We start from the raw sequence: 71,612 nt of genomic DNA, 5'->3' as shown, positions 1-71,612 counted from the left end.
GCCTAAAAAGCTTCTAGAAAGTGGGGATTCAGGTCTCAGCCCTCTGACATCTCAGGAATATTTAGAATTTAGTCCATCCTGCTTCTTTAGCTGTGGAAGGTGGGATGCTGGGTGGAAGAAGGGCGAGGGAGGCAAACCCAAATCCCTTTCTGGCCTCGAGGCGCTCACAGAGCCTGATTCCAAAAGCTGGGCATTTCCCTTCTAGCTGGAACAGGAGCAACATCAAAGACCAGGTAAAACTTAAATACCTGCAAGGTCTGATACCACGGTGAACGAGGTCCCAGCTGGGGGAGAGGCAGAAACAATAATCTGGAGACAGAGGGATCAATGCTCCAGCAGAATCAGTTGCTGCTGCCTCGATTACCATAAGTAGGACAGACAGCTCTGAAGGTTAATAATGTTTAGCTGCAAAAAAAGAAGCTATGAAAGAATTGGAAATAGATTTCAGGAAGATGCAGAGGTACATGGGGTCTGCACACGTGTAAAAACTGCTGGAGGTTTATTTTAATATTACACAGTATTAGTGGTACTCTGACATGAGCTTAAGGATGGTTCAGGTTACCCTGGATTTCTAACCTTGAGGTTAATTGACAATTGTCATTGAGAATGTCTCCACTAATTGGTAAGCTTGATTAGGCTTAAAAATGTTGGCACTCCGTCTCCATATTTGGGTAAAAAAAAGGCTTCCCAGACTCATAACATACAATCAAATGAAGTGAAATGACCTTTCTGCACCACTTTGATTGCTGTGCTTTATAAGCTGATTTTGACCATTTTTTCCTCTTCTCCTTCAATGTTTCAATGTCCTGGGTTCGGGTTTTGTCAGCCAGCCTCAGTCTTTGCATTGTGTTCAGTTGATAACATGAATTAGGAAAGAGATCTCAGCTCTGTTGCCAGCTCAGATTTGTGCAGATTTCCACAGGCGAGGCTGGAAAAGAGGAGAATGCCCTGCCCAGGGCTCTGCGGGCTCTGCTAGGCCAGGCCTTGGTGGATTTTCACTGTTTGTTTTCCCTTGCTCTCCTGTTTGCTTTTCCAGCAGGTATCAGATCTCCTGTTTGCGTAAGTCCAGCACAAGCTGGCACTGATCTCAGCAGAAGCTTTTTGAGTCCTGGGATCATCAAAATACCAACAAATCCAGAATGTGCTGAAAATCACTCAGCTCCCTTGTTTTGCATTAAACCAGATCCAGTTAATGAAAAAACGGGAAGCACGCACGGAGCTGGGGCTGGTTCCTCTATACATTATTCAGCCTGGCACTGCCACACTGCCTTGGCTGGGCTAAACATTTAATTACAGATTCATTTGCTTTTTGGGTTCCCTGATGACATTTAATCCTTTCAGCTGTAATAAATGACTCCGGCGCTGGGTGCTCTTTAACCAAAGCACAGGGTTTTTTTTCATAACCGCTTTTTTATTGAAACATTTGGGGCTGGCTGACTTTTTTTAATCAAAGCTCGGGGTCGGATTGCCTGGCTGGCATCAACAACCCTGCACTGACAATGGCAGAGTTATGTTCATTGAATATTCTGCCTTCATCCTGTGCCTTGGAGAAATCCAAAGAATGGCTCTGTTCTTGCCAAGCCCCTTTTTACCAGCAAAGAGAGGAGATTTTCCTTACTTCTTTTCCCCTCCAACCTTTGTCCACCAGGAGACTGGATTTTATTTTCCCACGCTCTGTCATCTCCACTTGTGGAAAGCACCAAAAGTAAATATTTCACTCTCCTCCTCCTTTTTTTTCTTGTATTTTTCCTGGAGAACAGCTGAAATCCAGCCAGACTTGTACAACTGGATTATCCTCATCCAAGGATACAGACATTTATCATCTGCTGACTCCTAAAGTCAGGCAAGTTATGCAGAGCCCTGTGCAGAGCTGCTTGAGTCACTCAGGGGGTGAATGGGGAGTGACAACGACAGAGATAAATTTGGGGCCCTTTCCAGATGCTGCCTGTGAATGGACATTCCCAGCACAGTGCAGTTCCCTGGCTCTCTCCCAGCAATTCCCCCAAGGTTTGGGACACATACAGATGCACAAACCTTGTAGTGGGTTACAGTCCTGGCAAGGTTTGGGTTGGAGGGACCTTAAAGCTCATCCTATTCCAGTCCCTGCCACAGGCAGGGACACCTTCCACTAGCCCAGGCTGCTCCAAACCCTGTCCAGCCTGGCCTTGGACACTTCCAGGGATGGGGCATCCACAGCTTCTGCAGGCAACCCCTGCCAGGGCTTCCCTGCCCTCTACAGGGAAGGCTTTCTCCCTAATATACAACCTAAATTTTGGGCAGGGCATGCTCTTTCCACAGGATTCAGATGATAAACTCCTACTCTTTTAGTTTAAAGCCATCCCCCTCGTCCCAGCACTGTCTGTGTGAAAAGTCATTCTCCCTCTTTTTTATGAACTCCCTGGAAGTACTGAAAGGTCACAAATTGGATTTGACTTCGTCACTCCTCTTAGGTCACTGGACAATGCAGAAGTGCTGCAGAAGTGCTCCTGGAAAAGTGGAACATGGATGAGCTGAGAGATTGATGTGAGGCGTTGGAGATTGCAAAGGCACAGCCAGGGGAGAAAATCCCGCTCCAACCTCTGATCTCATCCCAGCAGGAACATCCAACGGGAACAAAGGCACAAGCAATAGGTGTCAGCTGGAACAAAGTGGTTTTTAAGGTCCCTGCCAACCCAAAGCATTCCAGGATTCCTTGATTCACTTCCTTGCACAGGGCTGAGCCCTCAGTGGCTGCATCTGAGCTCCTGCACAGAGTTTATCCCCAGAATCCTTTGGGAAGGGCAGGCCCTGTCCAAAGGCAGGCAGTGCCAAGGATGGGAAGCCAAGGATGGCTCCCTCAATGGCAAACAGTGCTCAGAATATCCCAAACACCCTTTGTTTCCTCTCCTCCTGTCCTCCTGCCCTGCTGACACCCCCAGTTCTCTGCTGTGTTTCTGTTTGTTCCCAGGTTTTTCCTCTCTATTGTATTTGCAGGGTGCCCTGATGAAGGAAGGAATGATGAATCTGACTCTATGTTCTCAGAAGGCTAATTTATTATTTTATGATACTATATTATATCAAGGAATACTATACTATACTAAAGAATACTGAAAGGATACTTACAGAAGGCTAAAATAATGAGAAACCGACACAGCTTGGCCCCAGTTGGCCACTGAGTCAAAACAACTCACAGCAGAAACCAATGAAACAATCACCTGTTGGATAAACAATCACCAACTAAATTCCAAAGGAGCAAAACACAGGAGAAACAAATGAGATAAAATTGTTTTCCTTTTTCTCTGAGGCTTCTCAGCTTCTCAGGAGAACAATCCTGGGCAAAGGGATTTTTCAGAAAATGTGAATGCCACACCTCTCCAATCCACAGCAATACCTGGCTGATGAGAGGGACACAGGACACCATCCACACTTCCCAGGAAAGGCATTTATTCTGCAGAAACTCCTTTCCTGCTGTCTGTACAACTGCTGGTCCATCTGAGCAGCAGATTCCTACCTCTAGGAACTTAAACTTCCCCCAGACTGACAGAAGGCTCGGAGATAATTAAATACTGAGAAACCCTGAGAAAAAATATGGTGGGAATGGGGAAGAGACAGAGCCAAATGAGTGCCTTGGCTGTGATGTGAGCTGAGAAAACTGCTCCACGTGGTAACCTGTGAGTGCCAAGAGTGAAAGGACATGGAGGAAGGGGACGGGGACACAGTGGCTCTCTGGGAAGAGATAATATTATGAAGGGGGAGGCAGAGGTCAGGGAAGTTGGATACAAATGCAGGGGCTCATTAGTTCTGCTGCTTATGGAACAACTGCCTGGAATCACCTTCATTGCTGGGTGCTGAAACAGCAAAGTTTAGCTCAAAATGTCACAAACCTCTCCAACACCCAGGAAAGCAAAACACCTTTTTAACAAGCAACAAGGCAGGAAAAGGGCCCAAAAAGCAGCAACAGTGTCCTTCATCAAGAGCAGGGAGAACGAGCAAGGGCAGAGTGTGACCTCTCGATGTTGAGGGGCTCTGCCAATTTCAGGGACATGTTCAACACCATGCAGCTGTGACCTGCAGCCACAACCCTGCAGTGCCTGGAGCTCAGAACCTCAGACAGAACCTGGCCCTGGCCCAGCTGCTGGTACTAACCCAAAACCACCCAAATAACTCACGCTACAAACACAGAGATTCTCATCAAGGAATATGAGCTCCGGGGGTCAAAATTAAGGGATACAACAGTGAGATGAGGCAGTTTGGCCTTTGTGAAGGAGAAGATTAGAAAGAAGCAACATTCCAGGTCCCACCATTCCATGTTCCACAAATGTTTGGCACATTCACTCCCAATATGTAATGGAATGATGGAATAGATTGAGTTGGGAGGGACTTTAAATCTCATCCCATCCCACCGCCTGCCATGGGCAGGGACACCTTCCACTATCCCAGGCTGCTCCAAGCCCTGTCCAACCTGGCCTTGGGCACTTCCCAGGGGCAGCCACAGCTTCTCTGGGCACCCTGTGACAGGGCATCACCTTCCTCATAGGGAGGAATTTCTTCCAAATATCCCCTCTATCCCTGCCCTCTGGAAGTGGGAAGCCATTCCCCCTGGTCCTGTCCCCTTGTCCCATCCCCCTTGTCCCATTCCTTGGAAAGAGTCTCTCTCCATGTTTCTTGTTGGCTCCTTCAGGCAGTGGAAGGCCACAGTGAGACCATCCCAGAGCTTCTCTTCTCCAGGCTGATCAATCCCAGCTCTCCCAGCCTCTCCTCCCAGCAGAGCTGTTCCATCCCTCTGCTCACCCTGGTGCCTCCTCTGGACTCACTCCAACAGTTGAGTTGTGCCTTGAGAACAGCTTTCTCCTCTGCCAATCCTCCTACTCTTTTCTGTCATTTCCCTGTTTCCCACTGTTTCCAGCCACCCATTTTGAACCTCACTGGCTTCTCCTCCCTGTCTCTCTGTGAGCCTTTGGGCAATAAATATTCCTGGCTGCTCCTTCTCCTTCCTGGTCCCCAAAACACCGAAGAGCTGCGTCTGTCAGCTGAGCAGCCTCTCCCAGCCCCCTGCCAGGCCTTCCAAAGCCTGTTCCCACTGACAGGGAGCGTCTGGCAGCTCCCTGGGAGCCACCTGCCTGTGCAAACATCCCAGCAACCACAGCACTCCCTGCTCCCTGCACAGTCCAGCGTGCACTGGGGAGGGCCACCAGCTGGAATCACTGTGAGCACAGAAATGAGAATGTTGGGTTCACAGATCCTGGCCTGGCCCAGGTCAGTGGGACAGTGCTGTCCTTCCCACCAGGAGTCCCTTCCCCTGCAGCTCTCAGTCCTACAGCTCAGCCAGCACCAGGATGATCCCATCCTGGCCAGGATGAAGCTGCTGCTTTGGGATACATCTGGATGATACATCTGGATGATTTCTTCCTTTCTCCATGCAGCTTTCCCAGCCAACCTAAGAGACCACCTGGAGACAGCTCCTCACCTTGGCAGGGGACGAGGGACCTTTGTGTGCCAACCTGGGCTTCATGATCTGGCTGACAGAGAGAAAGCACCAGGGACATCAAGTTTAGCAGCTGGATAACCTTTGGAGAGGATGGCTCAAGATCTGCTGTGGAACAAACCCTCTGGGGAGCTTTGACAGGAGCAGCCCCCTCCTCCCAGCAGTGCCCTGGGGGCCTGTGGAAAATCCCATCCTGCAGCAGCTCCGAGGTTGAATCCGGTGCGAGGTTGAATCCGGTGTGTGCTGCTGGTTTGGCTCCAGTGCCTGGGTGGAGCCAAATGGCAGCAGCAGGATCAACCTGTCCCTCTTCAGAGGGAAATCTAAAGGTGCAGAGGCTTCTTTCCCAAGGAATTGCACCCCAAAGACAGCCCCTCAGTTTTCCTGAGATGAGGAATGAGCCCTTGTGTCAGGCTGAAGGAAATGGAGTAGCAATATCTGCTACATCACAACGAGGCAGAGATTTTTTGTTAACTCCCGAAATGCTGATTGAAGTCAGCCTTCCCCCGGGGTTCTCCTGCCACAACACCCACCCCAAGTTGCACATGGAATTTGGCACGGGCAGGTGCTACACCAGCATCTCCCATGGGCTCCCTGGTACAGGTTCAGGCAGAGGGACCAAATCGTGCTGTTCTCTGCCTCCATTCCTCCCAGCTCCTCAAGCATAGGCCACTTGTGTTGGGTTTTGCTAATCCTAGGCCTGGACCTGAGCAAGGCCTAAATACAGCAGCCCCAGTCCAGCCTCTGCCTCAGAATCCACCCACCACCCCGGTGGAAAAGAGAGCAGTGAATCAACCAACCCCCACGTGTTTGTCAGGTCTTCCCTGTCACTTCCCTCTTGACATTTCCATAATCCTGCTGTGCCTGCAATTAAGAACTTCAACAAAACGCCCGCTGCTCTCCGCCTCCTCCGCAGCACAGAGCAACAAAGCTGCACAGGCACCGACTCCTGCTGAAAGGAAACCGGCAAAATGAGCAGCCCAGGTCAGAGGCTTCTTCACAGCTGCCGAGGGATGCGAGAGATAAAAGGCCAGGGGTGTCAGAATTTCCTCCTCGGGTTGTGCAAGTGCAGCACGCAGCCCGATTACATGTTTATTTATGGGGAGCTGCTCTGATAGCATCTGCCAGAGCTCGCTGCAGGGCTGGGAGCTGCTCTGGCTCAGCCCTCCTGCCTCCCAGTCAGCACCAGGAGATGCTTTCAGAGCATGGATCAGCCATTGCTGGAGGAAGCCAGGGCCCAGCAGAAGCCTCAGCTGCCTGAAGAGCCCTCACACCTTGGCTTCAGGGACACAGAAGGCTCCAGATTATTCCAGTGCCTGTTCTTTTCCTCTGGGGTCAAACACAGGGATGGGAGGGATGAAGAGCAATCTCCAGATTTTCACCCCAAGGTAAGGTCTCCCCATGGCTTCTGCATAAAGAGATGTCCTCCAGTCCAGCATTTTCCTCATGGAAGGGGTTGCCAGGCATTGGAAGGGGCTGGTGGAGTCCCCATCCCTGGAGGTGTCCAAGGAGGTGGCACTCAGTGCTCTGGGCTGGGAACAAGGTGGGGATGGGGCACAGGTTGGACTCGGTCTTGGAAGACTTCTCCAAACTCAGTGATCCTAGGATCCCAAAGTCTGGGTCAAAGGCACTTGGCACACTTGGGGAGGGTCTCCCTTCTCCCTGGAGGAGCTGGGGAAGGGCTCATGGAGCCAACAGGATGCCCAACATCAGTGGCACTCAAATGGTCAAACCCAGGCACACCCAAAGGTCCAACAGCACTCATGGCATACCTGATCCTGCACGTGAAGCACATCTCATTGTTCCCCTCCCCAAACCACCTCACTCACCCTTCTAAGTGACCTAAACTCCACTCCAGGAGCCCTGACTCTTCCTCCTCACCTGGTTTCCTGCACAATGATTATTTCTACCTGTTTGCTGTCGTCTAATTCCTGAAATCCCCCCTGGTTCTGGCTGCCCAATGTAATTGTGTCACATGCATATCTCACCAGCTTAATTCCATACTGATAAATGTCTTAACTTCAGATAATGAGTGGGGAGAGCCAGGACCAATAACTGCTCATTATTTCCCCATTATTTTTGCTTTGGTGCTATGTAAATTAGCCAAGGAGCTCTGCACTCCCCTGTTTTGACAATTCAATGGCAGCAGCCATTTCAGCAGTTGCTTTAACAATCCTAATTTGCCAGGTTTATTTCCAAGAAATTCTGCCACCAGCAATTTGTCTGTTTGCTCGCACACCCTTTGGCATTCCTTGTGCAAGGCTCTGCCTGCACATCCTGCTACAGAGGCTCCAGACCTTGCAGGTTTCCATCCTGTGATCCTCATTCTGCAGAACACAAAGGAATCATGATTAAAGGAAAATCCAAAAATTACAACTGAAAACTAAAAAGACCAAGAGAAATCTTCGAATGGGTCCTTTTTGCAGAGGATTAAAGGAGAAAAAGGAGTCCCGTGTTTCACTCAATTATTTCTTATCTGTTTTGGGGCTGTAATATGGGTTTGAATAATTTGTCAGAGTGAGATGAGCACATCCATTATTTATGTATTTATCAGTTTTGGAGAGTTACCTGGTGGCCATTCTGCTCCATGGAGCTGCCAATCAGCTGAGCTTGACAGCAGCTCCAGCAAAGAATCATGGAATATCCTCAGTGGGAAGGACACACAGGGATCGTGGTGTCACTCCTGGCCCTGCACAGACACCCCAACAATCCCACCCTGTGCACCCCTGAGAGCCTTACCCAAACTCTCTTGGAGCTCTGGCAGCCTTGGGGCTGTGCCCATTCCCTGAGGAGCCTGGGCAGTGCCCAGCACCCTCTGGGGGAAGAACTTTTCCCTGATCTCCAACCTAAATCCCCCTGACACAGTTCCAGCCATTCCTGAAGTCCTGGGATCAAGCCCCTCATGCTGGGAACAGCAGCTGAGGTACAGCCTCACACAGATGAAGAATTCCAGAAATAGACCATCCTTAGGAGCTGCTGAAAGACTCACACAGCAAAAAGGTTTTGCTGGAAAAACCTCGGGGCTGACACTTGGGGTTGAACTCAACATTCTGCAATGCAGGAACAAAACACAAATACAAACAAAAATAATACACAGCAAAGGAGATTTCACACCTTGGGAAACCAGAGCCCTCTGGAAGCCCGTGTTTATGGCTGCCATAGGGAACTGGAGCACCTCCCTTATGGAGACAGGCTGGGAGAGCTGGGGATGCTCAGCCTGGGGAAGGGAAGGTTGTGGGGAGACTCAGAGCCACTTCCAGTGTCTGCAGGAGCTACAGGGAAGCTGGACAGGGACTTTTCAGCAGGAACTGGAGTGCCAGGAGAAGAGGGTGAAACTGAAAGAGGAGAAATTCAGCTCAGATATTGGGAAGAAATTCCTGGCTGTGCAGGTGCTGAGGCCCTGGCACAGGGTGCCCACAGAAGCTGTGGCAGCCCCTGGATCCCTGGAAGTATCCAAGGCCAGGTTGGACAGAGCTTGGAGCAGCCTGGAATAGTGGAAGGTGTCCCTGCCCATGGCAGTGGTGGAACTGGACGAGGTTTAAAGTCCCTTCCAACCCAAACCATTCCCTGATTCTACATTTTCCATCAGGAGCATTTGGTGCTGCTGCAAAGGGTGGCAGGAGAAACACCTCAGGATAACAAACAGTAATTAAGGAGTTGTGCTCTCAGAGTGCTCAGACATAGGCCAGCACCCCAGTGCATCCCAGACCCTTCCATGCTGGGGCTAACAGGATCAATGGCTGTGCTCCAGCAGCTCCAGCTGCACTCTGAGCACCAGCCCTCCCCTGCTGGAATCAGGGATGTCAGGCAGCTCCCAGTGCACACACACAGTCACAGATTCCCAAACTCAGTCACAAGCAAACCAGGGACAGGTTCAGGATCTTGTCATTTCCCCTCAGCAGGAGGGGAAAAAAATATCTAAAAAAGGAGCGCTGTCACCCAGGCATTTTGAGCCAAGAGGTCACAAAGCCAATCACTCTGCCCTACCCAGGAGCTGCTGCATGAGGAGTCCAGCAGCCAAACAATACTTTTTTTTTTCCTTGATTGATTTGCACATTGTGAAAGTTGGGAGTGAGAAGAAGAGAGCAAAGGCAAAGCTATTCTGCCTTGACTACAATATCTGCTTCCACAAAATTGAAAAACTCTTTTTGGAGCACTTCTGAACGTCTCAAAAATCAAGTTAAGGAAAGGTCTGAAATGAAAAGTCAGCTCAACAGAAAGAAAGCAAAAAGAGTTTGCAGAAATGTCAGCAGAAAGTACTTGTCTTTTTCTCCCCGGGGGTTTTTGTTCTAAAACAATCTGGTCAAATCACTCCAGAGTCACGATTAGCATCAGTGTTAGCAAATCTTCATTCTGTGCAAAAACAAATCAAATGCATTAAAATGCCTGCGAGCACAGTTCTTGTGGGAAACGGAGGGCCCAGCTCTGGACTGGGAGGAAACACATTTAGATTGGAAATTAGGAAGGAATTCTTTACTCAGAGGGTGCTGAGGCCCTGGCACAGGGATGCCCAGAGAAGCTGAGGCTGCCCCTGGATCCCTGGGAGTGTTTAAAGACACACTGTACAGGGCTTGGAGCAACCTGGACAGTGGAGGATGTCCCTGCTCATGGCAGGGGATGGCACTGGATGGTTTTAAGATCCCTTCCGACCCAAACCATTCCAAGTTTCCTTCAACACCTCAAATGCAAGTGCTGTGGCTTTGCAGGGACCCCTCCCAGGGCTGGTGGAGCAGAGCATGGGGAAGGAAAGCAGGAATGAGGGATTCACAGGATTCTCCCTGCCACTGTTCAATGTTCCACTGACCCTGTGGCACAGCAGGAGGTCGAGGGCAGCACTGCTCTTCATTCCCAGTGGGATCTTGGCAAGGAAGCCCATGAATCCCTCATTCCTGAGCACCTGGTTTGCTGTGTAACCCTGCTGTGAGCTCCTGTCACCACCACTGCTGGCATCCCAACAGCCTGTGCTGAAGGGACACTTCTGTCTCCAGTGCTGCTACTTCCAGAGAATTCCTGCAGCATTTAGCTCCAACCACCTTCCAAAATCCATCTGCACACTGGAGCTCCTCATGTGCAGTGCAGCTCTCCCAAGAATTATGGATTGGCCTGGGTTGGAGGGGACCTTAAAGATCATCCAATTCCAGCCCCTGCCATGGGCAGGAACAACTTCCACTGTCCCAGGTTGCTCCAAGCTCTGTCCAACCTGGCCTGGAACACTTCCAGGGGACAGCCACAGCTTTTGTGGGCATTGTGTGCCACAGCCTCAACACCCTCACAGGGAAGAATTCCTTCCCAATATCCCCAAGGCCACAGTGAGGTCACCCCAGATCTTCTCTCCTCCAGGTGAACAATCCCAGCTGTGCCAGCCTTTCCTCCCAGCAGAGCTGCTCCATCCCTCTGCTCACCCTGGTGCCTCCTCTGGACTCTCTCCAGCAGCTCCAGCTCCTTCCTGTGCTGGGCCCCAGGGCTGGGGCAGCTCTGCAGCTGGGGTCTCACCTGAGCAGGGCAGAGGGGCAGAATCCCAATCCCTTTCCCTGCTGCCCACGCTGGGGATCAGCCCAGGGCAGGGCTGGACTGGAGGTGGCCCTGGGAGTGACAGCACTGAGCAGTTCCAGGGCTGCAGAGAGCAGCACACGAGGAGTGCACAGAAGTGATCAAAGTGACACTTGCAGGTAAATACTGGGGTCATCCCACCCAGGGCACGGACAGGACGAGCAGCCAGAGCCAGGGGATGTGGGAAGAGATGCCTCTCTCAGCCACAAAGTTCATGGACTGAGCACTCAAACCCCTGTAGCTCCCAGGGCGGTATCCCTGCCTGGAATAATAATAACGCCTGGGAACGACGGCTGCCTTTGGCTCCCGCTATCGTGGAAGAGCAGCTCCTGCTATCACAGCGAAGCACAGAGGGAACAGGAGCAGGACAGAAAAAATACAGCTCCAAAAGCACAAAAAGCCAGAATCTGCTCAATTCAGGGCTCAGAGAACCCAACCCAACCAATCACTGCACACAAATGTGATTACCAGGGTCTGTCTGGCACTGCAGAAAGGATTTTCTTCCCCTCCTCTCTCTCCAAGGATCCGGATTCCACTTAAGGAGGGGGGAGGCAGGGAGGGGGAAGTGCGGAGTGTCCCCACACCGCGGCTGCGAGGCGACAATCGGCACTGGCCGCTTCCAGCTGTGTGTTTTAGCAGCGAGCTGGCTGTGCCGGGAGCCGCGCTGAGCGGGGAGCTGCCGCAGCCTCCATCCACCCATCCATCCGTCCATCCATCCATCCATCCATCCATCCATCCATCCATCCATCCACCCATCCATCCACCCGTCCGTCCGTCCGTCCGTCCGTCCGTCCGTGCATCCCTCCCTCCATGCCGGCCGCCGCGGGCAAAGGAAGGCTGCTGCTGCCACCTGCAGCCCGCAGCTCCGGACACGGCTCCGTGCCACCGCCGGCTCACACGCTGGCACGGGCCGGGCTGGGCTAACGAGGTGCCAGCCCTGCCAAAGACAGGGCTGTCCAGCTTTCCAGGGAGGCAGGATCCTGCTGCTCCCACGGGATGTGCCCTCCTCGGGTGCGGAACGGTGTGGAGAGCTTCCCTGCCCTGCACGACCCTCCAGGCTGAAGTCCGGCAAATATCTGGGTTAGAAAGAGGTGAGAAAAAACCTTTGAGGAGAACAATGAGATCACGTGTTTGAATATTGGCTTTATTCTGATGCCACCCAAAAATAACCCCCAAAGAGCTTTCCCAGAGCAGCTGTGGCTGCCCCCAGATCCCTGGAAGTGTCCAAGGCCAGGTTGGAACCTTGGAGCCACCTGGGAAGGTGTCCCTTCCATGGAATGAGGTGAGCTTTAAGGTCTCTTCCAACCCAAACCATTCCATGATTCTGTGATCCCATGAAAACCTCCACGTGCAAATGCAGCAGCTCCAGCAGCAGTGTACGAGGGGTTTGGTGGTTTTGGTTTTGGTTTTTTTTTTTTTTTTTTTTTTTTTTTTTTTTTTTTTTTTTTTTGGTTTTTTGGTTTTTTTCCAGCAGGGAACATCAGGATAACCCGGAGGTTTGTGCAAAGAGGGTGATTGGAATCTGAGATGTGCAATTAATACTGGAGCACAGATTGGGTACCTGGCAGCTCTCCCAAAGCCCGAGGTAACGTCAAGCATCTCCTCCTCTATGAAAAGACAGAACCTAATCTCAAAGGACTCTGGATGCTCACATCCTGGGAAGGCACACTGCCAAGAATACAGTTATTTTCTTTACAAAACCTGGCCTAATCCCATTTTACTCCTAAATTCCCCTCTGAAGGAAATTGAGTCTGGACATAAAGAAACAGTTCTGCCCTGAAAAACCCCATCAAACACCACCCCCACCCTACTGAGAGCCTGCAGAGCAGACACACACAGCCATAAACCTCTGATCTCCACATGCCAAAACCAAAATACGAGGAAAAACTGAAACAGGAGAGAAAAAGCTGTGAACTGTCCCTTGGACTCTGCGATGACATAAGGAAATAACCCCCACGACCCCAAAACAAGTGGCAAAAAGCAATGGGTGTGGTACCAAAGACGATTTGCTAATTAACAGGAAATTTCACCATCTGTAAAATCTCCCCCAGGTTCACTACATCAATCATTCTCTATATTGAGAGGGAACGAAACTTCAACCAAAAAAACTCTTCTAAAAATATGAACCTGAAAGCTCCTGCAAGAGTTAATAAGGGGGATGAGAACCCCAGGCTCTACACACAAAATAAAAGGAGTCCTAAAGCACCGGATTCATATTTCAGCCTGACTTTAGTGCTAAATGTCGACCAATTTTGACAGAAATCCATCACCCAAATAAAATTTGAAGGTCTGAAGCATAGAGTTGAAGCATAAAAATATACTGCAAAGGCACATTTAAAGCCCAGGTCTAAAATTAGTTGTTTGACACAGGGAGTTTTAACAGTGCTGCAATCCCCCCTTCCTGCACTGATTTTGTTCTCTAAGCTCACACATGGCTAAAACCATTTTTTAAGAAGTTATAGCTTAAAAGGAAGGATTCTCCTCTGTGTTCTTCTATATTAGGACAGGTTTCTCCATTTAACACAAGTGTGCCAGAGTAAGTGGAAGTTCCCAGGTTTGTTGACCACTTCCCCAGGATTTAATAAAATTACAAGCTGTTCAGCCCAGCTCTGTAAATTTGACAAGAAATGCATTTAAGAATTTCAGTAAGTTATTTCTTCATGCCAGAGCTGGATGATATTCATCTCTTCTTTTAAAAAAGGATGTGTTATCCTCTTCCTAATACAGAGGAAAGATGTAAAGATCCCCTAATCTTTGAAGGAAGGTGTCTTCAAACCCTCCACAATACTCGTGCATGAGAATAAATCCATAGGAAAAGAGGAGCTCATGCTTGGAATGTTAACATATTGTAGCATCAATTATGATATTTATCATGCAGGGAATGAGAAGTTAGCAACCATTTATAGCCCAATTCCAGTAAACAGTAGTGCCTTTCCCAGCATATACACACACCCCCACGATTAATCAGAGGGAAAACTCTCCCCAAATAAATCTGAGCTGCTTCACAGAGAAGGCTTTGTTTTCCCCATCTCCACTGAGTGTTTTACAGGGAATGACACCACCCCCCCCCACCAATCCCAGATCCTTAGAGAAACCACTGGGAAGACTTTTCCCTGCTCCCCGTGGGGGAACTGCTCGTTCTGAGGAGGAACAGCAATTTTGGGGACTGCAGGGGCCATCTGTGGCTCCAGTGGCTCAAACAGCCCACGGAGGGATTTGCAGGCACCTGGAAGAGCTGGCTGAGGAACAGCTGTGCCTGCATGGTCCCCTCTGGTCCCCAGGGGCCAGGACAATTCTCCAGCCACTGCAGAAAGAGATGTCCAAGTGTTCGACACGACTTGGAACAGCCAGACCCAGCATCAGCCACACGAGTGGGGCAACAAAGCAGAAAATCAAAGTTTTCCTATAAAAGCAAACACAAAGCTTCATTGCACACAAAACAAGACAAGTGACCCTGAACTCTAAGCCCCAGCCCTCAGCAAGGCCACTGCCCACCAGCAGCACCAGTTTGGGGCTGGTTTTACCCCTGGAGCTAGAGAGGGACGTGCAGAGGGGGGACCTGCTTTGCTCACCTCAATGAGCTTTAGAAGATCCCCTCAGGACAGCACATGGAGCATCCCCACAACCCCCCAGGGACCCAGCACAAAGTCCCAGAGCAGGGACCTTCCACATCACCTCCCCACAACCCCCCAGAGCAGGGACTCCCCACACCATGTCCCCTTGAACCCCAGTTCAGGGACTCCCTCTAAACCTCCAGACCAGGAGCTACAACACCACCTCCCCATAAACCCCCAGTCCAGGGAACCCCCCAAGCCCCCAGACCAGGGATCCTCCCCAAACTCACACCGCAAGGATCCCCACACCACCCTAAACCCCAATTCACCTCTTAAACCTCCACACCAGGCACCCCAACATGATCTCACCCCAAACCCCCAGCCCAGGGACCCTTCACACCACCTCCCCCTAAACCCCCAAACCAGGGAAAACCCCAAGGCTCCAGACTAGGGAACCCCCCCAAAGCCCCAGCCCAGGGACCTCCCAAACCATCCTCACCATCACCCCTCAATCCCCCAATCCAGAGATCCTCCCAAAACCCCAGATCGGGGACCCCCCACCTCACACAGAGCCCTTGCCAGGAGCACCTCAGCAAGAGGCTACTCCCAGGCTAACAGGCCCTATAAATAATAGGTTCAGTATAAAATTAGGGGATGTGGGTCAAGGGGAAGATGCTCAAGGGAAACGGGAAGCACAAGGCTTTGCTCCAAAGGGAGAACCAGGGGAGACAGGAAAAGACAGAGCACAACCAAAAGGGGGCAGAGGGAGTCAGTGCTCTGTCTGCAGCCTGTGGATCACAGAATCCTTAAGGAATCACAGAATCCTCAAGGCTGGAAAAACCCCCAAACCTCACCAAGTGCACCCGTTGCCAGCAGGGACTGAGCAGAACCATAATCCTGTCCCGTGGGAAGCGGGAGCTGAGCCCTCCTGCTGCTCTCCTTTCACCTCCCAACCAGCACATTCTCCACAAAAGAGGAATTTCCAGGAGAGTTTTCCCCCCTCCATTCCCACATCCTCAGTGTTGTTATTGTTTGGGTTCAGAGTTGCCATGAGAACGTGCAGCCAATGTTAATTTAATGGAATTATCATGTGTGGAAGAGGACCATGGCCAGAGCCTGGCTCCCTGATTCATTCCCCCACATCCAGGCCCTGAGCAGGTAGTCCAAGGAATGCTGGCCAGTCAGGGCTTCCAGGCTTAGCTCACCCCTGCACAGCTCTTCCCAGAATTAATAAACCAGGATATTCTTTTCAAAACCACTTTTTTTTGATGGAAAAAAGCCCTGAAGGAGACCCTGAAATGCAGAGCTGCCTCATCACTCCCACACTGAATGGATCCTTAGCACTGGGAAGCTCAGGAGTTTCTGAGAAGATTTGGAGTTTTCCTTTGTTTCTTCACTCAGTCCCTGTGGAACCCATTGCAGCTGTTCCCTCCTCAGCAATCACAGAGCAAGGTGTGGGAATCAGACCCACACAAGCCTTTCATGACTCAGTTTCCACGTCAGCTTTTTCCTTATTTACCTCAGAGCTCAGGGTTACTTTTAGCCTGGGGGACTAAAGCAAGATTCCAAGGGAAAATAAGGATTTTCCTATCCAAGTCTGGGTGACAGATGCGAGCTCTGTGGAGACAGAGAAGTGCACAAGGCCAGGAGAGAGAACACAGATCTGTGGCTGCCAGTCCTGCCCGTGGTCCCTGTGAGATCCTTCGGGGGGATATCCTGGGTTTTCCCCAGGCAGGAAGGTTTGCTGCCACCTCAGAGGCAAAACTTGCCATTTTCCCAGAAGGGAAAGCCAATCCAACAAGGCTGAGTCCAGCCCAAGCTTTGGAGAAGGAAGAAAAGTCACCAGATGTAGTAGCCCGGGGTCTCTGAGGCTTAAGCCAGTGCGTGTTAGCTGTAGATAAGGCCCTTCAAAGCCGTTGTTTTATTCCTTTAAACCACGCTGGCTGCAGCCAGAGCTGTGAATTCACGGAGCAAAGCTCTTTCCCAAGGCCAATATTGCCTGTCCAGATGATCCTGTAATTCCACCGAGGTCCAACTTTTCATTTGGCCTCCCCAGCAGACCTGACCTTGCAGGAATATTTTCTTGGCGTGGACCACAGAGAAACTGTGAGGAGAAAGTATTAAATGCTTTCAAAGGACGTGAGAGCAGAAGGGGTTTTTTTTTTGTTTCTCGCTGTCTACTCAGTGATAAAGAGGCAAAAAAAGCACCAGAATTTCATAAAACTCTGTTTGTTAATGATCAGGAAATGCAAAGCCTAGCTACAGAATTACTCTGCTCTTTTGAAGGAGCTTCTGGTGGCTTCTGCAAAAGAAAACAGAGCCAACTAATGCCAATAATAAGCTAAATAATTAAAAGAGATGTTTTCTCTCTTGAGAGTGGAAGCCAACAAGGGGATTAACGAAGGAAGAGAGATAAAGTGAGGGAAAACTCTTGTATTTTCAGTAAAAGTGATGAGTTTATTACAAGTATATTAAAAAAAAAAAAAAGAGAGGCCAGTGAGTGGCCCTCAACTTTCATCCTAAATCAGGATGTCTCAGTCAACCACACCAAAAAGCTACTCTCACTCCAAATAATCTGTGCAGTGCACACCAGATCTGGGAAAAACCCACCTAAAGGAGCTTCAAGGGGCTTGGAGAACCCCCAGTAGGTGGAGAAAAAAAACCAGGATCCTGCTGGCTTACGGAGGTCCCTTAAGGCGCTGTGTATCCAGGGAATTTTAGTTCAGATAACTTCAGGGTAGAACTACTCACTGTGCCCTGTAGGATGGTTTGGGTTGGACAACAGGAAGAATTTCTTCCTGGAAAGAGTGGCCAGGCACTGGAAGGGACTGCCCAGAGAAGTTTGGAATCCCTTTCCATGGAGGTGTCCAAAGAATGCCTGGATGTGTCTCTCAGAGCTCAGGGCTGGTGACAAGGTGGGGATGGGGCACAGGTTGGACTCGATGGTTTTGGAGGGCTTTTCCAACCAAAAGGATTCTATAATTCCATTATTCTTTTTTTGTGGGGAGGCTTTTTGGAGCATCTACAAGGGGGCTGTGGCTGGGGGAATGATCCCACTTCTCTTTGTGTGGATCAAAGTCAGTTGTTTGGTTTCCCTTCATCCTCCCAAACCTTCCAGCTTTGAGAAAGGCACAATCGACCTCCCGGTGCCTCCCCAGCCAGCCACAGCCCATCTGGAAGTTGTGGCTGTGGACTGCAATCCTAGCTGTGCCAAAGTCCAGGAGCAGCCCCTCCTGGTTGATTTCCAGAGCCAGTTTACATCCCTTGCCCATGGGTAGGAAGTGTGGTTAAAATGTCTCCAAACTTGGAATTATTCTATCCCTGCAAGTAGAGATTTCCAACCCGAGGTCACCCGAAGCAGGATTTCAAAGGCAAATCCCCATTTCTCTTCAGCAAGAAAAATATCCCGACAATATTTGGCTTTGACCTTCTTGAAGTGTTTTAATAAGACTGAAACAATCCATATTAACGGAGATTGAAATGTTTCATTTCCACACTGCTGCTCCAATTGCTGCCTGATACGAGAGGAATAGAGCACAGCAATTTTACAAATGGTTTCAATAATGTCCCACTAAAGTCTGCCAAAAATCAATTTCTGAGCAGAGGGCTCTTTTCCCAGGGAAAATCTCCCTGGGGCTGTAATGCCAGGGTATGTGGAGAGGGTGAGCTCTGAGGACACCCTGCAAATCCCAGTGCTCCAGCAGCTCTCTGTGCTTGGAAGTTCTGACAAAGGGAATGAGACCTTGAGTCATGCTTTTGCAACTCCTGATGCTACTACAGGAGTAGCAACAACAACATTAACAATAGGCTTTTGTCCCTCTTAATTCAAACCACAAATCCATGTCTGTGCAGGACAGAATTCCCAGGCACCTGCCCACCTTTGGATATTGCAGGAATACAAGGTGTGCAGTCCCCTTTATGGAGCCAGGAAGAGCCACAGATGTTTTGGGCACCCAAATCTGCTTGGAAATCCTTCTGGGAATCAGACAGGAGCCCCAGGTGAGGATCCTTTTCACTTAAACTCAGCACTTCCATGGAGCTCAGAGAGTCCAGAGGAGGCACCAGGGTGAGCAGAGGGATGGAGCAGCTCTGCTGGGAGGAAAGGCTGGCACAGATGGGTTTGTTCACCTGGAGAAGAGAAGGCTGCTGGGAGGAAAGGCTGGCACAGCTGGGTTTGTTCACCTGGAGAAGAGAAGCTGCAGGGTGACCAAATCATGGCCTTCCAGGAACTGAAGGAGCCAGCAACAAACAGGGAAGAGAATATTTCCAAAGGCCTGGAGTGCCAGGACAAGGGGAACGGCTTCCCACTGCCAGAGGCCTGGGGTAGATGGGATATTGGGAAGGAATCTTTCCCTGTGAGGGTGGTGAGGCCCTGGCACAGGGTGCCCAGAGAAGCTGTGGCTGCCCCTGGATCCCTGGAAGTGTTCCAGGCCAGGTTGGATGGGGCTTGGAGCAACTTGGGATAGTAGAAGGTGTCCCTGCCCTCCTGAGCACCCCAACTAGGGAGGAGAGGGAAGGGTTTCAGATCCAGATCGCTGCCTGCCAGGTGCATCCTTTCCTCCTCTAAATTTCTCTCCGACTTCCCCTCTCCTCCTTCTCTGCAAAAATCTTCCTGCCACCTCCTGGAAGAAGCTGCAACTGCTGCAGTGCCTCTGCAGAAGGGGAATAAATTCTCTGGATGTGCTGGAAAGCTCTCCAGGTTTGGGAGAAGGTGGGAACTCCTGGGTGGATTTCCAGCCTCTCCTCTGTGTCTTTTCCCCCCCGCCATTCTTTTCTCCCTCCAGGAGTGCCTGCCTTGCTGCTTTTTTTTTTTTTTTTTTTTTTACGTTATCGGTGCTAAATGCCCGTGCTTCCCCTCAGTCATTGCTTTCTTTTCAAGGAGAAGACAATAAAGGAATTCAGCTGAAGCACAGGAAATTAGGGAGAGAGATTAAGATGCACACCTTTGTGGTGTGGCTTTGTGTTCCTGTCCAGCCAACAAGACAAATTTGGGTGTCATTATTTGTGTTACAAAGGGAATGCCAAACAACCTGAGAGAAGTCCCCATCAGAGGTTATCCAAACACAGTAAATTACCTCTGCCCCTAAAAAGGCAGAAGTAAGAATAAAATTAAATCGTCGATTGACTCAGGTGACTGAAAATTTTGAAGCTAAAAAGCAACAAACTGGTTTTCAAAATCAGATAAATATGGGAATGAATTTAGACAATGCTCTCAGGCAAAGGGTGGGAATTTGGGACGTCCTGTTCAGGGCCAGGGGTTGGGCTGGGTGATCCTTGAGGGTCCTTTCCCGTTCAGGATATTCCACATAATTCATATTCTGTGAGGCAATTTCAGCAGGTCAGTGCCTGTCATTTGGGATAACTGCATTTAATATCGCTGTTGTTTCAGCTGGATTTTTACCTGGAATAATCCCCTCAGCCTTGGACACTGACTTTATTCATGAGCATCCTTTCAGCTCACTGACTCCCATATCCATCCAGTCAGTTTTATTTTCCAACAAAATCCTACTGTATGTTTGCTAAACACAGCAGTGCCTCGTAGGAAGTGCTGAGGTCAGGGAGTTGTGCTGGATAACAACACAATTCATTGGGATTTTTATTAGAATTATTATGCCAAAGCTCTGTAGAATCTCACCTGTATTTATCCTGAGTTGATCCTGTGTGGAGAGAAGGATCAACAAATCTTCCAGGAAATCTGAGGGGTCTGGTCTTGGAGAAGTTTGATATTTAGTGTATAGGGACTGATTTAAACACCAAAATCAGCTGTGTTTACACATCTGGAGAGCTACAGAGGATATATTCCTTAAACTGGGAGTCGAGGATGTTCCTGCTCTTCTGCAGCTAAAATACCCCAAAAATTACATTGGTGCGGAACAAAACTCTCCACATTCTTTTGCAGTCAGAGGAGTTATAAATAATGTGGATTTCGAGGCTGGCATCCCTCTAGTAAATCCTCTGGCCAGGTAGAGCTCCCCTGTCTTTAAGCAGCTCCTTTGAAGACTGTAGAATTTTTCCTACCTTGATAATAATTTATTTGTTTTTTCAGCTTCCCAGTCCCTGCCAGACAGCTTGGATTGCTCCAGGAGAGTACTGGCCCTCTAGAAAAGGAAAGAGGAATGAATGAAACCTCAATTTCTGTGGACCTAATAATATATTATTGGTTTTAATTCATCTGTGCTTTGCTCCAGCACCAGCTCCCCAGCATCTCCCTGTTTCTCACCTCCCTGGAGGTTTTATGCCCAGTGTAAAACCAGGGAAGAGATATTTATATTTTCCTTCTGGGGTTATAAGGCCTGAAGTGTGTCCCCTTCACATCTGGGTGAATTCAGACTTTCAGGGTGACCATGGGGAGGCAAACAGTCCCAGTGTGGTCACAACACCTCAAGTGCACTGGAATCCAAGCTGAAAGGCAAATTCCTCCAGCTTTTCTGTGTGGGACCGCTTGGAATTGTTTTTATACCCATTCTGGGAGGGCTTGTACAGCAGATGGCGGCTCAGTGCCCTTTTTGGGTGTCCCTGGGAATGGCTCTGAGGCGGGCAGAGGGGCTGTGCTCACCTGGATGCCATTCCTGCGTGTACTGGGCGCATCCCTGGGGAGCGCCGCAGCTCCGGCTGCTCGGAGGCTGCAAACACCAGGGGACACTGCGAGACTGAGCAGTGCCCGGGCTGGGCATGGCCACAGCCTGTGCCACCCCCAGCCCTGCAGGGACAGCAGCACAGCCCTGCCCTGGGCTCCTCCGGGCTTGGTGACATGGTATCGGTGTCCCCTGCAAGGAGGGGGTGTGGGGGCCAGCAGGGCACCATGGACAGGGACGTTCCCTACACCCTTCAGAGTGGGACGAGGACACGGGGGTGACAGCCAGGTGCTGCACCCCAGGACAGCCCTCACCTGCCTCCAAGTGCTTTCCTGGAGCATTCCAGCTGGGAAGGGCAGGTTGGGGTACCTAGGTGGGAGGGCACAGGGCACCAGGTGTGCTGGGGACAGGGCAGGTGGCACTTGGCAAGTTCTGTGGGTGAAGCTGGAGGTGCTGCTGCACCACTGGAGCAGGGGATTAGCAGGACACCAGAGGCGAACGGAGAGGCCAGCTGGGCTCCACCTCCCCGTTCATGCCAAAGGCATCATTTCTGAACACAGCCATGTGTTTTATCCCCAAATGCCTTGGAAGGGTCAAGTGGAGGCTAAAAGGGGCTGCAAAGTTTGGCTGCTGGGAGCAGAGTTGGTGCTTTCCCCGTCAGACCTGTCTGATGGCTCCTTGTCCCAGTGCCCTGCTGTGGCAGCACCTGGAAGGATCTCTCTGGGAAGGGTACAAGACTAACTCAAATTTCTCCTCTTTGCATGACCTTTAAATTCCAGTCTTTATGTACACAAGCTGGGGGTGTTCAGCCCAGTGAAATGAAGGCTCTGAAGAGACCTTAAAACCCCTTCCTGTGCCTAAAGGGGCTCCAAGAGAGCTGGAAAGGGACTTTGGGCAAGAGATTGAGTGACAAAACAAGGGGAAATGTCTTTAAGCTGACAGAAGGCAGGGGTATATGGAATTTTGGGAAGAAATTCCTCACTGGAAGGGTGCTGAGGCCCTGGCACAGGTTGCCCAGAGAAGCTGTGGCTGCCCCCTCCCTGGGATTGTCCAAGGCCAGGTTGGACAGGGCTTGGAGCAGCCTGGGACAGTGGGAGGTGTGCCTGCCCATGGCAGGGGTGGGAGTGGAGGGGCTGTAAGGTCCCTCCCGACTCAAACCATTCTGGGATTCTGGAATTTGCTTAGGGGAGCCCTGCTCAGAGATATTCCATCCCATGGGGTAGTTCTTGTGGCAGGATGGGACCCAGCTGTCACTGCCCACCCCGGCCAGCCCAGAGGGGACAGGACAGCACTCACCAGTGCATGCTGTGGATGTTTGGAAACCAGCACAGGAAGGGGAGAGGGCAATGGAACCCAAGCCAGCGGGGCTCAGCTCCTGGGAGAAGAGTCTGTTTAATGGCTCTGCTGAATCAGGCCAGGAGCAGCTCCATCTCCATGGAATGACACTGGGTCAGCTGAGCCGGTGATGCCAGGGGGTGAAGGCATCTCCAAAGGCTTGGGAAGCCAATGGCTTGCAAGGATGCCAGAGGAGGAGCTGGCAAAGCAAAGCCTCCAGTGGGCTGGGCTCACCAAAAGCCTCCTCCCACACAGTAAATTCACCCCCAATTAAAAATGTATCTGTTTGCTTTCCTGAGATTGATCACACATTTAATCAGGCACTGCTCAGATATAGAGTAGCACTGAAAGGCAGAGATAATAAAGAAATCATTCTTTTAAAGGAGTAGCTGCATTGCAGATCAATTTCTTCAAAACCTTCATGTGCACAGAAATCCTCTGGGATGAATATTTCATAAGGGGAATAACACTGTTAAATTAATAAAACCCCTGCATGCCTAGTTATGAACTACAAAGATTGCTGAAATTGTTCTAAAAAAATCCTCCTGTTCATACTTTGTACATCAATTTATGACAGAGTCATAGCTGGACCCCGAGGGAAATGGAGGAGAAAAAGGGACCCTTTTGATGTGAGGAATTTTCAGCAGGTGGGAAGAGTTGCATGGACACAACTGCCCAGCGAGGGCAGGCAGCCCTGCTGGGAAGGGGAAACAGGATTCTTGCAGTGGGAGCATGGGCTTACTAAAATTAATTATGCTGAGTATCCTCCCTGCCTCTCTCTGGCTGTGGGGGAGTGACCTGAGGAGCTGGAATGGCCTGGAGTGAGGGATAGCTGAGCTCCCAGGTGTCCATCTCCAGATACTCCTGGGTATCACTGGGGCCACACCTTCAACAGCAGTCCCCCAGCTGGTGGGGGTGGGAGATTCTTCATCCAGCCGAGGCCACTTGGTTTGTTCAGCTGGAGAAGAGGAGGCTGAGGGCAGAGCTCATCCTGATCCAAAGCTTCCTCTCCAGGGGCAGCTCCAATGTCTGCTCTGTGAGCAGGGACAGGACCCAGGGAGAGGCTGGAGCTGTGTCAGGGAGGGTTAGGTTGGATATCAGGAAAAGGTTTTCCCCTCAGAGGGTGCTGGAACAGGCTCCCCAGGGAGTGGGCACAGCCCCAAGGCTGCCAGAGCTCCAGGAGAGTTTGGACAAGGCTCTCAGGGATGCACAGGGTGGGATTGTTGGGGTGTCTGTGCAGGGCCGGGAGCTGGACTTTGAACATTGTGGGTCCATTCCAGCTCAGGTTATTCCATGATTCTGTGATTTCTTGTTGTGGGACCAGAACTGGGGTGTTCATCTAGATCAGGGGCACCTGAATCAGCACAACAGGGGACGGGTCTGTCTCCATCCTCCTCCCTGGCCATACCTCCCCCGAAATCCCATCCAGGTTGTCACTGCTCCCTCCATTCCCATGCTAAGACCCTATCTTAGACTTCCCAGGGGAAAATAAACTTCCACTGGAAAATTACCAGCTTCTCCACCCGTCCTTTCTGTCTCTACAAAGCTCATTCCCCTCGCGCTTCTGCTCCCCAGCGAGCTCCGCGCTGGCTCGGTGGCAGCTTAGCAGAGGCTTCTCCTGCAGGCTGCTCCCAAACTTGAGAGGAACTCATCAGCTTTTAGCAGGCAAAGACAGAGAAAGCTCAAAACCACCATATTGATCTTCCTTTCCCTTTGAAATTTTCCCGAAGTAGCGCCAAATAAAAATAGAACAAAAATATGTATCACCGCTTCCCTACTTGTAGCTGATTTGTCTACTTGGCATTATTTTCTTCAGCAGGGAAGAGGGTGAGGCACACAAAGGGGACAGAGGCACGGGATAAATAAGTAAGAATGTAAAATTGGGTGTTTTGAATTTTTTTTTTTAATGTTAACCAGATAATGTATTCATAATCTTCCCTGCTTACGACTAAAAAATGAGTGCTCGCCTTTTGAAGCCCTCATCTGGCAGGGAGAGATAGCAGATTTCTAAGAGCATTTTTTATGCTCCTTTGATGACTGTGAGGGGAAAAAAAAATATTCAGAGAGCCGAAATGACATTTTTCTATAAATTTCACACAGCTCTGCAGGCTTGTAGGCATGGAGGCATTCATTAAGATTAGTTGGAATTACTTAAGCACCGTGAATTTTCTCCATCAAGTTGGTAACTGGAACACTGCGGATTAGTTATTGATCAGCTGCCATTAATACTTGGGGCTCTTTCCATGCCTGTTGTTGGGCTTTTTGTTGCTCCTTCCCCCCTCTCTTGTGCTAGGCGAAGCTGTGAAATTCGCAAATTAAACAGGCGCTCTTCAGTCTCTCCTTTGTTTTGGGGAACAAAAAGAAACCCGAACAGAAAATAGAACTCCTTTGTTCATGCAAATCTTTATCTGCTCTGCCTCACTGCTTCCCCCACTCTGCTCCCTGCAGCTGCCCAAACTTGGGGTGGCTCTCAGACCTGCTGCTGCAGTCCTTCCAGAGAAACACGGAGTGGTTTGAGTGGAAAGGGGCTGCAAAGACCACCTAATTCCACCCCTTTCCATGGGCAGGGACACCTTCCACTTGGCCTGGTTGCTCCAAGTCCTGTCTGACCTGGCCTTGGACACTTTCAGGGATCGGGAAGGCAGAGCCTTTCCAGCAGGGCACAATCCTCACAGTGGGAATTTAGCACAACAGCCCTGCAGATGGATTTGGAGAGGCCACGAGCTGGGAATTCTGGCTGTGTACAGCTCTGACCTTCATGAGAGCCCCTGGAAGTAGCAGGGATGCACTCCCAGCATCTTTTCCTACACAGGGGGATGTGCCAGGCCACAAAGTAATTTCCCAGAGCTGTGCAGATCCCTGCAGCCCTCGCTGACCCCACCCCACCCATAGCCAGGGCCTGGACTGGGCACCAGCTGCTCCCAATCTCATTGCTGGTTATGGGATTTGGCTGAGGCTGAAAACTGAATTTGAACTGTGTGGGACCTTTGAAGATCTCAGTCTCCATCTCTCCAGGCCTTCTACTTTTCTCCTGATCTTTGATTCCTACTGGAAAGCTCCTGGTTTTTAGTGATGCTCATTCCTAGTGAGGAGCACTGTGATGGAGTTGGTTTTCCCAGCCAAACTTTAGCCCTGCCAAGTTGGAGACACAGAAGTATTTTGTGCATTTAAGCATTACGGCTGTCCCAGAACTCCAGTGGGATTTTCTCTCCTGCTCCAGGTGCCTGCCCAAGGCTCAGCCCTGTGGGGTGTGATCCTCCCCACACACTGCTCTGCTGAGGCACAGCCCTTTCTCACAGGAACCGGGTCTCCTCTCCTTTCCCAGAAGGTTTTCCTGAGCCTCTTTGGGAAGCTGGTATTGCTGGGCACCCGGACACCACACCCTGACCTTCCCCGGGCCATTCAGAGCCTGTTGGAGCCGCACAGCTGAGTGTGAGGAGGTGCCCCTGGGGCAAGAAGGACGAGGCAGCAGCAAACTTGAAACTTTCACTTCAGGATAAATCCCAAAGGAGTTGTGCTTAGCTGGACCTATTTTCCAACCAGCACCCCTGAGCAAAGCTCCAGCCCCACAACAACTCTGGTTCTGGCTGGTCTGTGTCCAAACCACCAGCTCCTGTCTCCTTCACCTCTTCCTTCTTCTGTTTGCCAAAAATCCCCTGCTCCAAGTCCAAAGAGCCCCATGGAGGATTTGCCATTTCTCATCGGAGCAGCTGCTCCTCAGCAGGTTCCAGAATAAATGACCAAGGATGACTTTGCAAATGGGCATCCAAAGGAGCTCCAGGCAGCTGCTGCTGCAGGGGGAAAACAAGGCTTCCCCTGCACACAGCTCCTGAAATGGTTTCTGTTCTTCCACAAGGATCTGCCACCAGCAGGACTGCAGTGGGACCTGCAGGGTGTCCTGGCTCCAGCTGCCCCAGGCTGAGGGAAGTTTGGTATGGGGTAGGACATCAGGGACCAAACAGGGACTAAATCAGCTCAATTCCCACATTCCTATTTCAAAACTGCAGTTTAAAGAAGGAGGTATGACAAATAGGAGAGCCTGTGAGAGTGGGAGTTTCTTGCAGCTCTGAGGTGATGGCTCCATTCTCATCAGGATCATTTGCCTCCTCCTTATGGGAAAGGCAAGAGTGTCATCATTCCCAGGTCCAGGACTTTTTTGGTGGAAAGGAAGATGTGCCGGTTCAAGCACCACGACTACAACTGGAAGAGCCAGAATTTGGGCCCAGAATTTTTACTATTTGACCATTCTAGGCACCAACTTCCAGCAGTTACAATGGAATTTATGGAACATCCCTGGCATGTTTCTCTGTTAAGGCCACTGAAAGTGAAATCTCTCATTCCTCTGTCCCTTGCTGCTGTAATGCTCAGGGAAGCTCCAGGACTCCCTCAGGAACTTCTCTTTAACCATTCCTGTAGTGCCTAAATTCTCTTCCCTGAGGTACAATCAGGAGCAGAGGGTTTATCAGGACATTGTCAGCTTTTCAGCAGGATCCTGGAGCTGGCAGAGCCACAACAACTTCAGAGGCCCTGGTTCTTTGTGCCTTGTCAGCTCTAATCAACCCATACTCAGACTGAAAGAGGAGAAATTTAGGTGGGATATTGGGAAGAAATTCCTCCCTGTGAGGGTGCTGAGGCCCTGGCACAGTTGTCCACAGAAGCTGTGGCTGTCCCTGGATCCCTGGAAGTGTCCAAGGCCAGGCTGGACAGAGCTTGGAGCCACCTGGGCTAGTGGAATGTGTCCCTGCCCATGGCAGGGGTGGAATGAGAAGATCTTTAAGTTCCCTTCCAACCCAAACAATTGCACGATTCTATGGTCCTAATTGTGAGGTGGCTGGAATGGTGAGGGCGCTGGAATTGGACTCCAGAGGCTTCCATCAGGAAGGAAACGTGTCTGATCTGGAAGCTGTCCCTTGTTTTGGCTGTCTGGCAGCACAGCAGTTCCTGAGGCTGGGAGGAGAGCTGTGAATTATCTCTCCTCAGGGATGTATAAAGTCCTGTGGAATGTCCTGCCTGGAATGTCTGCTCCTTTCCCTCACAATGGCCATTTCATGGGGTATTTGTCCCCGGGGGTGCCTGGACATGGCCAGACTCACTTTATGCCCCCCTCTCTGGTTCCCATTCTCCAGGGACATTCCAGCTGGTGTATATTCCCCAGTCCTCCTGGGATCTGCACAAAAACCAGGGAATATAATTTATTTTCTGCTGGGTTGTCACATTCCCTGCGTTCCATCCGCTGTCTGTGCCAGGGAATCCCAGAGCCCTCTCTGCTTGTGCTGAGCTGCAGCAGGAGCCCAGGGCACAGGCATTGCTCCCACCTGAGGTGATGCAGACCCAGAGCAACCTGGATTTGCACTCCTGGCTGGGTCAGCTGTTAAACAAAGAAATGTTATTTCTGAGAGGTTGAGCAATAAAAAACATGGAAATGAAACAGCCAGGTAATTCCTAAGGGAACCATGTCACAGGGAGAAAATCCTGGAGCATTACTTTTTGCGCATTCCAAATCCATTCCTCTCTCTCTCTCCTCTCCCTTTCCTTTCTTTTTATATTTTTTTTGGCATGAAAACAGCTCATCAAGTGAAATCAAAGTCTAAAAATCACTCTAAAAATCCTTTATGCTGGGGAAAAGAATATTTCAATGAAAAACAAGTCTGCCAGAATTACATCCAATACTCCTAACAAAGTTAAAGGAGATATAGCTGGGAAACAGTGTCCCTTGATGGAACGTGGTTAGGAGAGCTGGGAAGGATGGGAATCCTCATGGGGAGGTGGAGGGCAGAGGAGGACTGGAAACGTCCTGGTCTGTAAGGAGAAAAGAGAAAGATTAAAGGTTTTCCAAAGCCTCCCTGTGTGTGCAATACTGAGGGTGGCTGAGGGCTGTGGAAGGAGGGGATAGGGATGAGTTTCCCATCCCACCCATGAACTGTGGAGCTGTGAAACACAACACAGGTACATTTTTCCAGGTCCACAAGGAGCCAAGCCACCAAACCCCTCCCCACACCAAACCTCTGGCTCCTGAAGCATTGGTCTGGACTAAGGAAAAATCTCCATGATGCTGCACCCTGAGTGTCTGGGGCCACTTCCCATATTCCTGCTCAGAGCAGGAAGCAAAGGGAAGAAGATTGAACCTGGCAAAGGTTCTGAACCTGCCTGGAGGAGTTCACAGGAGCTCTCCTGGTCACCCTCAGCATCTCTGGATACTCCCCAAATCAACAAGAGGCAGTTCAGGCTCGCAGCCAAAACTCATCTCAGGTTTAAATGCAAGGTTTGTTGTTGTGGAGAAGCAGAGAAATTGTCAGCACCACAGACACCTTCATTGAAATCCAAACCCTGAATTAGTCAGCCTGAAACAGCGAGAGCTGCAGCACAGGTGGAAGGGATTTCTCCTCCCTCCTGTCCAGCCAAGCCCCTGCAGCCCTTGGCTCATGGAGCCACCACGGCAGACCCTGGAGCTCCCTGGTTTTGAGCAGGATCACACATGGCTGTGATCCTGGCAGAGCGGTCCGAGGGAATACAGAGAAAAACACAAATAAAAAGCATGGGCAGTGTTTTCTCAGCCTACGTGGCTTCATCTCCCAGTTTTCCTCAGGGAAAAATGACTTCTGGAGGAGCAGGAAGAGTTTTTCACACTTGGAAAATCCAGCTTTGTGAGAGCTCCCAGTTTTTAGTGGGAATGAATGCCCACGTTGTTCTGACCATAAGCACGTGAACTCCCACCCATGGAGAGTTTGCCAGGTGTTTTTTGGCCACATGAAGTTCTTCTCCAAGGGTGGAATACTTGAGCAACAGTTTGACAAAAACCAACATCCCACAAAAAACCACCACACAGAATCACAAGATCATGGAATTGTTCATGTTGGAAAATCCATCTAAACTCATTGAGCCCATTTCCTCAGACAAGGCCAAGGCCAGCACTGATCCATGTCCCCAAGTGCCACATCCACAGGTTTTTTAAATCCCTCCAGGGCTGGGAACTCCACCAGTGCCCTGAGCAGCTGTGCTAAGGCTGGACAACCCTTTCCATGAAGAAATTTCTCCTGATGTCCAGCCTGAACCTCCCCTGGCTCAACTTCAGGCTGTTTCCTCTCCTCCTGTCCCTGTTCCTTGGGAGCAGAGCCTGACCCCCTCTGGGGTTGTGCAGAGCCACAAGGTGTCCCCTGAGCCTCCTTTTCTCCAGGCTCAGCCCCTTTCCCAGTTCCCTTGCCACTCCTGGTACTCCAGCCCCTTCCCCAGCTCCGTTCTCTTCCCTGGACATGCTCCAGCCCCTCCATGTCCTTCTTGTCACACAAGGCCCAAAACTGACTCCAGGATTTGAGGTGTAGCCTCAAAATAAGTCCAGACTTCCCAGCTACATAAGTTCCTGTACTCAATAACTTTCTGGAATAATCAGTATTAAATGTTCCTTTTATTTTTTGGCTTAAAGGGGACTGCAGATATTTTTCGGAGTTCAATCGTCATTACTTCCAATTCCTCTCTCCTCCTAGGGCCATATGCTTGGTTTGAAGCTGTGGGAATATCTTCACTAGTGCCAATGAAATATTTAGGACTGTCTAAGTAGATTCAGCATAAATTTTCCCTAAAATATGCCCCCAAACAGAAGAACAGATGGGTTTTGGTGCCGGCTGGGGCAGACCCTTGTCTCCACCAGCGTTTACTTCCTTGGGACATGCCCAAAACACAGCAGCAGCTCTTCCTCACAGGAGTTTTTACTTCTGATTCCAAGCCTGGAGACCCTGAGCTCATTTTCCAAGTCAGTTTCTCTCTCCCCAGCAGCCCGAGGACACTTTGTTTTCCCAAAGTACCCATGGAAAACATGGACTGTTTCCATGAGTACTGCAGCGCCCAGAGGAGTCTGCCTCCTGATTTAGCAAAATATCCAGGCAGGGATGAATGGGATATTCTCAGGAGCCACTGGCAGAGCATCTTCATCTCTCCCTGACTGCTGATATCCCACAGCGCTTCCAGAAAGGGAATTATCTTTGAGTTACAGAGCCTATGGCCGCTTCCACTTCTTGTGTAAAATTCCCTGCCCGTGGCAGGGCTTGGGAGCTGGATGATCTCCATGGTCCATCCCAACCCAAACCATTCTGTGATTCCAGTGGGGCATGGCCAGAAGACAGAAATTACTCACTGAAGGAAGAGCCCTAAGGGTGCCACATGCACATGGGCTGGCAAAGCAGTGGTGGGACCACATTTTTTAGGAATTTGATGCAAGAAGCCCTCACTGAGCTAAGCCTGTGGATTACAGCTCCTGCTGGGGCTCCCTAAATCCCTGTCACAAGGTGTGCTCGTCACCCATGTAAACGTCCCGTTCAGTGTTTGCAGCCTGCCAAGTTTTCAGCCTCAGCAAAATCTCCTGGCACTGATTTCCAGCAGCTAATTGTGTGAAAAAAAAAATAAAATAAAAAGAAAAAAAATAAAGAAACCCTTCCCTTTCATCAGTTTTCCATGCACTTCCCTTGTTCTCAGCTGACGAGAACAGAAGTTCCCAATCTGCTCACTTTATTTCACAGGATATTTTGCATCCCAGCCTGGCCACGTGTGGCATCACCATCCTGAGGAGCCTGTTCCACGCTAGCAGGGGAAAAGCTGCAGCGGGCTGGGAGCTCAAAATGATCTGGGAATATCAAATAAATGTGAAAGCAAAGCAAATAACACCGGGCAGTGCTACTGATGGGCTTTCCCCCTCTGAATTCGTACAGTGCCTCTGCTACTCACGAATCTGCCACAGAAAGCTGTACTGCTTTCCAGGGAATTTGCTGGAAGACCAAAGACCACATAGATGGGAATGAAGATGGGCCTTGTGTCTGCCTTATTGTCCCCTCTGCCTGCAGGTGACCTCTGCAGAGGGGACTTCTCCTCAGGCTGCTTCTCTCCCCTCCACCTCCCTGGGTGGATCTGCCAAGTGTGTTTTACACATGCACCGGTGCAATTCCTGCCTCCATTTGTATTCCATCTGTCTCCAACAAATTCTGAAAGCCTTGCCTGGGCTGCCTCATTTGTATGCACTTAATCTGGCTTTATCCTGTTTTATGGAGCGTCTTCTTTAAATTGATTCAGGCAAAAGCATAGCAGGGGCTTTGCATAGATTTCGCATGCATGACATTTCTGCACAGTTGGGCCCATTATGCACCATCCTGAGCACATTCTGCCCATAAAAACTCCATATTAAACCAGGGAAAAAGGCAGCAAAATAAAGAGAGCCACGGGAGGAGCGGGGTGAGCAGAGCTGACCACTCCCTGCTTCTCCAGGGCAATTGTGGGAAGCAGCTCCCAGTGTTCATTCCCTGAGTATTCAGGGGTATCAGCTTTATGCCCTCCTCTGTCCAGAGTTGTGTTTTACTCTGCTGAGCTTTGTGGAGCTGAGTCACACCCTGCCTGAATCCCAGATTCTCCTCATCCCCTCTGTGACTCCTGGGAAGGGAATTGGAGTGGGATGGCAGCGTGGTCAGAACATTGTCACCTCATCCCATGGCACTGGGAGCACAAATCCCCCCCACTGGTAATGAACCACATCACCAGAGGAAAAATAACACTGTAAGAGTTGGAGCAAGGAGTGGCAGGACCAGGAAAATGGATTCAAAATGACGGAGGGCAGGGTTAGGTGGGATATTGGGAAGGAATCCTTCCCTGTGAGGGTGGTGAGGCCCTGGCACAGGTTGCCCAGAGAAGCTGTGGCTGCCCCTGGATCCCTGGAAGTGTTCAAGGCCAGGTTGGATGGGGCTTGGAGCCACCTGGGATAGTGGAAGGCATCCCATTTCTTAGAATGAGGTGGGCTTTAAGGTCCCTTCCAACCCAAACCATTCTGTGATTCCACCATTCTGTGAATTCAACCTCTGTCATTGCAATCCTGTCTACCAAACTTGTGGAATTCCAGTTTTCACCCTTCCCAGCACACACATTCCCTAGCCCTGAGCTCCAAGCAGCCCCAGGTGTGCCAGGATGGATGCTGTGGGTTCAGCATGGCCAGGCCACAGCGAAGGGTGTAACTCACTGTTTCATTAGGGGGAATTAATCCTTCTTTAAGGGCCTGCTAATGATTCGACAATATTATTGTTATGTTAAGGTTGGGGGAATTAGAGAAAGAGCACTTGTGTGAATATGTCAACACATTAAAAACGCAGCTCCATTTAGGCAGACACTCAGGTTAATGTGTTACATATTAAAAAGTCCAATTTCCTTTGCTGGCTGCAAATAACAACGGAGATTATTGACACTGAATGATTTGCAATGTTCTCGCTTGCTTTTCGCCTCTTGTGTTTGTGTGCTCTGTCTGATTTATAATGATTGGAGCTCTGGCTCTATAAATTTTCCCTGTTAGGAAAATGTGGAGCTGGGTTTATAAGATACAAGAAGAAAGGGGAAAACAAAGCGTGCTGTCATGCACAGATATGGGAATGAGAACGGGATCTGTTATTTTATAAACACCAATAAACCCATTCTCCTAATTAAATCAGCATCTTGCTCCTCTAGTAGGAGCCCAATGGATCTACCCACAGGAGTTTCTGCACCTCTGGCTCTGCCTGGAGTGTCCCTAAGGAAGGTCCCAGAGACCCCAGTGGGACACATCCCAGTGTGATGGGTGAGCACAAAGGGACTCGTGCTGGGGTCCTCAATAACCAGCCCTGCTGGGACACACAGCATCACCAGAAACCCTATAAATGCCCATCCCTCTGCTCAGGAGGAGCAAAAAGCCCTGACATTATTGGCCTTTTCTCTTCCAGACCATGGAAGGCAAATCCAACACTTTTCACCAAGCGCAAATGGGAGAAAGGGAAAACCAGAGGCTCTGGGGACCAAGCCAGGCACAGTGGAAGGTTTGCAGACAGCTGATGACAGGGCAAGATTTGACTTGGTCAAAAACATGCAAAAATCCTAACACTGCCCTCCCAAGTCCCCAGCCAGAGGAAAACCTGCCCCAATTTTTCCCAGGATGGTGCAAGCACTGCCATGGATAAGCTGGGACTGGTGGCCAGCCCTGATATCCCAAAGTTGTGTCACCTGCTTCAGGCTAAAGCAGGGTGTCACGGAGGCTTCTCAGAGTCACCCTGAGACATAAGCCTGTAAATGTGTCAATAAGAGGTGAAAAACCTAAAAAACCACAGGTCTGAAAGGTATTTCTGCAGAATATGGAGGGCACAAGGGAGGGACAGCTCCTTGTGCTGCTATCATGGCATCCTGTGATAACATCACCAACTCAGGTGCACGTTTTGGGTATGAAAAAAAAACAGGTATTCAGATTTAAAGCTACTGCTCTTGCTGCTTGCATCAGGTAGATGTGGCATTTTAGTGGTTCAGCTTAGGGAATGCACCTGCTCCTGAGAGCAAAGCTGGGGAGCTCTTTAGGTTCTGCCCTCATTAAATCAGTGTCGGGTAATTATCGAGTCTCTCTGAGGACTCACAAATATTGGAGCCTGGAGAGGCACAGTGGACATTTCTGACTTCCAAACTGGGAAGCAGAGGGTGATGCCCTTCCCTGTGACTCTGCTGCATTTCACCCCATGTCCTTGCAGGATGGTCCTCCAGGAGATGTGGAGCAACTCTTGAATTTAGATGGCATTCAAAGTGTGCTGAGGAAAAAAAAAAAAAAGAGAGATATTTATGTGCCTGGCTGAGCTGTGACTCAAAGCCCCATGAGCTGGGTGCACACTCCTGAGATGAATTGAATGCACAGTTCAAAATTGACTTTATAGACTCCTCATCAATAAATCCTCAAAGGCTCTGGTATCAGAATCCAAAGCAGCTCTGGAAATCATTAGATCTGCAGTCAGTAATTGATAACACGCATTTCAAACGTGGAAACGAATTAGCCTTTGGCATAGGGGGGGTTCAGACTGTATCCAATTTCATTAGGCAAGAAATTCAAATGATCAACGAGTGGCCTTTATTGTTCTGCTCTGGGAAGGGAACCCTTTGTTATCTCTTTGCCTTTTTCTTCTTGGCTACAGAGTTTCCAGAGCTCAAAAGAAACCCTGTGGTTTAGGAAGATGCAGACATCTGATTTCCCACCTCTCCAGAGCCCAGGATTTGGGACTGGGCACACAGAGGGTGCTTTGTACCCATCATTAACAGCTCAGTTTCTCCTGGCAGTGCCACAAAATGCCAAAAACTCTTTCCCAAGCAGCTGCAAGAGCCTTGATGGGTGAGGTGTGAGTGGAAGCCCCTCTGCCAGCCACGTACACATCTTCTCTCACCAAATAAATGCTTACAGGCCATCTCCCTGCTCAGAAACTTCCAGACACTGCTCTCACTGACTTCAAAACACACAGAAAAAGCAAATGTTCAACCTCCTGCTGGACCAGGAAACGTGGCAGGAGGAGCTCCTCCACCCCGAGATGAGCTGCAGGATCCAGACTGGTTCTTCTCCCGCTCCATCCCACTCCCAGCAGGAGTCTGGCCGTGCTTGAGCACATTTTAGCGAACAGGGAATATGGAACAGTTGGTGGTGCTGCTGCTCGGGCCAGTGGAAATATTTCATCTTGGGTTTCCGCAGAGAAATAAAAGGAAAAGACGCCCCCTCCCAGCATTGTTTTGGTTTATTTTAGCTGCACAACAAGGCTGATTTTAAGGCAGGAAACCAAGTTGCCCATCTCAGTGTGTCACAAGGCAAAGCTTGCACAGTTCAGGCTTGGTTTTCCTCTTCAGAAGAAAAAGGCCAGGAAAACTAAAAAATAGGAGACTCTCATGTAAAAAAAAAAAGGAGCCCTTTATAAAAAAAAAAAAAAAAAAAAAAAAAAAAAAAAAAAAAAAAGTAATAATTTTGGACCAATATTTAGAGGAATAATTCACTGTTTCTGCTCCAGTTCCACCCACCAGCATGGAGATATTTTTGCCTGCAAGACACACCAATCCTTCAGATGGTCCCTTTCCCAGAACGTGCTGCACTTCCCACCCCGTTCTCCCTGGACCCACGGAACCAAACCTTTCTTTTTGCCTACACTAAAATTGCCTTCCCATAGTGTGGCACGTTTTCCCTGTAATGTTCTCTTCTGTGGATTAATCACCCCCAATTCCCTCAAGTTTTCCTTCCTTAGTGCATTTTTTACCTCTCTGCCCACTCCTGCTGCCCCCCTTGGTTCCCTCTATCCAGCTCCTTGGGAAATCTGGGGAACAGTGCCTGGGGACCCCTGCCCAGCCCAATTATTCTACAGGTTTGGCCTCCCTGTTTTACACCCCTGGAAGGATGCAGACCCTCTCCACAGCCATGGCAAGTTGGTTCTTTTGGGCTGTGCCTGATGGGTGACATCCCCCAGACCTTTCCAGTTGCTCTTGGCAGGCAGGATCTCATCCCTGCCGTCCCTCTGGAAGACTTTGCCCTTATCCCTGCTAAATTCTGTTCTGTTTTTATTTTCAGACCTTTTTATTATGTTATCAGCATCCTCCTGTGTTCAAACCTATCCTCTTTTTTCTCTACAGTCCCACAGTTTGGGAAGTCTCCACCCCATCCCCCAGGAGCGCTTTGCAGGACCAGACCTGAGACCAGCTCCTGCAAAACCTCATTTTTAAGTGTCTTGAGATGTTTTCTGGAGGTAAGAAAATGATTCCTCTTCTCCTTGGATATCTGACAGGCTGACAGACCTGATGGGACGCGTCAGTCTCACATCTGCTCTCCTCAGGGTGCTCACACAGATTTTAGGGCTGCTGGAGGGAGAGACAGGCCCCCAGCTTGGTGACTCATGGAATTCTGGTGTAGGTGACCTCCAAAAGTGTGAAAAACTGAGCACTGGGAGGGCTTTTAATTTGTCCCAAGCCGACGGCAGTCTGGAGGAAGAGACGGATGCTGTCCTGGCAGCTCCAAGCAACCCATTTCCTTCCTCATCCCTCTTTAATCAGATAAAAAACTGTACAGACTCCACAAGCATAAATCTGAAATTCGTCACATTTATAGGAGCAAAAAAAGCAAAAAGCAAAAGAAAAACCCCACAGCTCCTCTTTTGTTTGCTCTGGGCAGCATCCCAACCTCACCCCAAAGTGCAGGAGTGATCTTAGCTGGGCCATTAGAGGAATTGAATCCAGACCTCTCCAAAATATCACTGAAAATTGCAGAGAAACCCAGATGGTTTGAGAGAACTCAAGTCAGGCACTCCAAAGTGAGGAAGTCTGGGATTTACGGTGCTGGCAAATTCTCTTGGAAGAGGGATGGCAGGACCTGGTCAGAGACACGGCCTGGGTGCTTCCTCAGCACTGTCTTCTCCCACGGAAATGAGGTTCTAATGGATTCCTTTAACCTGTCTGAGTCACGAGGGTGTTTTCCCCCTTCCCTTGCTCGGAGCTCCAGAGGGAGATGCCTCCCCACTGGATGATGCCAGGACCCCGCTGTGCTGCTGCTCAGCAAAACAAACTCCTCCTGGCTGAGCTTCAGGAGGGTGGGAGGTTGTTAGAAATTCTACTTGAAGAAGGTCCAGAAACATCAAAAGTCCTCAGTGGTTGCTGTGGACCCCTGGGGTCATCCCGGTGTGCCAAAATCAATAGTGCCCTTCCATATTGATCCTGAAATTTGAGATTAAAGCCATTTTCTGCTGCCAACTGCCGGCTGGAAAAGCGAAGGAGGAATGAAAAGTTCTCACCAGAAGAAACAAAAGCAAAGCAAGAAGAAAAGGGATTGAGTTGTGTTCCTTTGTAGGGAATAATCAGCTTTAAGCAAGATGAGGTTTAGGTCTCAGCACGCTGAGCACAACCAGGGCTGGTTCATTATCACCCAGCCAATGAGTTTGCAACGAAGGATTAACAACATCTTAAACAGATGCTTCCAATGAACTTCCCAAAATATATGGGGTGTGTTGGTTTTTTTTTTCTCTACCAGGGATTAGAAGGCTGGAGAGTAATTAGTTCTGAAATATTTTGGCTGGATTACTGCTTGCTGCTGTCGGAAGGGATGTAACTCTCTCTCACCAGTCTGCCTAATTCGTTCCATTTAGTATCTCAAATTCATTTATATTGTCTGTGGATTTGCTGAAGGTATAAATAGAACCAAATCCCAGTTTTCACTTGGAATTTGCCAGTGCACTTTTTTCCTTGAGAACCATCTCAAAAAGCAATTTTTTAACTTTTTTTTCCTTTTTTTTTTTTGCTGTAGCATTGCAGAGCCAGAGTTATGCCCCAGATTTTCTCAGATGCCCCCTGGTCTTGCATTTGCAGTTTTGAGGTGTTTGATCTTGGACAAATCAGGAGAGCCACAGTGATTTTGTTGATGAAACACTCAGGAAATGAGACAATTTGAGACACAATGAGTGATTTGGCATAAGGGTATCCTTGGACCCACTTTCTGGAATGGTTGAGCATCCAAACAGGATGATCAGGAAGCCCAGCATGAGGTGGCAGCACTCAACACCTCTCAGGGACAGCCACTGCTTTCACAATTTGGGCATTTTTGCCCCAAGCCAAGCTGGAGACCATTCCTGAGACATGCAGAATTCCTGATGGTTCCTTCTTTCTTTGGGAAAAGTAAGGGGGCTGACCTGGGTGAGAGGCCATCCACCTCCAGGGAGCTGTGGAAATCTCAATTATTCATGGGAATTGCCTGGGAATGCAGTCCCTTGTCCAGGGTGGACTTGCAGGAATTAGTCAGGAAGCACTGCAAAGCTGCAAGGCTCCCAAAACCACTTTTCTGCCCCCAGGCAAATTAAATAGCAAGGAAAACCCAGGCCTAAATAACCAAATAAGTGCCTCCAAATGAATTATTGGCCCTTTCCTGTTGGATACTGGGTGTCAGCCGGGCCTGGAAGTGGACAGGGCTTGGGAAGATGGTAAGACATATTGTCATGATGGAGAGGAGGAGGAATTCTCCTGTTGGTTCCTCCGGTGACATTCCCACCTTGCCTGGACTGAGGTGTCCATTTGGAGTCCACACTGCTGGCTTTGCTTCCCATTGCAATTCCAGTTTCTCCTCCAGTCTAGAACAGCAGAGATCCCCTGGGCTGGCTGAAACCCAGACCCCTTTGGGAATGAGAGAACCCCAAATTTGCCCTCCAGGAGCAGGATAGGACAACCAACATCACACTGTCATTTCCACCTGATCCACAATTCCTCTCCAAACCGAATGTGTTTAGTCCTCAGAGTGCTTTTTGCCAAGGACAAAATCTTCCTTTGCCAGATGCTAATAAAATGAGCTCTCCCCACACCTGATTCTCCCTGATCCCATCAGTCCCTGCATTTGACTTCACTGCAGCATCAGTTGTTGCTCTTGGTTCCAGAGAGAGTGTGAAATATTTACAACAATCCCCCCTTTATTTTCCAGGTCACCCTATCACTGGGATTTGGCAACCTTCAGGGAAGATGAAAGCAAAGGATCTTTATCACGGAGCCCAGAAGAATTTACAGTCCAAATAAACCAATTTGGAGGAGCAGGAGACGGGGCTTTGGAGGTCTGAGCTGTAACTTGTCTGCATTCCGCTGCCTCAGAGTAAAAAGGGATATTTATAGGAAGGAAAAGTGCGTCCATTTAGGCTGACATTTGGAGGCAACCTTCTTGTTTCTACATATTCATGAAGCAAGGAGAGCGTGTGAGCATCCCTGCAGCCAGGAGAACGCTCCTTCCCAGCATTTTCCACATCATTCTGCTTTGCATTGATTCCATTTTGTCTGGGTTTGCGTGGCTCCTCTTCATTACACGGGTCTGAGATGCAGGGGTGTGTGACAGTGGTGATCTCTGCAGCGAGGAGCTGGTGGTTTGGTGCATCCTGGTGTTCTGGCCAGCAGCGAGCCCAGGGCCGTGGGCTGTGCCCTCCACATCTGGCACCAAACATTGCCATGGGCTGTGCCCTCCACATCTGGCACCAAACGCTGCCGTGGGCTGTGCCTTCCACATCTGGCACCAAACACTGCCATGGGCTGTGCCCTTCCACATCTGGCACCAAACGCTGCTGTGGGCTGTGCCTTCCACATCTGGCACCAAACACTGCCATGGGCTGTGCCCTTCCACATCTGGCACCAAACACTGCCGTGGGCTGTACCCTTCACATCTGGCACCAAACACTGCCGTGGGCTTTGCCTTCCACATCTGGCACAAAACGCTGCCGTGGCTGTGCCTTCCACATCTGGCACCGAGCCCCGCCCTCTATGTCACTCCACAGGCACACCAGCTCAGGTCTTGTCTGAACATGCTCATTAAACCTGTTTGTACCCTCCCCTCCCTCCCTCCCTCCCAGGCACAGCTGAGAAACCAGAGGGGTTTAGAGGTTCTAAACACACTGGGAAATTTGGGAAATGGGAAGAGAAGGGAGGTGGATCCCTTCCCATCCAGGGATCTCGGGAGGGGAGCCATCATCCCCCCACATCAGCCAGGACAGCACAGACTGTGCTCCCACTGAACTCCCCGGGCTGGGGATGCTGCTTCCCCTCCACCCTGCTGGGATTATCCCCTGCTCCACGACACCTCTGCAGTGGCACAATGCCAGGGATGAAGGAGCAGCGTGACCTGATGCAGGAGCACTTCTCTCCTTCCCTCCTTGTCCCTCGCCTGGCAGCCCCCACCACTGTAATCCCTTTCCTGGGCTGACAGCTCTGAGAGCTCCTTTCCCGGGGAAAAACTGATTTACTTCCTTTCCAGGGGAATGTTGAGCCAGGTCATTTCCCTGCCATGTGCTTTACTTTGCTCTTAACACCGTGGAATATCAGGTGCCACTTTACCACTGGAATTCAGCGCTTGGAGCTCCTTCCTGGTTGGATATGGCTCTTTGTTGTCAGAGGTGCTGGAGCAAAGAATTCAGGGTCACAAAACAGGATGTGGAGCCACCTGAGCCTCATGGCAGAGCAGGTTCCCTTCCTCCCAGCGCATCCCAAGGGTTAAAGCTGGCTTTTATGACATCTGAGGAAGGTAGCTCTACATGGGAGCAAAAAGGAAAAAGACTTAGGACTGCTGTGCAGCTGCATCCTTGGAAAAATGATCCTTCCAGAGGTGTCTGGACACAGCCTGTGCACAGTCCTTGGTGTCTTCAGGCTCACTCTCACCTTCCCCCACTCCTGTGCCCCGGGGGACACCTGGATGCAAGGACAAGGGGTGATGGCTTTAAATTAAAAGGGGATCAGTTTAGGTCAGACATAAGGAAGAAATAATTTACAATGAAAATGGTGAGACCCTGGCACAGGTTGCCCCCCAGAGAAGATGTGGCTGCCCCTGGATCCCTGGAAGTGTCCAAGGCCAGGCTGGACAGAGCTTGGAGCAATGTGGGATGGTGGAAAGCATCTCTGCCCATGGTAGGAGGTGGAAGGAGAGTATGTTTCAGGTCTCTTCTAACCTAAACCATTCCATGGTTGTGTGATGCCCAGCAAATTCTGGTGTCCCACCACTCCTTCAGAGCCTGTCTGCTCTCAGCAGAGATCCTTGGGGGTCAGAAATGGCCATTCTGCCCTGCTGTGTAAACTGCAGCTTTGTTCCTACCCTGCCTTCCCTATCAGCCTGGCCTCTCACGTGAGACTCCAGGTTTTTGGTGCAGGATCCAGCCAAAGGCCCTGGGAATGTGCAGGAGAGCACATGAGCAGACAGTTCTTCTCCTCCTGTCTCAGATTTGTGAAAAGTGACTGCCATTTATGAAGGGTGGGGACCCTTCCCTGAAATATCCTATTTATCCAGGCATGTTCATCCTTTCCTTAATCCCAATTTCCACCCATGAGCCCAGAGGTGCTCTGTATCTCCCTGGGTTTCCCTGACCTTGTCTGGAAGCTTTTCTTTTCCCATCTCCCTGGTGCTCAGGCTGAATGAAACATTTGCAGGAGTTTGGGGCTGGGGCTTCTGCAGGCCTATTGCTTGTGCATAAAAAAATGAATTATTTGTTCCTCTTTTCCCTTTCCTTGATTGTCCCTGCTCATCTCTGCAGGTCTCCTGCTTCTGCTGTGCTTGGAAAAGGCAGTGGCTTCAGTTTTCCTGTTCTCTGTCCTGGGCAGGATTTGTGCTCCTCTTCATCCTCCCTGGTTCAGAACAGCCTCTGCCTTTCACTTCTTCAATTTTTACCTCCTTGTTCTTCCCAGTGTTCAACTCATGAGGAAATCCAACCACCCAGAGCCTTCAAAAACCCTCACAAACACAGAATTTCTGCCCACCCATCACCATTACGCGCAGGTTTTTATTCTATATTTTTCCCCAGCTCTGAGGCTGGTTTATATGTGCATATATTTGACCTCAGAGGGATTATTGCAGCCACAAGAGTAAATAATGCAGCGGTGAATTATAAAAGTGAATACCTGAAGATGAAACCTGCCCTATCCCACTCACTGCTTCCTAATGGGAATGCCTGTGATTTATGACCTTCTGATAAAGGCATCCTGATGGAGAAAAGATGCAGTTAGAGGCAGGCAGGAAAAGGTGTCACGCAGTTTATGGGCTTTGAACTTTTATTCTGGGGCTAGAAACACAGATCTAAAAGGCTATTTATCAGAGCCGGGGGAACATGAAGATATTTGCTGATATTTTTAACATATTGCTTTCAAATATTGCTGGAAAAGTTGAGTTTTCCAGCAAGAAATTTCTGACCAGGTTGTAAATATGTTTTCTCCCCAAATATTGATATTTGTTCCCATTTATTTTGCCCCTGACAACGAGGATTGCTGAAAAATGCAATTTTTTTGCTCTTAACGTATAGGACAATGTATCGATACTTTGGGAAAATGAAGATGTTGGAGCCTTTAGGCCTAGAAGTGATAAATGGAGACTGTCTAGGGTGAGATAATTACAAAAGAGTTGCAATTATTGTTGAAAATCCGGGCTAATTTGCATGCAAGGCTGCCAGGTTCTGTTTCGAGAAGGTGAACGAGCTGGATTGACAAATTTGTTAAATCTGCTGGAGAAGCACAGTTTAAAATAATAACAATAATTAGCAGTAATATAATTGATCTATTTTGCTCTGTGCATGACAGGAATTCACTTCCAATTGAACCAGCAAATTAAAGCAACATTTAGCATACTAAACAATATTGCTGCAGAAAACCTCTATTTATATCTGCCAATAATTGTTATCTAACTCAGAGGGATGCAGCAGTCACCTTGTGGTGCAGCAGACATGGGAATCGCTGGAGAACTGCTGGAATTTTCCAATAAAAGGGACCATATCTGGAGCATCAAGCCAGGGCAATAATCCACTGCTCCTTGTGCTACCAGTGAGCTGTTTTTTTGTGTTAGGAGGTTAAATAAAATTCAGTTTGGTGGCCCAGCTTGTGTTCTCTGGCTTGAAATCGAATGCATTAAATCTGGAAGTGTGAGGAGAGGATGGATTGAAAAACCCACCACAGCAGTCAGTCTGTAGTGCCCCTCATGCCATCAACAAACTGATGTCCAGGGGATTCAGTGGAATTCAGTTTGATGTCCAGATGGATATTTTCTGGTTTGAAACCAAATAAATTAAACCTGCAAGTGTGGGGAGAGGATGGATGGAAGAAAAACATTACAACAGTCACTTTGGGGGGAGTTGCTGTTGCCTTTGGAAGTGAAAGCAGTGGAAGTTGCAGCACCATCCTGGGAAAACAAAAGGGGCAAATCCTTTTCTATTCCTTCTGGAGTTTTTTGGATGGAATCAGGAAGTTTTTCCATCTGGCTATATGAGGCTGTATCTCTGCCTTTGCTGTCATTCAGAGCTGAGTTATAAAACCCCAGAGAAATCAAAGCTGGGTTTTGGACATTGCCAGGTCCAAGCCAGAACAGACAAAGCTCAATGGAAAGCACAGCAAAGCCTTGCCCAGGGCCAGGCTTGTGCCATGCCATGAGAGCCCTGTCACCCCAGTCTCCAGCCTGCTGCCCAGTCCCTGGCTCTCCCAGCCTCTGGAAGCTGCTCCAGTGGGCAGGTGCAGGAGGTTGGCACATGGGCTGTGCCAGCTGTGCCAAGGCCACGCTGTGCCCCCTGGTTTGGAGAAGACAGAGCCTTTCCCTCCTCCCTGCCTGAGGAAGAGGGTTTGAAGAGATTCCATCATTCCCCATGGCCTGGAGGTCAGCGTGTCCAGCTGGAGCAAACCTGAGCAATCAGCCACAGTGTCCTGAGGAGATGCTGCCCACAGGCCCCTGCTGATCCCTTGGTGCCCCTTCACAAACTGGGTCATTAATTGTCTCAATACTAGTTTTATTTTGTGAATCAACCCCTCCACAGCACTTGGCAGTTTTGTCCCTCCCCACTCCCTCCCTTGGCTTTGCCTCCCCTGGACAGGAGGTCAAGGTCTGCAGCACAAACTCTGTCTGAGGGGTCTTTGCTGAAGTAGGAACAGGTTGGATTTTTAAATATTTTTTTACTCATATCTGACCAGGAAAATGCACCATCCTGCCCAGTGTTCACCAAGGGCAGCTCCTCTCTGGTGTCCTGGGTCACATATTCCCATGTGCTCCCTATTCCAGGGGGGTAAATGTCTCCTTCCCACTCCAGTGATTCCCAGGAAGTTGGCAGGTGTGCTGTGGAGGAAGGAAAGGTTCTCCAGGGGAAAGGAGCTGCTCTGCAGCCCAGGTGGTCACACACAGCCTGGGTGGGGACAGGAGCTGGATCCTGCTGTGCTTGGAGCCTCAGGCTGGAATTCTCTGGGACACATCATTTACATCCTTGCGTGTGGAGCTGCTGGAGAGAGTCCAGAGGAGGCACCAGGGTGAGCAGAGGGATGGAGCAGCTCTGCTGGGAGGCAAGGCTGGCACAGCTGGGATTGTTCACCTGGAGAAGAGAAACTCTGGGTTGACCTAATTGTGGCCTTCCATTGCCTGAAGGAGCCAACAAGAAACACGGAGAGAGAATATCCCCAAGAGTCTGGAGCTCCCAAACAGGGGGGATGTCTTACCACTGCCAGAGAGCAGGGATGGATGGGATATTGGGAAGGAATTCCTCCCTGTGAGGGTGCTGAGGCTATGGGAGAGCTGCCCAGAGAAGCTGTGGCTGCCCCATCCCTGGAATTGTTCCAGGCCAGGTTGGATGGGGCTTAGAGCCCCCTGGGACAGTGGAAGGTGTCCCTGCACATGGCACTGGATGGTGTTTAAGGTGTCTCCAGGAGAACTTCTCTCCCTTGGTACTCCCTGGAGTTGAGTCAATAAAGTTAATGGAGCTCAGAGAGGGAGTCATCCAACCAAAGGAGAGTTTTAATTCTTTTTCCCATTTTAGGAAATGACAAAAACTGTCATAGACTCTGCTCTCAGCAAGGACTGTCTGAGTCCTGCTGGAAGATTTCCCTAGAGAGCCCACTTCCAGCCCAAGGAATCCCAGCCCCATGGGAGCCCCAGCCCCAACAAGAAAATTGTTTCTCCCTCCTAGACCTGGTCTAGACCTCATCTGTCTCACCAAAGCTAATCCCACCATTTTGATTTAGATGGGATACTGGGAAGGATTTCCTCCCTATGAGGGTGCTAAAGCCCTGGCACAGGGTGCCCAGAGAAGCTGTGGCTGCCCCTGGATCCCTGGAAGTGTCCAAGGCCAGGCTGGAAGGGGCTTGGAGCAACCTAGGATAGTGGAAGGTGTCTCTGCCCATGGCAGGGGGGGGGACTAGGGGGTTTTAAGTTCCCTTCCAACCCAAACCATTCCATGATTTCAAGCAACTCCTACACTCTGATTCAAAGTCTGTCCATAAGGGTCCTTCTACAGACTTGTCTTACTGTGGAAAAGATCTTCAAGGCTGAGGCTAATTCCTCCTTCCCAGCATTGCATCTCATCCCTGAAGGGAAATACCAGGTTGAAAGAGTCAGGATGGTGCCCGAAACTGAGCCAGAGAGGTCCTGACAGATCTCCATGGCACATGTCAGACTCCACCTGGCTCCCTGCCTCATTTAATAAGTGACCTGCTTTTCCAGGGACTGACATTAGCGAACAAACTGCTTAATTTTACTGATTAATTAACACAGGGAAAAGGTCTGACCCTGCTGTGGAGGTAGTGATGTTCCTTACTGCACCATGAGGGGATGGTTCCAATCTGTGACCCCACAACAGCTGGATCATTACTGCCTGTGGAACAGACACTAGAATCCTCTTTCCTGTGGGTGAGCCAAGCACTCAGAAAAGGAATTCTCTGGTTTATGGCATCAGGAGATCAGGAGATAAGGACAGAGCAGGAAGGGCATGAAGTGCATGCCTGTCTCCAGGAACATCAGCCAGCCACATGCCAGGAATTTCGGGGAGGAGGCGTCTGCTCTGTCCAAAGGAGGAGTTGAAAGGAAAGCAGAGGAAACTTTGCCTTTTGTTCTCGGGTGGGTGATCAGAGTGAGGCAGTCAGGGAGGGATGGGGGAGATGGTTCTGGACATGAGGCAGCAGCAGCAAGGCATGGAATCCATGCTCCTGGGGTTTGGGAGCACATCCCAAGTGCTGGGATGGATTTACAGCCCACTGAGCTATCCTGGGGCTTTGGTGACCCAGCAGGCCTGCGGATAGACAGGGGAGCAGGAACTGCTCCTCAGCCTTTGGCTGGGTTGTAGCTTTGACCAGGGGCCTGGGGACTTTCCCCTGAAGCATTTGGTGGTGGCACTTTGGGTGTGGTGCTGGTGACAGGGCTGGTGGTGGCCCTGCCTCAGTCTGGGTGTGATGATGGTGACAGGGCTGGTGGTGGCCCTGGCTCAGTCTGGGTTTGGTGCTGGTGACAGGGCTGGTGGTGGCCCTGGCTCAGCACTGACCAGTCACCCCCAGGACAATCCTTTGGGTACCAATCCCAGGGAGTTTTTCCCTCCCTTAAGGAGTGGTCTGGTTATAAAGGAGGGATGAGGTTAAAAACCCAGGAACCCTCAGCATGGGCTGTGTTTTCATCCTCGGGAAATGAATTCAGTTACTGCAATCACAATTCCATTTCCTACTTCAGTCCTTCCTTGTCTTTCCATAAGATCAAAAACAGTTTGGTGACAAATTCCTCTGATTCATTCTTCTCTTTTTTCTACATTTGAAGTAATTTACCTCTGCAAATTCCTGCTCTGATGCCGTTAACCATCCTTCCCCTCATCCTGTTATCCCTGCACAGAGGCCAGCAGCTCTGGCTTCTGCAGGACACTTCCCATGGGAAGGTCAAAGAGGCTGAGATGCCACCACCATCATCCTGTTTTCCCAAGGGTCACTCTCCTAGCCTTTTGGAACAATCTGGATGCTTCTTCCTCCTTTTCCCTCAAGATACAGACATCATGGATGCATTTTCAATATCCAGTCTGACAATACCTTCTTCCCTAATCATCCCTCCAGACCTGCTCTGAGCTTTTTGTGGTAAATCCAGCACCAGATCCAGGAGAAAGCGTCTCAGGCGAATATTGTGGAGTTTCTTCCCCCGTAGGAAAATGTAGTCGGACTGAAATCAAAACATTTTGAAGGAAACGTGTTGATTTCGACTGGGAAGTATCAAAACAGATTGTTTCAACTTTCTCGGTTTGTTTTGACAGTATCAAAATGTTTCATTTCCATGAGGTAAAAACATTTGGGGTTGATTTTGCTCTCAGTTTAGTTTTCATTTTCCCTTTCCTTGAAATCATTGTAATTTTGTCATGAAAATCTTGAATAGAAGCTTGTGGAAGTGTCAAAATCCCCAAATGGAAACCCTTCAGTGTTCCCAGGTCAGAGTGGGAGCTCTCCTTTCTCCTGGGCACCCCCAGCCCATCACAGCCCCCCAGACAGGGCAGAAATAAACCCAAACCCACCTCTGGAGCCAGGCTGAGGAGAAGGAACCACAGTCTTTCCTCACTTTATTTCCTCACATCCTGATGTTTGCTGCCAACCCTTTGGGGTGCTGCTGGAATTCCCCACCCTGTGCTAAAAAAGCTTTATGGAAGCAATGAAAGCCAAGCCACATCTTCATTTCTCACCTCCGCTCTTAACAGCTTTTGTTCCTGGAAGGAAGGAAGTGTTTTATGTCCTTCACTGAGGCAGATCCATCAGCAGACTAAGGAAAACAATTAAAGCAAGGTAACACATAGGAATTAACCTTTAGGGGGTAGACCCAGCTCAAATGACTCCTCTTCCTCGGCCTATCTGCATCCCAAGGTGGTGATTAATTTCTCCCTGCCGCTCATTACCGTGCTCTAAAGACTGGAGAAAATTAGGAGGGAGCTTGAAAATCCCCGAGCTTCAAAAGGTTTGATTTCCTGGGCCCATTTTTTTTTTTTCCTGCTTTCCCACTGGCTGATTTCCCACACTGCTTTTCCCGGGCATTTGGGGATGTATTTGCCTCTTGTGCATCATCATGGCTTGGGAAAAAAATGGTTTTCCTTCCAAAGTGACATTTTTGTGCCTCTCAGCCATGCCTGAATGATGTGCATTCCTCTAGGTGGAGGAGATGAGGGGTGAATGACCTGCAAACTTGACTTCCCCCTCTCCATGGGGATATTACTTAAGTGTCTCCTCTTTTCTACCTCTGAGTGTTTTAGGAGGTTTGGTATTTCGGAAACTCCTTTATTCCAGCAGCTGAGGCTAAAACTGGCAGAGATGAGAAGGCCACATCCCATAAGCTTTATTTCTGTGAAATCCTAAGAGTTACAGGAGTTTGGGTGGATGGGTGCTGGGTCTGGGGAGCAAAGACCCAAAAATGGAAAGCAACAGGTTCAAGGCCTGCAGAGAGCAGAAAGAGGGGATGGAGATCTCAAAATAATGCAGAGAGTCCTTTTTCTAAGCACAAAGAGCACAAGTGCAGCTTCTTCTGAGAGCCAAAGCAAGCCCCCTGTACTGGAGCCCTGCCCGGGGTTAATTTCATGGGTCCAGCCCAATCCCTCATCCCACAGTGCTGAGGCCAAGGGGTCACATGGAGTGTGAGTGGTTTAGGAATACTTTAGGGGTGGAATATGGGCCAGAGTGCCTTAAACAAGCAAAAGCCCCAGCAGAAAACTTCTCCCCACCACAATGAAAGGCAAGCTCGTGCAGGGGTTTGGGGGTGCAGATGCCTCTGGTCCCTGGCCCCTCCTCTGCCCCTCACCACAGGACACAGTGCCTCCAGCAGCCAACAGCCTTGGACAAATGACAGCACAAAACCACATCTCTGGCTTAAAAAAGGGCAGAAAGGAAGACTGAGAGGGAACAAAATGGGGCTGCAGCACGAGGGAAAACAAACCCCCACTGAGGTGTTATTCCAGCCCTGGTGGAAGCCCAAGATCATTCATAGGGGCCCTCAGAAGTTCATAAACACCTTTGTTTGTAGTTTCCCCTTTGACTTTGTTCAGACTGGAGGGGACAAATGCGTTCCTGTCGCTGGCTGCTGATTCTGCTACTTCTCCAGGAAGAAATGGCTGCGCCTTTCTCCAGTGCGTGCCTCATAAAACAGGGATTAAGAGCACTTTTTTCAAAAGTGTTTTTGTAATAGCGCGGCCCCAAACCCCTTCAATCAGCAAACTAGAGCACGGCTTGACAGCCTAAACTGCCATTCCTTAACCCACAGGACAAGAAATGCCGTTTGCACATGGCTGAGTGGCGAGCAGCAGAGATTCATGTCGGCTGCTAATTGCCTCTGGCTCCCAGCCACGGCACAAACGCTCCAGCACCCAGCCATTCCTCCTCCCCATCCCATCCTGGGAAATGGCTTTGCCTGGATTTCAATGACTCAGGAGTGTGCAGAGCCAGAATTCTTTCGGGAAGGTGGGCAAGGAAAGGACAGCCTGGAGGAAAAGTTCTCCAGCAATGCCTCAGGAGCTCCTGGGCACAAGGCTCCAGTTAAAGCCTACTGTGAATATCTCTGGATATTCAGTTTTCCATGTCTTTCTGTGTGTGGAAAGAGAATGTGGAAGAACTCCACTGGCCTTCCAAATCCTCTAGTGAAAGGTGTCCTTGCCCATGGCAGGGATTGGAGCGAGTTGGGCTTTAAGGTCCCTCCCAACCCAAACCATTCCACGATTCCGTGATATTCTACCCTAAACCACGTGTCCCAGTGCTGTTGGAGGCATCTGAATCTATCTGGGATGGCCACACAGGACTGGAAGATAACAGAGAGGAATTACAAGCTCCCATCAGGTGACTGTCAGCAGCCCTGAGGAGGATGCTCCTTCAAATGACCCCGGCCATCTCCGTGGGCAGCTGGAACCACCCACCCGAGATCCTTTTCTGCCTGCACAATACCCTAGGCCAGCTCAAAACTGGGCCAAGTTCCAGCCCTGCCTCATTCCCAACCTCTGATCCCTGAAAACTGAGTCAGGATTGCAGGGATAACTCCACCAACCCTTGTCCACAGAGCACTGCAGGGAAAATGACCAGTTCTGGGATCTGGGCCAGAATCTGCAGCAAATAATGTGAACAAGGCTTGTGAATGTTCAGATTTAGCAAAAACCTGAGCAAGCCTCCTTGAAACTGGGGAGAGGTGGGACCTTGAGGGTCCTTCAGGGGAGAGGAAGATGATGTTGGCAGAAGGGGGTGGCTGTCCAGGGAACCCAGGTGAGACACCAAGGTGGGGGTGCAAGGAGATGATCTGCTTCACTAAACACTCTGACATCCTCAGTGGACAATCCTGATATTTTACACACTTTTAAAATTCCACTAATAACTTTCAAAACTTATTTGTAGAAACAAAATTCTGTGAATAACTTTCGGGGTGCTTGGCATGAGTATTCCCAAAAAAACAACCCCTGGCATTTCCAGGAGTCTGCACAATTTCCCCTAAAGCCACGTGAGAGAAGTTATTGACAAATCTCATTAAATCCTCAGATGGTTTATGTTGCAAGGGACCTTAAGGATCATCCAGTCTGCCCCTGCCACTTTTTGGATTTGTCATTCCTGAGGAAAGAATGGTAGATTTTGATTTCCTGTATCCTTCTGCTCTCATTGGTGATGTTTTGTAATGAAATATGACTGGCATGGATTTTCTTTTAATGGATTTAATTGAAATTACGGCAAATCATTCCAGCTGAAGTGTGGGATATGAAATAGGAGTCTACTCCCGTATTTACACTCCTAACAACCCAAAATGTGGGGTTTCATGTCAACAAGGAGCTTTCATGGAAACAGCCCAGCACTGCCTCCAAACACTGGTTTCAGCTGATTATGTGCTCTGTACCTTCAGGCAAAACAGCACATGCAGGCCCTAAAGCAGGAGCAGCAAGCATTTGGCAAGTTCAGCTACATCCAAGGAGGATGGAACCAGCCAGGGATGCCATGAGGATAATGCCAGATTTTCCAGCTGAGTGATGGGGAGAACTGAACGGTGTTTCCCTGTGGGGGGACAAGCCAACCTAAAGCTCCCTGTGCTGAGCAGGCAGAGCTGGAGCTGCTCCATCAAGCCCAGGGATCAGGCTTGGGTCAGAATTGCAGAATTTTAAAATTTCCATCAGGGATTGTAGCAATAGGATAAGAGGGAATGGCTTCAAACTGAAAGAGGGCAGGGTTAGATGGGATACTGAGAAAAAAATCCTTCTTGTGAGGGTGCTGAGGCCCTGGCACAGGGTGCCCAGAGAAGCTGTGGCTGCCCCTGGATCCCTGGCAGTGTCCAAGGCCAGGCTGGACAGGGCTCGGAGCAGCCTGGGAGAGTGGAAGGTGTCCCTGCCCATGGCAGAGATGGGACTGAATTATGTTTAACCTTGCAACCCAAAGCATTCTGTGATTCCACGATTCTCTGAAGATCTGGAGTTTTTCTGGGAGATGATGGGATAGCAGGAGCACTGTAGGTGTTGCCAGGGTTTGTGGTACCCCTTTTTCCAGAAATAGCTGCAGAAGCTGGGCGTTTCCTGTGGATTTGGAAGTGCCATCACCTCCCTGCCCTCTGCAATGCTCCTCAGAGTCCCCTCGGGTCACAGTGCCCTGACCCGCTGCCTCCTCCTGTGTGCTTGACAATTAAATGTGAAGGAGGAGCTGCTCCAGGAAGAACACTCTGCTCTTTTTGGGCCAGATCAGCACCTTTTAATCTTTATTAGATGAAAGATGATCCTCTTCCTCTCACCCGAAATTCCTTTGCACTTCACTTTGTCACTTCCAGCTCCCATCCTGCCCTCCTTCAGGGGGTGATGCTGGAGGCTCCTGCAGCCTGGAACCAGGCTGGGGCTTTCCTCACAGTTCTGGGGGGAAATGCAAAAAGAGGTGTGCGGTGGCATGGAGACCTCGGAGAAATGGGGGAACTAATGAGGAAAATTGTCAATCCCAGCTCAGAGATGCTGCTCCACCTGGCAAAGGCTCCTACCAGGGACACGTCAGGGATAATAAATCTCCTCTCCATTACCAGGGACAGCCTGAAAATGTAACTCTTCTTTATCCTATATCTCAAAATATCACTATTCTATATCTGAGTGGATCTTCTTACTGCTATAATGACCAGGACAAGATAAACAGAAGTTCAGAGTGATATCAGACTCAGAAATCAGTTAGTTCTGACTTCAAGTTAGTGTTTTCCTTCATGCCTTTTACTAATTAGCATTAAATCAAAAGAGTTTGTTCAAGTCTTTAATGTGTTTCCCCTTATTTTCAAAGCAGGATGCATTTCTTTCCTTTCTGGATTAAAAGCTCTTTTAGGGAAAACATCTCCAAATGCCTCATTTCTCTGCTTTGGTTTTCTACCTGTTAGGAATAAAAGCGCTTTCTCAATAAGCATGAGAGATTTGTGCATCAGGAGCAGAGATTTGATTTGTGAATACCTGCTTGGAAATGCTCTTCTGAGGCATATCAGATGTGTCCAAATCAGGGATCAAATCTCTTCAAATCAGCTGTGACAGCTCTGTGTGCTGCTCCCAGCCCAGGACACCGGGATAGGGTGGGTAAGGAAGGATCTGTGGTGGTGGCATTCCCTGACTCCTAAGGAAAGTGCTCCCTGAGGATTCACTTCTAGCTGTAAAATACAGATTCACTGACCAGTTTTCTGCTCTCCACTCCTCACAGCAACTGGTGGGAAGAAGCAGGAGCAGGGAGAGGCTCCTAGTCCATGGATTTACCTCCACTGCCACTGTCAGGGATGGAGGAGAACTCAGCTCAGTCCTGGAGTCATCCATAAACCACCGGCAAGTCAGAGCAGCCCCTCAGGCGTTTGCAGGTGCATCCACAAACTCTGGAGTCCTGGGGACATGAAACAAATACATTTAAATTCCAGGGAAACCAAACAAATGGGGATTTTTTTCTGTGGAAACAGGAGCAAGTGTAGCTGGTGGTGGGAGCACAGCTGCTCTCCCAGCAGATAGATAATCATCCCTACTGCAAATTCCTGCCCTGCCACGCTCCTCTCTGGCTGTAGGCACACGAGAAGGGACTGGAGCAGCATTTTTATCCTCACAGAGTGGACTGCAGCTGATGACTTCAGTGGTGTCACGAGGCCCTTGCAGCCTCACAGCCTGGCTGGGTCTTTCTCCTGAAGCTCCAGTGACCTGGAGCTGCTTTGGCTCATTCTCCACAGGCTGGGAAGGAAGTCACCTTTAAATCTGCCTCAGGAAGGGACCTGGGAGAGTGGATTTCCTGCAGGAGATGATCTGGGATGTGTTCATTATGCAGCATGTGATCCCTCAGACTGTGTCAGCCTGCAGAAGACGGAGAACAATTCCATTGCCAGCTGGCAGAGCATTCCCAGAGGGAAAGCAGGCTCTCTCCTAATCCTACCTGCAGCAGGGAGGCTGACCTTGACCTGTGTGCACAGACACAACACTGGACTGGCTCATTTGAGGACAAAGACGTTCAGACAATTGTGTGACAGAAACTCAGATGCAAATCCCTGCCCATTCCTGTCCCAGGCTTGGAATTGCCAGTCCAAGCAGGCTTGTGGGATCTGGAGGACAAGCCCACCCTCTCAAAGCCTTTCCTCCTTTGCTCCCCAGCCCTTCAGCTGGGGTGGCATTTCCCCAGAGCTTGGCAAGGAGCCTTCTACCCACAGACCTGAGTTTTCCTGGGAAGTGTTGCTGGTGGAAACCTGGCAGAGCTGTTCCAGCACAGGAAGAAAGTTGCAAGGAACGCAATGTCGTGGAGAGGTTTAAAACAACCTCCAGCCAGGGCAGCAAGTGCAGCTCCCACCTCTCTGGGGCTTTCAGGGGCCTCAGCTCCTTCTGTCCAGCCGAGCATGGAGTCCATGTGCAGGAAGATCCTCAGAGGTTATGGATTGGAAAGGCTGGGCAGAAGTTTTCCAGTGGTGTCAGAAGCCACCTTTGTGACCCCCTGCCAGCTTCCAAATCCTTGTTCTGAGCACTGGAGGTCTGAGTTCTCAAAGAAACCATTGTCAGGATTTGTTTAAAATGAATGAAACTCTACTTTTTTCCTAATCTTGTTTATATTGATCCCTCCTATGAAATCAAGGAACATGTAATCAGCTTTTCTATATATCACAGGCTGCTAAAGGTCACCCAGATACCTACATCAAGCCAAAATGTGAATGATGGCAAATATTTCCACCCTAAACACAGAATCTATCTATTACAGCCAAGGACAGAAGAGAGAAGGATGTTATCAACATCTATTTTAATTAATGGCATGGGAGAAAAAACCCCTGAACAAGCACCCTGTGCCTGCCCAATTTAATGAATGCCACTTTTCACCTGGAGCTCAGTTGGGTTCCTAAAACTTTAGGTCATGGAGGGATTTTCCAGACTCGGATGCTTTGGGAGCAGATTTGTTGTACCTGTTCCCTAGGTCTTGTTGGCCCTGAAGCAGCGATGATCCAACCCTGACACACCACCCAGGAGAGGCTCCCCAGCCCTGCCCAAGCACACCAAGGACTGCACATGATTTTGGGAGGTGAGGAGTTGAGGAGGAGCTGGAGCACACCAAGGTCAACCTTGATGCCTCCACTCTGTGACTTCCAGCTCTCAGGATACAGATCCCAGCTCTGCCTGTGGGAGAGCTTAGGCAGCCAGAGTTTCTGCATAGGCCTTGGAATGGCTTCTCCTTCCAGGCTGGAGCTATGTCCATCTCCTTGGGACAGGGAAGGACCACTGATTCCTGCCAACCTTCAAAACTGCCTTGTAAAGAAGAACAAACTCTTGGATGGTCGAGGTAGATCAGGGGTTTGTTTTTCCAGATCCTTTTCCCTTTGTTTGTAATGCCCATGGACATTCCAGAGGATGCATGGCTGAGTGTTTAAATGAGAGAACACTTCCTGGAGAAAATGACCCATGGAACCCAGAGCTCTGGAACACAACAGCAGAAGAGTCAAAGATTACTAAACAGGCAAAAATTCCATTCAGGTACAGCTCCAGCTCTCAGCAGGTGGTGAGAATAAAAAATGATGAAGGCAGAGATAAATGTGGTGTCTCCTGATGGTGGGAGATGAAAGCACACTGGAGTCAGGCATTTGTGTCTGTCTGTTCTCCAGGAACTCTTGGAAAGAGGGCTCTGCCTGTGTTTTGTTGGAATAGAAGCCAGACTGCATAAAAAAGATCATTAGGGGCTGTGTTGTTTTTATTATCTGCGATTCTTTTTGCCTTGTGCTAATGAATCCCAGACCATCCCAGCCCAAATCTAGCTGGAGGGAGAGCTGGAGGGATCCCTCCCTCTGCCAAGGCTGAGCTGCTGAGCATTTAATCACAACCAGGAGATGGGAACCAAGCCCAGAGCTCTTCAATGGCCACTTCCCACGGAGAAAGGAGGATTTGAAAGCATTCCAAAGTGTCCAAAGGCAGCTTGGATCCAGCTGTTTCAAACAAGGCTCAGAGGTGAGCACACCTGAACACACCAGTGAGACCACTGGGGCCCTTCCTGTCCTGTACCTGGAGCAAGAAGCAGGAAAACTGGAGCAGAGCTTTCCACAGCAATCTGGGCTACTAATCCATGGTATCCCTGGATAATCCTTTCTTCCTGCACAAGAACAAGAGGATCAGAAAGGACATGAGCAGAGAGTGGTTCAGGCAAACAGGAGGAGATGGGTTTCATCCATTCCCTGGATGCTGTTCATGACAAAGGATATGGTGACTGCTGAGAGTCCACCTGGATCAGGGAGGAAAAATCCATGGATACAGAGAAACTAGGGCCTCCAGTTGTTCCACCTCTGGTTTAGGTCAGATATTAGGGCAAATTCCTGCACTGAAAGGGTGGTCAGACACTGGAAAAACTGCCCATGGCTCAGGGGAGTCATGTTTGTGGAGGGATTTAAAAGATGTGGATGTGACACTTGGGGACATGGGTCATTGGTGGCTTTGGAAGCACTGAGGGAATGGTTGGACTCAATCTTGGAATGCTTTTCCAACCTTAATGATTCCATGATTCTACACACAGACAACAAAACCCTTGATCTGGAGTCTGTGGGGAATGCCACCTGGCTCTGAACTCAATCCACACTGGAATAGATCCTTTACCCAAACATCTCTAATCTGGCAAGGCCTAGGGTGCTGATGATGCTGGTACAGCCTTTCTCCCTCTCCCTGCTTGGTCCAGGTCCCTCCAAATCCACTAAAACTGCCCTGGAGGCAGGTTGGATTCTTTATTTACCCATCCTTATTCTCACAGCTGGGAGAGTCCTGCTGTCCAGTGGATCACACCTTGTCCAGTGAATGCAAGCAGACGTCACCCCTTGCTTTCAGTACACGGCCAGAATATTTCTGCCAGGCAGAATTCCTTCCAGAATTCCTCACTGGAACCTGATGTCAGCCGGTCAGGAAGACAAAACAACTCTTGTCTCATGAATATGGAGCAGGGAGAAGGCTGCTCCAGGGAGGGAGGGAATGTGGGGAGCATCAGGGATTCATGGAGCGCTCCAAACGGCGCTCACTGCTCAGCACTCCAGAACTGCAAATATCGATGATTCCGGCAGGCTGGGGCGACACCTGGGGACAAATGGACACTTTGGAAAGGCAAATTCTCTGCCAGTGAGAACCACTGCCTCAGAGCTCATTCTGAGCATGGCACCGAAGTGAGGGAATGGCCTGGGGCACGCATAAGGATTCCTGAAATGTTCCATTTATCCGGTTTTGGGCTGCCGGCCGTGTTTATGGGCAGTGCATTAACCCCTGGCTGAAACGATTGGCATCAGCAACTTCCCAGTGCCCTTCCCACTCCGCTAAATCCAACAGCAGAGAATGGGATGTGTCCAGCACATGGCTAATGTGGGATTGCAGCGGGAGCCCCGCTGGAAATGGAGAGAACCCTGCAAGAGGTGGTGTGAATTCATTAGGAATCCGTGCGGCTCCAATCGAGAATATCGAAGCAGTGACCTTCATACAAAATGTATCGTGCAACGCTCTCTATTAAAATAATCATAAACACAGTCAGCAGTAAGCAAAACAATCCAAATGTGCCTGGAAAACAAATGCAGCCAGGGAATGGTGGATGGAGCAGGGATTAAATTTCCATTTAGGTATTACAGGCCATGAAGGGGTTTTTTTGCCTTTTCTCTTTTCAAGCAGTGTTTCCAAAATCAATAGCGGGGGGAGGGAAATGGGATGATTTGGAACATGGGGAGTAATTGCTCCGGCTTCTCACCGCTTGTGTTCCGTGTTGGAGCATCCATGAGGGGAGCAGGCTGCTGAAGCCAGCCCCAGTCAATATTTGTCCAGAGCACAGGGAAAATCCTGCAGTTCTGTGGGCTGTTGGATGCCATGCTTCCCTTCTGCCAACATCTGTCCTTCCCATGGTGATGAGACCAATGGATGCAGGATCAAAGCACCATGGTATAGATGGCACAGGAACACACAGAGCAGAACACACAAAGCCAGACTGGGATCTTGGGATGGCAAAACGGAGCTACAGAGAGAGTTCCAGAGGGAGGGATGAGGCTGTACCAGACCCTGAGTTCCTTCCAGGGACCGTGACAGTGCCAAAGCTGAAGGAAAATACTCCTTTTGTCCGTCTGAGATACTACAAATGAAGTCCTGCTGTAATTTTCAGCCCCATGCTGGCAGGAAAGGTGATGCCCCAGAGGAGAAACCAAGGTTCCTTCGTGCATTAGGTAGAGAAACCAAAGGCCAGTGTCTGCTGGGAGTCCCAGACTGGTGGCTGCTCTCTGCTGGATACATCCAGCTGTCCCTAAAAATGGAGAGCTGGGAGCATTGAGCAGGAGCAGGGGTGGTCATGGCTGCCCACTGAGCATCATCATTCCCAGAGGGTGATCAATGAGCTTGGGAATGTTCATAGAATCCCAGGAGGGTTTGGGTTGGAAGGGAATTTAAAGCTCATCCACTCCCACCCCCTGCCATGGGCAGGAACATCTCCCACTATCCCAGGTTGCTCTAAGTCCCATCCATCCTAGCCTTGGACACTCCCAGGGATCTAGGGGCAGCCACAGCCTCTCTGGGCAACCTGAGAGGAATTCCTTCCCAATATCCCAAATGACCCTGCCCTCTGGCAGTGGGAAGCCATTCCCCTTGTCCTGTCCCTCCATCCTTTGGAAAGAGTCTCTCTCCACATTGCTTGCCACTTCCTTCAGGTACTGGAAGGCCACAATGAGCTCACCTGGAGATTTCTTCTCCATGCTGAACAATCCCAGTCCTCCCAGCCTTTTCTCTTTCCCCCCATTATCTTGGAAATGCCCACCTTGCCTGGAAGTCATGCCAGCTTAGGGGTTTTCCCCATTTTCCACAATTTTCTTCAAAACCTTCATCTTTTCATTCCAGACCGGTTGCAGTTTCTGCAGGAGCAGACTCAGAGTATCTCATCTGCTGCAGTCCCTGCTTTTCTCTTCCATGCTCTCAGGCCCTGCCTTGGCTCTCCCATTGGATGATGTTCCCACCATCCCTTGCCAGGAGACCTGAAAAACCACAGGAAAGATCTCAGGAGTCAAGGTGGAGACAATTCCCCTCTCCTGCCCTCATCCCACAGCCTGAGTGCCCCATCATTTTCACTCTTCATCCAGCTCTGCTCTGTTCCCTCAGCTCCTCCAGCACAATCCTTAGGAACAAAATCATTTTCAGTCTGGGCCTTCCTGGATTAGCTGCAGTCTTTAGCTACACAAGGGAAGAACAAGGAAGAGAAAAGACTCCAGGGACAGCCTTTTATTGGAGGCTTTAATATATTTTGCCAGTTCCAGTGAAGTTTGAATTTCTCAATTTTCATTCTCTCCTGACATTTCCCAACTTTTGTGCCACATCTTTTTTTGGATGATCAGCCCTTTTTTCATCCTTTCTGCTCCTTTCTCCTTTTGGGAAGGTTCCCATCTTGCTGCTAATATGTTTAGTCACCCTGCCATAGCTGGAATTTTTTGCAACATATTTTCCCTGTTACAGACCAGCCAACTTCCAGACAGCCTCCTTAACTTTCAGGCCCCCAAATTTTCCAGCAAGTTTCTACCAAATTTTCTGGATTTCCCCACATGATTTGGGAGAGATCCACACTTACTTTCTTCCCCTCTGCTTCCAAATGATTTTCTAATGGTTTGTCACCACAGTTATTTCCTGTGACCACCTCAGCAGCTATAACAAGTTCACCAAGTTTCAGGATTCAGAGATGACAATGAATTTGTTGGATTGGATCCCATCTGGAGAAACCTCATCCCATCCACTGTGGGATTGCTTTTCTGATCTCCCCTTTCCTTTGTGTGCCAGGAAATCCTGGGCTGCCCTCCACGTCTGGCTGCTTTCCCAACACTCCCAACTTGTGTGGTTCCAACCAGTGTCCAAGACATTCCTACTGGAAATCCTCCCCCTGCCCTTCCCTCTTCCCTGTTCCTCACCTGCTGCCCTTGTGCATCCTCATAATTGATTACAATGTTCATTGTATGATCTCATCTGCAGGTTTTTCCCTTCTTTTCCAGGGAATGAGGCAGGTTTGACATTTGCTTCCAGTGCCTTTCCAGTGCTCCCACATCAGTGAAATCATTCACCCTAAAAAGCACTTCTTTAAGTGAGCATTATCAACGAGCTGCCATCGATGCCTTCCTCCTGATTAGCACTAATGAATCTAATAGGCTGCTGTTATCAGCATCCTCGCACATCATATGGCTTATTGATGGACTTGGGTGCCTATTTGCTCTAATGAAAACTATGGAATTGCAGATCCATCATGCCTGAGTGGTGATGGAGCCCAGAGCCAGCTGTAATTGTTGATTCCTTCGCTGAGAAGGGGATTTGAGAAGCTCTAACTACAAAAAGCCATCAAGTATTTTTTTTTTTTCTCCTAATGAATAACCCGCTTTCCCATAAAGGCAGAAAATTCACACTGATAAAGGAAAATAAATGTTCATGTAGAGCATAATTAGTTAGTGGGACTTGTCACCATGGAAAGTTGTTCAGCCCAAGGATGGGAGCGATGGAAAAAGCTCAGGGATTAAATGGACAGGCAGAAGGCCACAGTTACAGCTCTGGCTGGAAAGGGTTGGGAAGGATCCAGAGCTGCATCTCCCAGGTTTGATATGTTCTCCCACAGATCATGATGAGCCTTCAGGAGGGACAAGAAAGACAGAAAGACTTGTGCCAATTTCTAAAGTATCTGGGGAGAAACAAGGTCACCAACCTGCTGAGCATCTGAGCTGCCAATGCTCAAGGACCCCACTTCTGCCCTTTCACAGAGTCACAGCATGGTTTGGGTGGGAAGGGACCTTAAAGACCCTCCACTCCCACGCCTGCCATGGGCAGGGACACCTTCCACCATCCCAGGGTGCTCCAAGCCCCATCCAGCCTGACCTTGGACACTTCCAGGGATCCAGGGGCAGCCACAGCTTCTCCAGGCACGCTGTGCCAGGCCTAACCACCCTCACAGGGAACAATTCCTTCCCAATATCCCATTTAACCCTGCCCTGTGGCAGTAGGAAGACATTCCCCCTTCTTAATTCTTATTTAAGCTGCCACATTTTCCTGTTTATAATGAAATAACTTCGCTCAATTCCTTATACATTAAAATGAGTTGTTAACAATGCTTATCTATAATGTGAACTCAGCATTCAATATTAAAATAAATGCAATAAACAACTAGCATGCTTCAGAAAACTGGGCAGTTTCAGCTGTATATTTTTTAATCTAAAGAAAACCTTGGGGTCTGTAAAATCTGAACTTTTTCTCATTTTCTGTAAAAATCAGAACCATTTCCCACTTTTTTCCCAACCAAAATCTGGATGCTAAGGGTTTTAAAGAAGAGAGTGATTGTAAAGGCTAAATTATATTGGATCAAAATGTGTTTTCAGGTGGGACAGGGGGCTCAGGGGTCACTATTGGTCACACTCCTGGTCAGTGCAGGTGTGGGGGTTTCATTCATGACCTGTGTCCAGCAGGAATTCCAAACCCACTCAGGCTGTCTATGCACATTTCTGGCTGGGCAATCACCAGCACCCAGTTTTGAAGACACCCGTGACTCTGGGGACAAGTTTTTCCTGCAAATTCAGAAATTCCCTGGACAAACCAACCTGTGGCTGTCATTCCAGAGGGAGACAGTGAACAGCCTGCAGGGATAAAACCTTCATCCCATTTTCTCCTGGCTTTTCCTCTGATGCCTGGCATGGCACAGGCTGTGCTTGGCCCTGGCCTGCCCTGGGGGACGCTCAGGGGACCTCCAGGTCAAGCCAGCTGTGCCACATCTGGCAGGTGTCAGGGCTGCACGGAGTAACCCTGACATCTAGTGGCTTCCAGAGCCCTGGACATCCCGAGCTGGGTGGAGCAGGGATGGGCAGGGGGCACCCACAGCCTGCCCTGAGGCCCCTTCCCATGGATGCAGCCAACAGCTTTCCCACAGGGCACAAGCAGCTGTGGAAAACCACCACCACCCCGAGGGATGTTGTTAATAAAGTAATATATGGCACTAATTAATTATTTGGACCCTGTTTGATTTTATTTATTTATTTGTTTGTTTTTAACCAGGCTGTTGGGTTTTGGTAGCCCCAAAGCTGAGCTTGCCCTGGGAACCTTGCCCAAGGGAAGTTTTTCCGTGGCCTCCTTGGGAAAACAAAGTGTGGGACAATGGATTTCACCAGACAATGACCTGTGCTGCTTCCTCTGTGCTGGAAACACCCCAGGGATGCTCCAGGAGCAGGCAGGAGGAGGTGCCAAGGACAGAGAGTTTTCTTCCTGTATTAACGCTAAAAATTCCATTTTAATGGAGAGCGAAGGCTCCACTTCCCTGTCCTGCTGCCAAGGTGGCTTTTGGAAGAGGGATTATACGACAAAGCCTTCTCTGAGCAGGAACACCCTCTGCCTGCCCTCCAAGGGAATGATTTTGGGAGGTGTGGGAGGTCTGGCTGCCCTCTTGCAGCTGACCAAGCCAAGACAACGTCTGAGTTCAGTCAGCTTCTGGTGTCCCTGTCCCCTGGCTGTGCCAGCAGTGGGTGCCCAAACCTTGCTGCCACATCCCCCAGATGAGCTGGAAGTCCTGTCTGGGGAAAGCACCCAGGAGCAGAGGCCAGGAAGGTGATGGGAAATAGGGAGAGGTTTCACTGCACCACTCCCGTGATTCACTAGCAAATAGAAATGCAAATCCTTCACGGGGTGAAGGAATTCACACAAAAGCAGCTTGGGAAGCAGCAAGAATCAGGGAACAGTCATCCCAGAGAGATTCCCGAGGGCTGCTGTCCCTGTCCCTGGTGCTGGCACTGCAGGCAGGCCCGGCGGAGCTCCGGGGTGCCAGGCACACTTCTGGCACCGTTCTTCCCTGCTGACTCCAGACTTCCCAGCAATGTGGGAAATCACAGTCCCCACATTTCTGGGCCCTCCCAGCTGTTGGTCCCTCAGCACTGCCCACCCTGGGAGCCCTGGCTTTGGCACTGATCCTACTCCACCAGCTGGGCAGGGCTGCTCTGGCATTCCCAGATCCCAAGCCCAGGTGGCCCAGCACGGAGCTGGCGGAGGTGAGGCAGGCCTGGGATGGGGTGGGGTGGAGCACTGTAGCATCCACGTGCTCTTGGTGCTCATCCATAACCCCTCCTGGACATCTCAGGAATCCTGGATCACTCCTCCTTCTCCTGCTGCAGCCATTGGGAGAGCGGGCACCAGCCATGGCATGGACAGACACGCTCCTGCCACTCAGTCCCCCCCAGCTGGGTTCCCACCAGCGGGTTTGGGACATCCAGACCTTGTGGGTGCCTGAAGTGCTGTTTGGACAGAGTCCCCTGGCAGCATTCCCGTGGTGCTGGTGCTTCTGCTGTGCTGAGGACAGTGGAACTCACCAGGATGTGAAATCCTGGTGCTTGGCACAGGGAAAAACTCCCCGGGGGAAAGCAGGGAAGAGTTTGCCTGTTTTCACAGAATCCCAGCGTGGTTTGGCTCAGAAGGGACCTTAAAACCATCTCATCCCACCAGAGGGACTCCTTCCACCAGCCCAGGCTGCTCCAAGTGCATTTGGAGAAGGTGAGGATGGGAATGAGGATTTGCTCCAAGCACTACCAAGGGATGCAGTGGCTGTGGGTGGAAAAGCTCTTCCCCACACCTACTGAGGGTTCCCACAGAGAACTCCCATCTCCCCACCCAACCCAAGCCTTTCCACCCCTCCCCCTGCCATCCCTCCTCCCTGGACAGAAGATCCCATGATTTTCCATTCCCTTCCAGCTGTGTTTACAGTCACAGGATTCCTTCCCCCTCCTGAAAGTCACTGCCAGGGTGAAATTTGAGGTTGTAAATTATTAAAATGCTATCAAGAGTGTGGAGACTTGCCCATTTTTTTTTTCCTGGTGGTGAAGGAGCTGATGTATAATTCAATTTTTCCCCCACACTTTCTTCAGTAATACTTAAAAACTTTCCATGCACACACACACAGAGGCAGATCCAAACCTTATTTCCATTTATTTCAAAGTCTCTTTGGGCCAGAGGCTTTATCTTCTCTCTTTCTGCTCAGTGCTGAGAAAAGTCTGGGTGCTGTCATTATATGAATAATATATAGTAATAATAAAGCATTCTTCCTTTCAGAATGTTTCTTCATAAGAAATGATTTTAAATGCTTTTTCTGAGGGAGAAGAAGCAGGTGAGAGCACATATACGGCACACAATTATTACTGTTCTCTAATAGAAAGAGCAAAGCCAGCTTTAATTTACAGTTTCTTGACAGGATCTCCTTAAATCAAAACACAATCCTGCTTATCATTTTGTAGATTTTAATTCCTGGGGCTGAAACTTCTTTGGCTGGTGTCTAACAGGGTTCAGCTTTCCTTAAAACAGGAAGGAAACAAACCCTTCTTTTTCTAAACTCTTCTTTTCTGCTCTCACATTTAAGCAATTTTAGAACCTTGAGGGATTTCTGGGCTCCCAGGAAAAAAAAAAAAAAGCCAAACAGAAACCCAAACCTTGGCTGTTTGACAGAGCAGCTGAGGTCAATGATCCTCTTGGAAATACATCCAAACTTAGTCCCAGCCAAAAGCTCCTGGAATAGACAGGTTGCACCATCCCTGTAGCTCTTTTCTGGTGACTGGAAGCTGAAACCTCCAAATCTGAGCTCTACCCAAGCTCTACCCATCTCACTCAAATGCAGTGAAAGAATGGGAAGGAGGAAAGAGGGCAGAAGCATGAGGGCTGAGAACTAGGGGAGGGCTGGGAAAGCTGCAGAGGAGATGGGATGAGGTTCAAAGCCACAGCCAGCCTGGCCTTGGACACTTCCAGGGATCCAGAGGCAGCCACAGCTTCTCTGGGCACCCTGTGCCAGGGCCTCCCCACCCTCACAGCCAGGAATTCCTTCCCAAAATCCCATCTAAAGCTCCTCTCTTTCAGCTTGAAGCCATTCCCTGTGTCCTGTCCCTCCATCCCTTGTCCCACGTCCCTCTCCAGCTCTCCTGGAGCCCCTTTAGGCACTGGAAGGGACTCTGAGCTCTCCCTGGATCCTTCCCTTCTCCAGGTGAACTCCCCCAGCTCTCCCAGCCTGTTCCCAGAGCAGAGGGGCTCCAGCCCTTGGAGCATCCCTGTGACCTACTCTGGATCATCTCCAGCAGCTCCAAAACCCTTCTGGTGTTGGCCCCAGGGCTGCAGGCAGCTCTGCAGGTAGGGCTCCCCCAGAGCAGAGCAGAGCAGAGGGGCAGAATCACCTCCCTCAACCATTGCCACTTCTTTATAATAACACACAATAATGTATAAAACACACCATGAGTGTAAAGTGTGTCCTACGTAACACCCAGCCCTTTTCAGCAGAAGAAGCTCTTCCAAGAGGAATCACCCTGCCTGCTCCAAGAGTTCTCTTCCTACACCAGTGATTTCTACCCTTTTGGTCCTGGCAGGGAGCTTGAGCCGGGAGATCAGGGTAAGGTGCAGTGGTATCCCCCCCCTGCTCCGTGTGCCCACAAAGCTGCTGCAATCCACGCTGTGCAGCTGGGGAAGGGGCTTTTCTCACCCTTCTGCAGCTCTTTCTGTGCTCCAGGATCAAGAACTGCACCTCTTCCAAGCTTTTTGGTGGCACACATTCCCAGAGCTGCCACATCTCTCTCCAGGAGCCCAGCAGCATCCAGGAGGGAAGCTGGAGCATTAACAGAAGCATTCCCATTACACATCTGGCAAGTCTGGCACTTTGGGAGTATCAAGGAGATCCTAATGTGTGAACACGACCCAGGAGCACAGTTCAGAGTGAAATGTAGCCTGGTAAATGCTCTCCTGATTTGGGTTTGAGAGCTCAAGAACTGCCAGAGAGCTCCCAGCAAACCTGGGCTCTCCGTCCACAGGGAGCACCGCAATGCCAGAGAGAGGGAAAACTGGGGAGAGGATGACAAATGGGGCTGTGAATAACAGGGAGTGAACTGTACATGGATTTTTGAGCAAAAAGCACCCAGGGCACAGCTGGGGAGGGACAGCTCTGAGCTCACCCTGACATTTGTGTCCCTTGTCCACATTTTCAACAAAAGTCTGACTCGTCCTCCAGAGGGAACTGGTACCAGAGAGGAGGAGGAGAGGAGGTTGTCAGCTGTCTCCAGCAGCAGCATTAGGGAAGGATTGGTTTTGAAGGATTGTTTTCTCTCCTTCTAATGGAAACCAATCCATCGAGGTGCTTCTCACCTTGCTCAAGTAACAAAGAGGCTTTTTAGTGCATCCCCCAGCCTGGCTCTGCCTTTCCCATCTCTCCCTAATGAATCTTCCACTGTATGATGGGAACTGCAGATACAGATCAGCAGCAGGCTGGGACTGCAAATCCATATTCCTAAAAAGGCCTTTTTTTGACCCAGACAGCTTCCTCCTCCTCAGAACACACTGTTCTTCTCCCAGGTGGACTTGCAAGAAGGAGACAAATAGCATGGATCAAGGAAAGGTTTGGGTTGGAAGGAACCTTAAAAATCCTCGAGTTCCAACCCTTGCATTGATGCCAATCATTAATTTCATTAATTGTCTTCCTGTTTATGGAACACAAAATTGGATGCAGACTCAATCTAAGAATTTAATTACAAGCAGAAATCACTTTTCTCTACTGAACTTGGAAACTTAAAGTCACCTTTCATGCAAAGAAAGTAAATATCTTTCAACCACAACAAATTTTTCTGAGGTTTTACAACTATTTCTCTTTTTTCCCACTCTCTTGCTGCCTTTCTGTTCATTCTTGAAAGTGAGGAAATAAATAATTAACCAGAACAAGAGAGGCACCACAAGCACTGAAGTCGTTCGGCTTAGAGAGGAGAACGAGAAGTGATTTGATTGTGAGGGATGATGAGCAGTAATAAGAATTTACAGTTATTTCCTAGAAGCAACGGGGATGGAGTGTGGTCCTCTGTTAAAGCACAGCAAAGTTAATATTTTTAACTCAGAGCCTGGTGCTGGAATGGCAGAGGAAGAAGGAACTTGACTAAAACCCAGTGCAAGGTCTGCTGTGTCCTCTCAGCCCTGAATTGAGTCATTTCTCCTCGAGGTGTGAAGCTGCTGCGCCAAGTCCTGTCCTTCTGTTTGTTCTTGGAAAAAAAATGCAGATTTATGGCCGTGGACTCACCTCGGAGTCGTTTACCCTGATATCTGCTTCCCAGATAAGTGGATAAATGGGATAAATGGGAGCTGCTCCTTGCGTGCAGAGAGCCCTGTCAGTAAATATGCATTATTGCTGGGATTAGCCCGAGGAATCAGAGACATTGCTCATGCTTTGCTCGCTGCACACTTCCCCTCATTCACTGCTAAAAGCCCATCTGTTTAAATGAGCTCGTGGTTCCCGGCAATCGATAGGAACGCCGGGATGTGCCAGGAGTGGTGGGATTGGGGAACCCCCACCCCAGCCAGGCACACCAGGGGCTACCCTGGGAAAGCTGGAGAGACCCTAAAACCAGTTCCCTGTCTAATTGTTACTTAGCTGGGGCTTCACCCCCAAATCTAACCCCAAAATCTGACCCCAAATCACCGCCTGGCCACTCTGCACTTCTCCAGCTTCCCCTCCACTCTGCTCCTGCAGGGCAGGAGAGATTCCTTACTGTTCTGAGGCTTTTAGGGATGGGATTTGAGAGCCCCAAACCTCTGCAAACCTGGCACACCCCAGTCCCTGTGGCTGGGTATGGCCCAAGCCCCACAGCAGCCACGCTGCTGCAGAGAGGGTCTGGGGGTGGCAGCCCCAAAATGCAGGTCTGGAGGCATCACACTGTGACAGATGAGTAATCAGATGGCTGACTCTCACAATTAAAAGGCAAATATTATGTACAGTTATGCTTTATCCCCTTTGCATTGTTATCAGGGGCCTGCCTGGGTTTGGGACATTTGGGAGGGTCGGCTCGTTACCATGGCAACACCTGACCTCCAATGGAGATGTAAATAAGCGAACTCCACCACTGGACTGAGAAGAAGGAGTTGATGGACAGAACTTTGGGAGGGGCCAGAGTGTTAAAAGGCAAAACCTCCACTGTGTGGATGAGCACATGGTGGGAAAAATTCTCTTTTCCTGGCAGCACCGTAACAGTTTCTCAATTCAGTCTTCCATTGTATTTTTTTTTATAAGGTTTTAATAAACCTTTTAAATTTTTTGGAAGTGAGCATCATTTCTCACAAGACTGATGTGGCAGGGATCTGTGGGACTGCAGGGACTCGGGCTGCCCTGTCCCCCTCTCCAGGAGCACGCTGGTGCTCAAGCAGCCGTGCCTGGCTGCAGCAGGATGGTTCTCCAGGCAGCCAGGGGAGCTGGCACCTCCAGCCCGGCCTGATGGAGACTCCTCTGTCACTGTCATATTTTCTGGAAAAATCTCTTTGCCCAGGATTCTTCTCCTGGGAAGCTGAGAAGCCTCAGAGAAAAATGAAAACAATGATCAACTCATTTGCTTCTCCTGTGTTTTGCTGCTTTGGAATGTGGTTTGGACATTGCTTATCCAACGGGTGCATGTTTGATTGGTTTCATGTGAATTGTTTTGACTTAATGACCAGTCATGGTCAGGCTGTGTCAGGACTCTGGAGATGGTCATGAGTTTTTGATTGCCATTCTTTGTAGCCTTTTGTCTGTATACTTTCTCTATTCTTTAGTATATAATACAATATGATATGATATAATATAATATTATATAATATGATATGATATAATATTATACAATATAATATGATATAATATAATGTAATATGTAATCAGTAATATATAATATAAGAATAAATTAGCCTTCTAAGAATATGGATTTCCCTCCTTCGACAGGGACCCCAGAAACTACCACACTCCTCCACCATCCATGTTCCTTAATTGCCAGAGCATCTGCCTCACGCCAGGAGCAGGAGGGGCATGTGATTTATTCCACAGCCTTCCAGGCCACAGCTGGGAACGTTTTGCTGCAGACAGGGAAGCTGCTGCTGCTCCAGAGCAGCCCTGCAGCCCCAGGAGCAGCGCAGATCCCTCTGTGCAGCTGCAGCAGCCTCCACCCAGCACCACAACCCTCCTTTTCTCCAGGTGAGCCCACACACAGGTCAGAGTTGTGTTTACTTGAGGCTCTGCAGGGATTTCGGCCTTTCAGCCATAGCTATTTGTCACAAAGCTCTCCTGGGGAGGTGGTTTCTGTGTTCTGGAGGCCGCGGGGCTGCTGTTGCTGCTGGAATTGCAACTTCAGCAGTGTGAGGACAGGGAAGTTCCTCCCTGCTTGAGAAAGAGGCAAAAATTAATCTAATGTGCCTGCAGACCTAAGGAGAACCCTTTTTTCTCTCTCCATCCCAGTACCACGTGTGTTTGCACAGAGTAAATTCAATGTCCCTGCCTCTGATGCCTTGACAAGGAACAGTTTGTCAAAGGGAAAAAACAACTTTGGAGACCCAGACCCAGCCACAGCCTTCCCTTTGAATGCCAGCCTGTGCTGTGTTTGCTTCACTTGTAAAAGCCTGGTTTATTTGCCCACTTGAGCTCCTCAGTGTAAATATTTGCCCTTTCTCACTGCACTCATTAAACCCTCAGGATCAGAGCTGGATGGGAGCAGAGGGGCTTTGCTGGGCTCTGGGGTTTGCCTGCCCAGCCCTCTGGTCAGGCCGTGTTTGCTCAGCTGCTCAGCACATTTGGGGCCCCAGAGCCCCACTCAGGGACCCATTTCCTTGTTTATTCGATCGATTTGGGGCTGTGTGCTGAGAAATCCCTATCAAAAATTTCCTCATTCCAAGGTGGGTGTGAGCTGGGAGCACACACGGGCTGGCAGGGCCGGATGTTCCTGGGCTTCCCAACCAAACTGCAGCTCACAGGAGCCTCTCCTGAGGGAAAAACCTGGGATCAGTGAAACAGGACATGTCCAAGGCCAGGTTGGAGAGGGCTCAGAGCAGCTTGCTCCAGTGTAAGGTGTCCTTGTCCATGGCAGGGTGTTGGAATAAGATGGGCTTTGAGGTCCCTTCCAGCCCAAACCATCCTGTGACTATGAAATTAAACTCAGGATAAAACAGTTTTATTTGTCTGCTGGTTGAGGGGAGAGGGGAATATTATGGAATCATATCCCAGAATGGTTTGAGTTGGAAGAGACCTTAAAGCTCATCCCATTCCACCCCCTGCAGGGACACCTTCCACAGACCAGGTTGCTCTAAGGTGGCCTTGGACACTTCTTTAGCTCTAAACACTTTCTACTTTTCCCCCTCCACTCCATATCCCTGTTCCTTCACTGAGGAACAATGAAATTGTTCCCATTGTCCCCATTTCTGGGGTCAGCAGGAATAAATTCAACACCACATCCCCATTCCCCAACCTGACGGTGACTCCAGGGTCAGCAGGATCCACTCAAGGGATCAGAGCAGAGACACAGCCCACTGTGACGTCTTTGCACAAAGTGACTGGAAACCCAGACACCTTCCAGCCCACAATGGGTTGATTCTCACACCCAAAAGAATTCCCAGCTAATTTTTCCCTCCTGGGCCACCAGCTCGCTCCAATGACTGCAAGTGATCCACAGCAGAGCGTTCCCAAAAGGGGCCTTGCTAAAACCAGATGTTTTAAAGGACCAGCCCCACTTTAGAAAGGGAGAAATCCCTTTTGCCCAGCAAAGTTCTGAGGGAATGAGGGATACAAGGCACTTTATGACACCTGTGAGCTGCTGCTGGAATGCTGAGTCTAAGCCACCTGAGGAATGTGAGATGCTGGAGCTCACCAGAAAACATTAATTACTTATTCTTTAATTCTGAAATTTGCCCGGAAAAAGGTAGGGCTATTTTTCCCTTTTGCAAGCAGAGATTCCTTTCTCTGATGTGAAGTTTTGCTTAGATTGATTTGCAATGCAGAAGCTCTGCCCAGAAGAGCCTTTGAGCTGAAAAGCTTTGTTTAACCTCAGCAAAAACAGAGCTCCAGACCAAGCTGGAATATTTGTACATCCCAGGAAAGTTTTCAGCCCCAGTGGACTGCTCTCTTCACAGCCTTCTTCTCATCTCTCTCTGCCAAACCATTTCCCAACAGGAGCTGTTGCACAGCAGCCCCCATTCCCTGACTGCCTGTGGCTGCCTCTGCCCAAATCCATGGGACAAGTGAGTGTTTCCTACAGAAATACAGCTGCAAACATCTTGGATAATTCATCTAGGGACACTCTTCATTCATTTGGCTGTTAAATGGGGAGGGAAGGTGCAGGAGCACCCAGGGAAGAGAGAAAAGTTCTTTTGGAGGGTTGGCAGCTACTGGAAGATGCTGTGGTGCCTCCTGCCCTTCTCCCAGGACACATCTGATGCTTTCCCTCTCTCCAGCACCATCAGGAGCCTGGATTTTCCAGCACACCACTCATTTGCCATTTGGCTTTCCCAAGAGTTCCACACAAGCTTCCCTCCCTTCCAACCCCAAACCCTCCTTCTTGCTCTGGAAAAGAGCAGAAATGCCCTGTGCCATCAGTCAGAGCAGTGCAGGGACACAGCAGAATCCTGCCATCTCTCCTGCCTTATTTCCCCTCTATTTTCCAAGGATTTTAGGACCCCTGCTCCCTGTTGTTTGTTTCTGTTACCTTGCCATCACTTCACACACTCCCAGGAGGTTTTGCTGCTGGTGACTGTGCAGGAATTATTGATTTTCTCTCTCTACCCCCTGCTCATCCCAAGGACAGGAGGGGTAGAGAAAGGGGAGCCCTGCGCCCCTCCTCAGCTTAAAGAAAGGCATTTCCCTTAAGCTGGACTCATTCTCAGAGCCCTCTGCCCCTTTCCCAGTGCCCCACCTCTGCCCCCAGCTCCCAGCACAGTTTTCACAGCAGCTGTCCCCAGTGAGCAGCTCTGGGTGCTTAATGAGCCCCCCATTGCCCCCTCAGGGCTGCCACTGCCCACACCCAGCTCTGTCACCACAGGCCCATGCAGGACCTTTTCTCCACACTCCTCCCTCTTTGTTCAAAGGTTCCCTTTGCCTTCCAGGCAAAAAGAACCGTTTTAGGAGTGCAGACATCCAGTAAAGGTAATTCTGCCTTGGTTAGGTGGGGAGGAAATGCAGAGCATCTTCCTGGCCACCAGCTGTGGCCCTTTGGCTGCAGCCTCCCAGATGTTTGCTGGCCATGCATTCCCTCCCAGCTGGTGGCCACCCATGCACAGGTGTCACCTTGAACTTTTGTTCTCACTGTAACTGATCCTGGAGGAGAAGAAAAAAAAAAAAATCCCACCTGTCTTTGTTAGACTTGTTGGCAAAAAAAATTCTCTGCACAGACCCTTTGGAAGCAGCCTCTCTCATGAAGGCTGAGCTCCAACCTGATATAAAATCCTCCATTCCCAATCCAAACCTCCCAGAGAAGGCATTTCACAGAGGGGTGTCCTGGCCAGCACCATGAAAATGCAATTACTCATTCCCTCAGTGGATGATGGTTTGGTTGTCCTCCATATCCTGAGAATTAAAGTTTGCTCCCAACTCCAGCCAGGTTTTTCTGCTGGATCCAGGCCTTCTCTGAAGGGAAAGGTTAAATTTGGATGCTCCCAGGGTCTGCAGCAGGGAGGTCCCATGCTGTGTCACAGCAGGATATCAAACGTCTCTGTAGAACAATTGGCAGCACCAATTTCAAGCCTTGATTGGGATCAAAGTGAGTGAAAACTTGTCAGGAGAATCTCTCCAGATGAATCCTCCTCTCAGAGCCCTGGGAAGAGGCAGAAATGGGAACAGGAATCAGCAAAGACGTTCCCAGAGGTGCGCAAGCATCCGAAGCCAGTCCGTGGAGTTTGAGTTCAGCCT

Source organism: Onychostruthus taczanowskii, unplaced genomic scaffold (genome assembly GCF_017590055.1).
Source record: "Onychostruthus taczanowskii isolate IOZ18803 unplaced genomic scaffold, ASM1759005v1 scaffold51, whole genome shotgun sequence".
In the NCBI taxonomy this organism is placed as follows: domain Eukaryota; kingdom Metazoa; phylum Chordata; class Aves; order Passeriformes; family Passeridae; genus Onychostruthus; species Onychostruthus taczanowskii.
This window is presented reverse-complemented; position numbering follows the sequence as displayed.